This window comes from Sphaeramia orbicularis, chromosome 1 (assembly GCF_902148855.1).
Source record: "Sphaeramia orbicularis chromosome 1, fSphaOr1.1, whole genome shotgun sequence".
In the NCBI taxonomy this organism is placed as follows: domain Eukaryota; kingdom Metazoa; phylum Chordata; class Actinopteri; order Kurtiformes; family Apogonidae; genus Sphaeramia; species Sphaeramia orbicularis.
Window position 1 is genome coordinate 47,251,306 of NC_043957.1, and position 72,089 is coordinate 47,323,394.

General features: G+C 40.5%; 1 protein-coding gene across 3 annotated transcripts; it reads right to left on the bottom strand.

Moving 5' to 3' along the window:
* Positions 1 to 2,055: 2,055 nt before the first annotated feature.
* lef1 (lymphoid enhancer-binding factor 1) lies at positions 2,056 to 58,318 on the bottom strand. Of its 3 annotated transcripts, none has more exons than XM_030149462.1 (11): positions 58,036 to 58,318; positions 56,132 to 56,198; positions 54,696 to 54,823; positions 30,586 to 30,715; positions 24,489 to 24,579; positions 22,926 to 23,048; positions 20,809 to 20,971; positions 19,990 to 20,097; positions 18,164 to 18,212; positions 17,200 to 17,241; positions 2,056 to 3,600 (listed from the first exon to the last, which is right to left on the bottom strand). In XM_030149462.1, exons 1-10 carry the CDS (start codon positions 58,234 to 58,236, stop codon positions 17,207 to 17,209), a joined length of 1,095 nt encoding a protein of 364 aa, XP_030005322.1. In that variant the 5' UTR covers positions 58,237 to 58,318; the 3' UTR covers positions 2,056 to 3,600; positions 17,200 to 17,206. The 3 variants fall into 3 exon arrangements, with proteins under 3 accessions (XP_030005322.1, XP_030005313.1, XP_030005307.1); XM_030149453.1 differs by having other exon boundaries at positions 18,164 to 18,206; positions 54,696 to 54,850; XM_030149447.1 differs by having other exon boundaries at positions 54,696 to 54,850.
* Positions 58,319 to 72,089: the final 13,771 nt, after the last annotated feature.

The window sequence follows — 72,089 nt, forward strand, 5'->3', positions numbered from 1 at the left end:
ATGTTTTCTTTTCTGTCTGGTTTAGTCACATGATACACACAGGAGTTAGTACTTGATTGCATAACCATTGTTTTTGATGACTTTTGATGGTCTAATCATTTTTTCCACGACTATAAATTCCATTGACTGTTATTGACAAATTAATCGCATTTAAGGAAAGAATCCATATGTCAATCTCAAAACCTTTAACCATGACTACTCTTTGCATTGCAATTGTGCAGTTGTGATGTGCACTTACTAAAGCTGTGTGTATATTTTGGTATGAAAAAGCTCATAGTGAACAGTGAATATGTTTATACCTATTTTTTGAAAAATACATTCGGCTTCAATGTTATAAAACAGGGTCAGATAAGTTAAAACCTAAAGGGGTATAATTGTAACAGAATTTATCAATATCCTCCTGAGACTCAGGAAAGTACAAGTTTTGGCTTTTTTACATTAAATAATTGCTTTTATTGGAATCAGCATGATGCAACAGTTTTTTCAGATGCATTTTTAAATTTTGATGGAGTGTCCTTTGCAGTGGACAGAATTTTTTTTTTTTTTTAATTTCTGAGTAAAGCTGTAAAACTCTAGTCCCCTACAGAGGACAAAAATGCACTGCTGGGTCTCAGGAGGATATGGTTGTATGTTAACAGATCTGAATCTGAAATAGTGGCATTTTTAATATATTACACTACTCTGAATACATATGACAGATAAATATACAGGTCTAGAAAGAAATTTGTCCTCCATGAAGGACTGATGATGTAGATTTCAGGTGTCTATGACCCAAAAGAGACACAGGGTGGTGCTGTTTTACTTGGAATATGGACACAAGAGACATTCAGATTAGTCTATAAATAGAAGACTTTGATGTTGGCTTTCTTATTAAAATGGTATGTTTACTTCACAAATTCAATGATACCTTAAAGCCCTTACAACATTTAAATTCTATTTACGTACAACGAAAAAGGCTGAATCTTCTCTGGTGAAACGTTTACCAACCGAAGGCCTTTTGTGGATAATGTGGGTTTCATTCTCTCATTACAATAATGGTGTGATTCTAGCCTCGAGCGTACTTTCTTAGGCCATGTTCAGAGTGCAGGCAGAGGTGATTACACACGTGACTTCTCTGACAATATCAGTAGAAATGACATCTAATCTGATCTTTTCAGTTCAGATAAGATCTATGTCCATATATGATGGTTAATCAGATACGGATTTAGTGCAATGTGACTCAAGTCTGGACAGTCACGAAGGGAATTCAGGCATCTTTTAAGACACTCTAGATCAGGGGTGTCAAACATATGGCCCGTGGGCTAAAACTGGCCCTCCAAAGGGTTCAATCCGGCCCACAGGATTAATTTGCTAAGTGCAAAATTTACACCGGAGACACTAACAGTCAAAGGTGTCACTGAGCCTTGACAAGTTAGTTTGATCATACAGTTAAATGGTTACTGGATGTTTTGTGTCTTTGTAGATCCACTGTGATCTATAAGTTATAATGTACATTTGTAAATGATAAGCTGAGCCATAATATTGCTAAAATTGCACTTATTTTCACTAAGAAATTTCATATTGTTCATGGATGTTCAGGTTATTCAAATTTTTTGTGAGGATAGTTTGTAAATGTTAACATTTTCATACTGTAATTTTGCATTTTTGCACTAAAACAAACAGAAACAGTTGGAGGTGTCATTATTTATAAGTTATTATGCTATTATTTTACTGCCCTAGCTTGTTTGAGGTCAAATTGGGCTGAACGTGGCCCCTGAACTAAAATGAGTCTAACATCCATGCTCTAGATCTACATTTGTCACAAGTTTGAAGTGATGAGTCACTGGGTTTTACAGCGTGAATACACACATGGATAACTGTACCGTTACTCATATGGGTCAGTTCAAGACAGTGACTAGTTCAGACCTGACTCTGATTTTGAGATATCCAAACTAAACCGATCTGATCTAAACACTACCGTTTGCAGTGTGAGCGTGGGCACGGTTTTTAAAATCTTTTTGACATTACTATTACTTATGGATACTGGATTATAATCCCAAAGGATGACACGCAGACTGTTACATCTGGCACTCCTAGCTCCAGTCTCTCCACCACACAAGTGAACGAATGAGCCAACGGTGCCTTTTTATTTTTCCTTAAAAAAAACAAAAACATGTTGAAACAGTTCAAATATGACCACTTGGGAAGCAAAATGCTATACCAAGATGACAGTGACCCAAAAGATGATAATTAAAAAAAGGAATTCATCAAGTAATACTAAAATAGAGCATTAAAATCAAAATGTTACAGAGATGCTTGCATGGAATAAACAACATGGCTAAAGACCACACTATTAGCTACCAGAGAGAAAAGACAAAAGGTCCATTGCAATAAAAGAAAGACTGCCAAGTGCTGGGGTAAATATATATATCTGCTTCATTTGTCATGTTTTAGAACAATAAAATATAGGCCTCTGAGCTATTACTCTCGCCTTTGTCCTAATGTTGCCTGCAAAAATACCAAGAAAATTGACATATCCTGACAGTTTTAAAAAGTACACATACTGAGCATTATTTTACATCTGAGCAAGACTCGAGGTCACTATTTGTTACAAATAGTTATCAAAAGAAGCCTTAAGTTTCAATTTTCTGCAAGACGCTTCAACAAGAAAAATGGCTTTCCTGTGTCCAAAGCTTATTTTCATATATACCACTATATAAAAAAAACAATATTAAAAAAACAAACAAACAAAACAAAAAAATCACTAAAATATACACAGAGAAATTGAAACAAGGGTTCCAAGGTACAAAAAAAAGCAATCAAAATAAAATTCCGTCTAAAATGAAGAGCAAATCAAAACGTTGATCCTTTTTTGCACCAACTGGTCATCAATGAAACGGAAATGGCGTCTTGAGGACGTTTTCTTGGACATGATGAGATCCCTCCATCTTCCTTAGTGCAGTCTAAAAAGAGGTGTTTGGTCGGTCACGAGAAACCCCAAAAGGTCTCAAAAAATCCAGTGAGAAAAAGAGAGGGGGGTGGGGGGAGACGAGGGAGCGAATGTAGGCCTAATGGACTATACAAAGGAACCAAGGAGACAAATAACTTACAATAACTTAGAAACAGGTATTCAGAGTGTTTGTTTGGGTGGTGCAGGGGACAAGTTTGTGCGCACATCGAAATTGCTGCGGTTTTTCAGTGCAGTGCCTCAGTTTGCAATAAAGCTGATTCTAAAGAAATGACAAAACACAGACACCAAATTGATGTTTTTTCTGGGTTTCGGTGAGAAAACGTGGTTGCATGAGGGTGCTCCTATTTATCATGATTGTCTTGTTTCATTTCAGTGTCTCTACAGCAGGCGCCTTCAAGAAGGGAGTAGAGTCAAACAGTGAAGCGTTTTTTTGGTGGAGGTGGAGGTGGTGGTGGCATGTGTCTGTGTCGAAGGAAGAAGGAGTAGGGCTTGGTTAGGTGGGAGGGAGGGGGTGGGGGTCCTCTGAGAAGTGGAGGCTTCAGTTTGGACATTTAAGGGTCTTCATGGAATCTAACAGGCCTCCATCTCTAGCAGAGGGCCCGTAGCTGCTGCCTTCGCTTTGCATGTGGAGAAATTGTTCCGTTTTCCTCCTGCAAGACAAAAAGAGGAACAAAAAGAGGAGATACATCAAGCATTGGCACCTACTATGAAGTGGTGGAACAACTAGCGTCACAGAGTAATGGTGGTCAAGCTCTTAGAGTGAAAGTCCGTCAAATTTGTACTCAAGTATTTTATAGTACTCAAGTTCTCTACAACATGGAACAGGCAAATATCTTACTGCTAACGCAGACGGAAACAAAAAGAAAAACAGGACCTGTACCTCACCATCATGTTCTATCAAGCATCAATAACAACTTGAATTTGTGAGATTGTCAGGTTCTGCTGCGATGTAAGAGTCCTGTGGTCTTAATACAGGAGATCAGTCTGCCAACAGAAGGGGGTGGTACTTTCACTGGAGGAGAACTGAACAATTTAAATAAAAGTCCATATATGACGTCCTTGTACCCGTACTCGTCTTCATCTGTTTATCTGGGTTGCATGGGCAGTAGCCTCAGCAGAGAAGCCCAGACAGCCCTCTCCCCAACCACTTCCACTAGCTCTTCAGGGGGAATCCTGAGGCGTTCCCAGGCCAGCCCAGAGATGTAGTCCCTCCAGCGTGTCCTGGGTCAGCCCAAGGTCTTCTCCTGGATGGACATGCCCAAAACACCTCCCCAGGGAGGCGTCCAGGAGGCATGCTCACTAGATGCCTGAACCACCTCAACTGGCTCCTGTCGACGTGGAGGAGCAGCGGCTTTACTCCGAGTCCCTCCCAGATGTCCGAGCTCCTCACCCTATCTCTAAGGCTGAGCCCAACCACCCTGCGAAGAAAACTCATTCTGTCCGCTTGTACCCACAACCCCATTCTTTCAGTCATTTATATGACTTCCTATCAGTGCTCAATAGTAACTATATTGATATCTCTAACCATTTCCATAAGCCATCAAAATATGACCCATTATAAGTAAAGGCAAATGCTTAATATTTCAAAAATTCGTCAAAAACTCAATCAACATTTTTCCAAAACTGTGAACAGACTTTAGATAACAAACTGGAAGAAAACTCCAAGGCACTCTCTTTAAACATTAAAATGCCTTTATGACCATGGCATGGTCATATCTAGACCTTAGGTCTAATAAAGTCTAGATATGACCATGCCATGGGAATAAAAGCATTCTAATGTTTAAAGAGAGTGCCTTGGAGTTTTCTTCCAGTTTGTTATCTACTTTATGAATCCCTTTTTCTGAAGAGCACCTCGAACAAAATCTCTTTTTGTTCTAGAAGCATTCCTTCCAATGAATTTGTGAACAGACTTTATAGACATTGTCCCAAGGAAGTTACATATAAAGTTTGAAATGAATCTGACCAGTAGTCTCATGAGAGAAGAAGTTTGAAGAAATTGCAAACGATGACGCCGCTGGACACATTGTATTCACACAAAAAAACAGATCAATCAGAAGAGAGTAAAGGTTAAGCACTATTTTCATGGAACTAGTATTACCAGGTGACCTGTAGTTAGTGGGTCATCTATAATCTTAATCTGCCATATCTGCAATTTTGTACGGTAAAACTTTCAATTACAAACCCTCAAGTGATTTAGTGGAATATGCAATATTTTGTCTTTCCACTGCACATGTATTTTGTCTATTTCCTGCTTGAGGAGGATGGAGGCTATACTGATGAAAAAAAGAATGTTTTAAGTTTTTTGAGAAAAATTCAAGCAGCTCGTGTTGCGATATGACAGATATTCACTAAAAGAGTAACCTTAAATCATTCAAGAGTGTGAAATCTCAACATGTATGGCCACTACAGTAAGAAACATTTTTCCTTCAACAACTCTTTAAATGGTAAAACTGCCCTCGACATCAGAACCAGGGAAAAATGTCACTAAATTCTCATTTAAAAACAAAAAACAGGCTTTACTTAACCTGTGTGATGAAACGCAGACATAAGGGGTTCATTTCTACATCACCAGGTCCACAGGTTATAGTAGTCCCATGCAAATAGGGCTTCAGACTAATAAAGAAAAGGAAGGTAAAAGACTAAAAAATAAAACATATTTTCAACACTGTAAGAAGTCTGAAGAAGACAAAGACAAAAAAAAGGGAAAAACTGCATTTTTGCTTCATCAGTTAAAACAACACACATTCCCACACCAAAACACATCCACGTTGCATTAACCACAAGCAGACAGCTACTACATGAGTCAGAGTGAGTCAAAAGTGTCTCACCGTGGAGGCATGACTCCCCAGTTGAGGGCAGGGCAAATTATCTGCCTCAACCATCTATACAATCAATCATTTAGTTTTTGTTCGTAGTGTTTCGGATGATTGAATGAAAGCCTTTACTGCAGCGTTGAGCCAAGTGTTGAAGTACAGAGGGGTTATAGGTCATCGACAGGATGTGGGCCGGCCCTGCTTTGATCTAATCTAACATGGGGGTTGCTGTGACCCAGCAGGCATTGCTCTGCTTTTCTTTGCCCTCATCAGACTCACTCACTCCTATTCTCTCTCTCTCTCTCTCTCTCGATCTCGATGAGAATACCCAGTGCGTGTAGCTTCTGGTTGACATTTACGCTGCCATAGCAGGTGGGCGGTGGGAGAACAAGACCAGGAAATACTCTTCACACAGGAGGATCATTACGTTGACCAAGCCGAGTTCATGGAGTAATGCTAGTAATTATCTGAACCAGTGCTTGGTTGTGTTCAGCTTGGCACCGCGGTGTAAAAATGTTACCTGACTGCTCAATCTACTTCACAGGACTCTCATGAAATTGGCCCCTTTCCCTGACAGGGAAATTGTTTGTCAAGCTGCAAAAGTGTTCTTTTCCCTCTCGTGATCAGGGCTTGAGCTAACATAACAGAGTTAGCTGCAGTTATTGACAGGCCAAGGAGAGTTATTTTAGACCCGAGCAGCATCAAATAGAATCTGTGATCAAAGTGGAGAGGCAGAGACAGAGGTGGATAGATGCCTCCTGCGACGAAAAAAAGATGAATGTTTTGTGAAGACGAAAAAAGGAAAAGAAATGGTATTAGTTTGCTTCTCCCTTGTGGCAAAGCCAAGAGTGTGTTTTTGTAGGAGAGAAGTCAGCTGAGTCCTGCTGCTCGCTGCATCTCGACACTCAAAAGACTACAAACACACACTGGCGCACACACACACCCTGCAGACTGCTTTACCACATGTGGATAAAGGGAACAGGACAGAGGCAACCTTTCCCAAGGAGAGCTGACCCTAAGTAGAAACTGAAAGGAACACAGCACTCCGAGAGAAAGAGAGAGCCCCTGTCGCTTTTATTTACCTCTGCCGCCCTCCCTTCTTTTCATCCCAGGATCTCAAAGCGGGCCCGCACGCCCGGTGCTGCACCCTGTTTCCTGGGGAGCATTTTTCCTTCCCCCACCGCAGACATGAAAAGCACTGGCCTTCCTGCCTGGGGAAGAGGCCTGAGGGGCTGCGGGCGAGAAGTGTGTGTATATGTGTGTGTGTGTGTGTACTGGTTTTAAAGAGGACTGGTGGTAACAGCGGGGGTGTGTGCTGCGTGGTGGTTGGTTGTAGGGGGCAGCAGGCCAGTGCTTCACAAGGTCCAGCCGACACAAACACATGGATTCAGGAGCAACTTGACCCCTCCCCTCCCCTCCTCTCCTCTCCCTCCCTTCCCCTCACCTCCCTCCGTCGTCTCCTCCTCCTCCTCCTTCCCTCAGCATAGTGCTCAGGAATGCCGGCTGGACTTTTTTTTTTTTTTTTTTTTTTTTTACAGGAAATGAAACGCTCCTCTGTTCAGAGCTAGTCTTCCCCCCTTCCTTCACTCTTTTTCTCTCCCCCAAATCCTTTCCCTCTACAGGACAGAGTAAGAGAGAAGGAGGGCGGTGGGGGAAGGAGTCGGACAAGCTCTCGCTTTGCGTTTGAAGTGTGGGAGGTTAAGATAACTGGCACAGCCTCACGTCTCAATCGCTGCTTACAGCTCCCAGGCCAAATCAAAGCGTCCACAGCTGGGGCCCCGCCCGCCTTATAGCCCCCTAACCTACAACCCACCCACCCACCTCCACAGCTCCCCTCCCTCCCCGCACGGAACGCAGGGGTTTCTTTTGGTGCCATTAGAAAGGAAAACACCGCCGACAAATTACTCTAAAAATAAGCCAAGTGGAGAGAGGCGTCTCCAGTGCAGGCCGAAGTGCAGACTTTACTATGGCAGGGAAGGAGAAAAGACAGCAGAAGGGCTCACAGAAAAAAAAAAGTAACAGACTAGTCCTTAAGACCACTTCCACCAACTTTAGTCTTTTTGCAGCTCTAACCATTGGCTCTGATAAGAACAACTTCCTCCTGAATACCTCTTGAAATGTTCAGATAGACAAAAAAAAAGAACAAAAAAAACCCAGAATGGTTCAACTGGAATCAGGTGTTTAGAACACAGCCGTCAAACATACGGCCTGTGGGCCAAAACCGGCCCGCCAAAGGGCCCAATCCAGCCTGTGGAATGAATTTGTGAAATGCAAAAATTACTGAGCATATTAACAATCAAGGATAATAAAATCATTTTAGTTTAGGAGCCACATACATACCAATGTGCTTTCAGGTGGGTCAGGCCAGTAAAGTAATATAACTACAAATATTTACCCCGTCTCCCAAAGGGGAGGCAAGGACTATTGTTTTTGGTTAAGTTTGTTTGTTAACACTTCAGCAGTAAAACTGTTGGATGAATTCATACCAAATTGGGTTTATAGATTGCTAGTGACCAGGAATAGATGTCATGACATTTTGGGAAAGGTAGGTCAAACTTCAAATTTTTTATCTTTTTCTTTTTAAATCTTCCCATTTTCTTATAATGGGTGAAATATGTGCGAAGGCTGGGGCTTGTTGTGCCTGGCACCACTTGTTCTCTTTGTTTTAGTAAAAAAAAAAAAGTAAAATTCAATGAAAATGCTGACATTTACAAACTATCCTTTCACACAAAATGTGAACGGTATGAACGAATATGCACAACCTGAAATGTCTTAAGAGAAGGAAATGCAATTTTAACTATATTCTGCCTGTTACTAAATGTTTTGTGTCTGTAGATCTGCTGTTATCTGTAATTTGTAATAGCTGAGGCATGATATTGTTAAAATTGCAAATATTTTTCTTAAGACCTATCAGGTTGTTTGTGTTATTCACATTTTTAAGGAAACTTTGTAGATGCATACATTTTCATGATGTAATTGTACTGTTTTTCAGTGTTATGTTACTAGTCCAGCCTACTTGAGATCATATTGGGATGAAACCCCCCCCCCCCCCCCCCCCCGGTTTAGAGGACAAGACTACATCAGAGTACACACATAACAATAATTCTTCAGTGCATCAGCATAATCTGTCCATACAACTAGGTCTTGTGCTGTAGGTCAAACTAGAAATATGGTGTAAAAACTTAAAGTATTATTAATATTTTGACCTTTTTGTCTCTGTTTGACTAATCTGGCCTTTGCTTTAGAATCTGCTTGATTATCTCTGACTACTTACACATTTTCTTTCTCAGTAATCAGCTGTATAAATTGTAGTAATCTTTAAAAACAGAAAGAATTGAAAACAGAATCTACCCCCGTTTCATATATGTAAATAGGTCTGTCCTTGGCTCATGACCTACTCTTCCATCAAGTTTCACAACAATCACAATAATCCTGCTGACAAGATAATAAACAATAATAATGAAAATACAACCCTTTGACTCGTGCAGATTCTTCCATTGTCACGTCAAAGTTACTGAATGATAAATATGACCAAGGTTTATCTTCACATTTTCCCAAAGGTGACAAATGTTTGTCTGTGCATCTCCTCAGAAGTTTAAAGTTTTCTAATCACACACAAAAACCCCCCCAAAAAAACAAAACGAGGTGCAGTAGCATAAAAAGGATGTCACTGACTATTGTATATATTACAAGTAATTAATTTTCTGTTCACCAACTAAGGAGCAGGACCAACAGGAGTTGAACGATAATAGCAGTAATATGCATAATGTTAGTGTTTAGTTTTAGAGTAACTCGACATAACACTTCTTAAAACTGCCTTTAAATGAACTGTTCAGTCAAATTAAGTACAATTATTTCACTTCAGCAATATTTACTATCACTGTTCAAAAGGACGGATTATGAATAACACATACTAGTGTAATAAATAAGTGCTTTTCCCCCTCATTTCAGTATTAGTAGGCTGTGGCTCATGTTGTCTAAACAATTAGATGGTGCTGTCAGAGGGACTTTACGCAAGACCACAGAGTGATGAATACACACAGAGATGCAGCTGTATCAGAGCCAGTGTAGCAACTTTTAAAAATCTTTTTCATTGGAAATTGTCTAAATAAGAAAAAAAAAAAAAATACAGGTGAATAATGAATACATTCTATGTTTTAACCATTTCCGATTTAATTAGAATCATATTGCACTTCAGCCACTTTATATTTTAACCTGAAATCCAGCAACTGAGAGCCAGTTCTTAATTACTTTAGTCCTGAAAAACACTTGCAGTATATACATATGTGCAACTTTAATAAATAGACTCCCCAGCCATAGTTATTGTTCATTAATGTTTGAGATTAATGCATAAATGCACAGTAGTGCAGACCTTGAAACACTAGTCAGTTGTTTTGCAGACTGGAGAGTGAATGTTAAGCAGAAGATGAACCTGAGGATGTCACAGGTAACAGTTTAGTTTTGTTTAGTTCTTTCAAAGTCACACAGACTCTATTAAGTGTCCTTTCCATGTTTCCATTGAGCTGAATTCACTATAGTTTCGTTCTCATTGTAGTACTTCTAATCCTCGACTTCCTTTTTTGCCTGAAACGCCCATCCCTGCCACATGTTGAGATTAGAGTCTGGTGTGGTGTCTTAGCAGTGACCTTGACTGAATCGCAAAGTTGTCCTTGGTGACAACTCTTCAAAAGCCGCCTCCTTTCTATAAAATAGCAGTAGTGCTGCTCTTAAAGACACAAGGGAAAAATAAAATGAGCGGGGCAGTGAAAAAGCACCTGGAAGCAGAGGCAATACTTTCAACTAAATGCTTTGCACCGTCAGCATTTTCTCCAGCTCTGAGTCGTTCGACATAAAAGAAATGCCTCCGTTAAAGAACCTTTGAAAATTTAACCTCCAATCTAAAGGCAGGCTCAGGGGATACTGCATCTTTTCCACAGGGGGGCTATCAAAAACTAACAAGTCAGTCGGAACACTGAAAGGGTGCAGTGGAAGACGAGGAGAAAAGACGACTGTGTGAAATATTGGAGAGTAGGGACGGGTGGGGTCTGGTTGTGGTCAAAAGGGGAAAAGGGGAGGGGGAGTCACCAAAAACCTCAAACCTCAGGCATGTGTGGGTGAGTCAAGGAGAGAACAGGGGGGAGGGAGGGAGGAGGGAGGGGGGTGGGGGGTAGTGGGAGGTGTTGCCCACATCTAAGGCGGCATCGCTGGGGGCCCGGGCAGCTGAAGTCTGGCCGTGTGCCCCCGCGTAGCTCAGTCTGCACTGCTGCAGGCCGGAGGGGGGGGGGGGTTCGGGAAGAGAGGTGTCTGGATGTAGGGAGGTGGTGGGGGGGCGGCATATTCAAAGAGTCTGTACAATGACTGCTCCTGCCGCTGCTTCAAAGGCCTCCACCACCACTCATGTTCACCATCAGGAGAGGAAAAGGTGGAGCAAGGAAAGAGGCAGAAAATGAGAGAAAGAGGATGACGAGGAGGGGGAAAGGGAACTACTTTTTTTTCCTTTTTTTTTTAAACAATGGCTAGACTGATGGGAGTAAAAACAAAAATAAACAGTTTCCTTCAGCTCCACTGTCCTCTTCCTGTCTGTGCCCCGCGTTACCTGGGGGCCTTTCATTCACCGATAAGCATCTCACACTGAGAGCGTTTTATAAGGTCACATATCTCCGCCTCTTCCGAAGGGCTGCAGTGCCTCAAGGAGCCACAGGGGTGAGTAAGGATGAGGATGCAGAAGGAGGGAGGGAGGAAGAGACCGAGAAAGAAAGAGAGGAAGCGCTGAAGACATTACAAGAAAAAAAAAAAAAAAAAAAAAAAGCAAAGAGACTGGACCCTCATACTGTTACTGCAGCTGGCCAAACCACAACACAATAGGCCCGTGACTCAATCAAAACAAATTTCAAGTCTCAGTCTAAACAATGCAAGCACTGTAGCTGCATTTTCTCCTATGTAAACACAGACATGGAAGAGGATTGTACCCCCTCTCCCCCCCCGCTAGTTTCTTTCTCATAAATGTCAAGGGTTGTCCAGGATCAGACAACCTTTCAAAGTAAAACGCCTAAGCTCAAACCACATACTTAAATTATATTGAGTTTGACACACTGCCACCCACTGGAAGAGGGGAGACCAGGGGCAACTGTAACAGACATGGAGTTTTCTCAATGGATGCCTGAAATAAATGCAAGCTTAAGAGTGTTTCCTGTTTTATTTTATAACATAAAATACAATTAAATACCCCGCTCAATAATTTTAGCTTTTACACATCTTAAAAACAGGCAGTTACATGAGTTTACAAAAGTTTTCAGGAACATAAAATGCACCACACCAAATTTCATCTACTCTCTGGTCAGCCTTTCCTGTCTTGTGCCATTATAAACTATGCATGACTTGATTTTGTGAATAAAACAGAGACGGCATGTGAAGATCAATATACACACTTGAAGCTTGGCATTCATAACCTGACTATAAAAGTCATAACATGAGTAAAAACAATTTGGAATAAAATGGTAATGAGTTCATTTTACACTTGATTTTTTGTTTTGCAGTTTATTTAAAGTGCATATTTAAAAAAAAATCTAGTCTATCGGTGTAAACATTAAAGCTTGTAAACAAATGGATGCTATACTCATGTCATTTAATGCTCCTTTATAGTAAGTAACATGATGTGTGCAGTACAGTCAGAAAGTTGGATTATGCATTAAAGCACATCATAGTTATAGACTATTACATGTCGCATTACTGCTCTTACAGCTCATATGTGGCTTTTTGTGCATACAAAAGGACAGCCTATACATTAATTTTAACATTTGTTTCTCAAAAATCATACAGATTTTTATTCACAATTATACTGCAAAATGCATCATAAACTTTTGTTTGCCACAGTTTTGTTAAGGTCAATTATAACCTAAAGATTAGGCTGCATGTAGAAAATACACACAGGGTGGGGAAGCAAAATTTACAATATTTTGAGGCAGGGATTGAAAGACAGTGTATGACCAATTAGTTTATTGAAAGTCATGAGAATTTATTTGCCACAAGAAAATTGACATAATAGAAAATGTTTTTATTCTATGTGTCCTCCTTCTTTCTCAATAACTGCCTTCACACGCTTCCTGAAACTTGCGCAAGTGTTCCTCAAATATTCGGGTGACAACTTCTCCCATTCTTCTTTAATAGTATCTTCCAGACTTTCTTGTAATAGTTTTGCTCATAGTCATTCTCTTCTTTCCATTATAAATAAAGTGTCTTTATGGACACTCCAACTATTTTTGAAATCTCCTTTAGTGTGACGAGTGCATTCAGCAAATCACACACTCTTTGACGTTTGCTTTCCTGATTACTCATATGGGCAAAAGTTTCTGAAAAGGTATGGATAATAGTGTTAGGTACGATTATGACATCAATATATGTTTGGTTTCAAAACAATTGACGTAGTGCCTGCTGAGAAAAAACAACTAAATGTTCATTGTAAATTTTGCTTCCCCACCCTGTAAGTATAAAAGTATTAACCTCTGTTTAATTCAACACTTGGCATGAACTTTATTTCTTGGTTATTTGGTGAAAATGAACGTAAAAAACCTGTGTTATGGTTGACTGGGGACAACTGTAACTCTGAATTAAATATAAACTGTAAATTTAACACAAAACACTCCTCTTTTACATAAATGTTACATCATTACTATACTTTTTATGCTATATTAGTAATTAGTCCATAGGAATGTTTTATTTTGGTGGTATTCTATCTTTATTTGACAAAAACTTTACAGAAAAGAGCGTGTGAATGATGTGTGGTCAGCTGAAAACTGAACCAGGAACTCTGTACTTAGGGTTTTTGTGCATCTGTGTGTGTGTGTGTGTGTGTGTCCCCTTATAAATTACACAACATTTAGGTTTCTCTGGCACAGGTTAGACAGAAAATTTTTAAGAAATGTCAAATTGGCCCCTGGTCTCCCCTACGAAGTGCTGAGAGGGCCATTTTTCTACATAGAGCAGGCTTTGTGGAGGTCAGAGGAGTAACAGAACAGGAGGGCTGAGAGGCTGAACATTTCCGACTTGGTTTCCTACCCACAGAAACATTAGCTGCGCCGTCCCGTTGATTTATGCCCCAAATATCTCCCCCCCCAACAACCACCACCACCTCTCTCCCTCCATTTTTTGTGAGTGAAGCAGTACAGTTTTAAAAACATCCTCTCATCTCCACGGAGCGATGAGTTAGTTTTGCCGATCCCGATTCCTTCTCCAATTATCCCAGGTCACTAATAAGGCTGGGTGTGGAGGCACTGGGCTGTGCCGCACCGGCCTGGAGGCTTCGGTGCCAAATTGAAACGACTCGGGAAATAGAGGCAGACGCTGAATCTCGCCTAATTGCAGCCGGAGTGTGGCTGGATGCTTGACTGTGTGTGTAAAAGAAAAAGAAAAAAAAAAAGAGGAGTGGGAAGGGATTGTGATGACGGAGAGAGAAGATGAGAGGCAACAAATAGAGAAAAAGAAATAAGGAATGGGAGACTGAAGAATGAGTGGCAGTTGAAGTGAGATTGGGTAAATGCAGAACTCTATAGACTCTGGGATTTTCTTCTGGCACCCCCGCCCCCCTCCTCCATCCTCTCTCTCTCTCTCTCCTCTATTTTCTTTCCTCCGTCCTTGCTCATCACAGTCTTTTGACAGCTGACTTCTGGCTGCACACATCAGAGCGAGCAAAGCCGGACCGAGACAGAATGAGGAGAGTAGCCACCAATGCTCCTGCTTCAACAACGCTCTCTTTCAGTACATAAGATAAGACTTTATTGATCCCACCATGGGGAGATTGCACAGTTGACAGCAGCAAATACAAAAACAAAGTGCAGGGAAGACAGAAAACAGAAAATATACACTTGAGAAACATAAAATATAAAGAGAAGATAGGAAAAAAAAAGATATAACTTTTGATTTAAATTGAAATATTTACATTGTGGTTGCAAATGCACACACATGCAGTGTGACATAAGGGCGTAAGGGTGGAGATACTGAGAACAGTTACAAAGTCTGATGGCTATGGGGAGGAATGACCTGCGATATCGCTCCTTCTTGTCTGGAGCTGACGGATTTACCATTACATATGGATTCACCTGTCTTTAATAATTGTCACTGGCAAAAAAAGTGATATAAATAATGATAAAAAAATAAATCTGACTTGTAAAGACATCCATTTTACATGTCAACAAAAGCTCCTTCATGCGAGGTGACTCATACGGAGTTTTATGATGGTTTGCAAGTGTTTGCAACTCTCAGGTCCTCACAAGCCAGATTGAAAAGCCACCTTTGTTAACACTGTCTCCCCCCTGTGAAAAAAATGTGCAGCGGTTGAAACGAGAGAAAGCCTCGAGGGCATGTATGTGTCTCGGCCAGATAACTATCTCAAAGGCTGTGAATCAGTGTGCTTAGTCAGACAAAAGGCGACCAGCACGAGAGGAAACGAAGAACAGGGAAGCAAAACAGAGGATGGGTTCAGGAGAACTCCAAAAAAAAAAAAAAGTATAAGGACGCGTACAGTACTTTTTAGCTTGTGTAGGAAAAAAAAACAGGGTGAGAAGGGGGAATGAAGTGACTAGGCAAAGAGACGGAAACCCTAATTTCACAATGTCACAGTAATGACTTCACAAAGTGCTTTTCCACTGTGGTGAGAGCCAGCTGTGTGGCTGTGGTGTGGCAGGGTTTGACATGTTAAAGATAACAAAGAGAACCAACGCCGAGTCATAAAACACCACTCAACGACTCAACTCCTGGTTTGCCTTTCGAACTTAGCAGAAGCCATAAAATACGTAAAAATGAAAATGATTCAGGACAGTTTTTCCCATCATAAAAATCTACCTAGATTGTAGCATTCTACTTTGCTGTATGTCCCAAAAAAAAGTTAAAAAAAAAAAAAAAAAAAAAAACATCTACTGGTGCAAATGTTCCCTGTGTGTGTCTTAAATTAACTCATTAGCAAATTGTCTTTCAGATTTTTCATACAGGGGAGCGACAGATGGGGTAGAGGGCAGGGCAGATGAAAAGAAATAGACAAACGAGTTCATTTAAAGATGTTTTTTGGCGTCTACACCAAGCTAACCTCAATCCAGCTCTTTGGGATCTGCATAAATTGAGGGCTTGGGGAGTTGTGGCAGTATCCTTGGTATTATGCATATTAGTTTAAGGCTGTCACTGAGAATCAGCAAGGGTGTCCATCCCGCTGCGGCTAGGCGCTGCTAATTATTGGATCAGAGATAAAGTGCTTTTTAGCGCCTGCTCTTTTTTGTGCTTTGAAAACGGGCTGTAGTTTAAAAAAAAAAAAAAAAAAAATGACAGAAAAGAAAAAGCAGCCCAATTTTAGGTTCAGGGTGAGCCACTAGGTCAGGAATCGATCAAGTGGAAAACCTTTGTGTGGTTGGGGTGATTTTGACATAAGACCAGATTTGTCACATCTGCCCGACTTTCTGCTGCCGAAAGGGAGCGGAATAACAGGATGCTACGAGACTCGCAGGGGAGTGAGAGGAAGGGAAGGGGAAAAGATGGGAAGCAAAAAGATCCACAGAGAGTGTAAGGAAGATTGAAAAAAAAATAGAGAAAAATAGAGCTGCCTTCGCCACACATTGAGCTCTTTAATCCTTCTTTCAACAGAAAAAAAGAGAAGGTGACAGTTCAGTGAGGGGCTGACATATCATCTGATTCTGTATGTCACATGTCTGTCATATGGGTAAAAAAAACAACTGCGAGTGCTTTTGTTACGAGGGCATTATAGACACCCTGAACCCCTAGATACCATGAAATCTTATTAAGGTATAGCATCTCATTAAGCTCCTGAGCCAAACAAGCTGCTGATTTCGGTCCCGCTTCACAAAGATGCAGAGACAGACAACACATGCAGTCCATATGGGACCGAGCTGACATATTTAGCCTCCATCAACCGTAAAAACCAAAAAAAAAAAAAGGTTCTGGGCTACTAAAACTGTTTTCAGATGTATTATTTATTCCACGTTTACAAAAACAGTATTGATGACCTGTGTGAGTTACCAAGCGATCAACTAAAAACAAAAAAAACAAAAAAAAAAAAAACACATTTTGTTTGCACATCTTGGTAACAAATGATGGAAGAAAAATAAGCCATAAACTGCTGACACAACAACTGACCCTTTATCCACTGGCGCCAACACAAAACACTGCAATTCAACATACACACACATGCAAGTCTGCACACACACACACACACACACATAGAAAATCCAGTGCCTATTGTGCTGAGGTCATTGAGCAAACTCAATCCCTCTTCAGGCCTTAACACCACTGACACAATGACTATGGCGAGGTTAGGGTGGACCTTTTTAGGATTAGTCTGTGAGTACATACTCTCAAGTCAGTGTTTAGCAGTTTAAAAAGACTTGACATATATTGAACTGGACCAGACATGGAGGGGATAGAGGTTTGTCTTACCATATTCTCAGATGTACGCCGTTTTCATTCTCTGGCCTGTACCTGCAGAAAATTGCATCTTTTTTAAAATATTTAAGATATCTGGGCATCATAGATCGTTACTGTTCATTTGGCCTGCACAGTCTACAGACCGAAAAAAAGAAAAAATAAAAAAAAAAAGAAAAGTCCCGACATTTTTACTTAAGATGTAATTCTCGATGGATTACAGTTGCAAGAGCTGAGAGTAGGCTCGAAAGCGCAGCTAAACAAGGTCAGCAGAAAGACATTCTGTAGTGCAGCAAAGCAAACAAAATAGTGCAAAGCCCAGAATTGGTAAGTAGTCGTATAAAGTGGACAGACTAATCCCAAAGTAGGTGTAATATGTGAGGGCAGGGATGAGAGGACAGACAGGTGGAGCGATGTGCACAAAGAAGGTCTAGTATGAAAACTGAGTGAGCGTCTACGTCGTCTGTAGGGGTGGGACAATAACGGCGGTATCACACAGACATCATGACTGTCTAGTAAAGTGTCAAGTGATGCAGAACTGCTGAATTTTAACTGAGGAAGGAAAATATGACTAAAAAGGTTAAAAAGACGTGAACTGTGCATTTATTCACTGTGTTGTAGAGTCAGTTTTACCGAATTTGACAAGTGAGATGAGCTCTTTAACAGATATACATTAACTATAACTTCCATGTTCACGTTTTGCCATCAGTCCAAGTCAAACTACCACGTCTGCTTTCATAAAAATATAGAAATCTATCCCACCCCTAGCTGTCTATGCACAACTATCTAAACCAGCCAGTGTGCTGAAAGCAGTATGACAAAGGTGTAGATGATAGTCGAACTGGAAGGGGTTTGTTTTACAGATACATGAAGAGTCTATCTATGTAAACATGATGTAACTCACAGCTGCATCATGGGACAGACAGGAAAGGGGAATAGAAAAAGGAGAAAGGCAGGAACTGTTGGAATTGGCGCTTACCTGTGGCCGATTCCTGCATCTTCTCCCTCTTCCGCTTCTTCTTCTTTCCCTAAAAATATACAGAGGAACGCATAAAGTGTGGCTCCAGCACTCACGCTCACTAGACCACTCTGATATCCTGCTGCTGACTGCCATGTTCACTCATCCCCTGCTGGGCATCCAACCAGCATCCCCCGGACTCTGGACTCCACCACAAACTGCCACGCTGAGGACCAACCGAGAGTGGGATTTTACAAGTGCACTTTTCAGTGACTTCACTCCATCATGGCTGGATTTTTCTCTGGAGGCCTCTCTTGTATTTCTTTTTTTTTTTTTTTGTATTGAGCCCATCCTAATCGAAAAAACGACCCAGCTGTTATAACCTGTCTATGTCAGATTTCCTCACCACCACTACCTTTGAAGTCCCTCTAATGACAAACATTAACATGAAGTGCAATTAAAAAGGCTCACAGTAATTAGGCTAGTCTAGCTGAATGACTGTGAAGAGCGCCCCTTTTTTTCCCACTGAGGTGGTGGGAGTGTGTAAGGATTTATAGCTTATGCTAAATCCCCGGGGGGGAGACTATAGGTATAGATAGCAGCGTAGAGTCGTTCTAGTCAAATATGAGCAGCACTTTGGTTTCCTGCTGCAAAGTCTGCTAATCCACTTATTCATGAGCTAATCTGCCTTCTACTGCTGCGGCAGACAGGGAAGAAGAGAGACTAAGTGAGAGTGGGTGAGAGAAAGGATGAGAGAGAGGGTACACAGCAAAACTATGAATGCTGCACGCTCTCCATGCCAGTGCGTTACCTATTTTGGGTGTTTCCAGGCATGATGTGTTGCCTTTACACAGCTTAAGATTTTGTTGTGGGAGGGGTCACAGAAAAGATGCAAAATTACTTGTAGGAAATGTTTTGCGTTATACATATCATTACTTTTAGGTGCCAAGCAGAAAGGCGTTCTTCTACTTTTTTTTCTCATTACCCGTCAACTATGTTTGTACTAACAAAGCTGGAAATTAAATGGTAACTGGGCTGACTGTCACTGTGCTGTAGCTGTGCATCTTTAACTGTGCATCACTGGGAGCAGAGCTGTGAAACTGTCTCCCCCTCAGCGAAGCATTTTGGCAGTGGAGCAGCAGAGGCAGAAGGAGGAGGGATGCTGTCGGTGTCCGAGGGGAGGCAGATAAACACCACAAAGCACTTCGGTGGTGGAGTGAATGTGAGTGCCGGAGCCACACTTTTAATAAAGGCTGGTGCTCTCTCTCACAAATTCATACACACCACATATACTCCGACACAAATGTAACAACTTTTAAGCCACAAACATACACACTGCACATGCGGCCATGATGTACACCAAAAACAGACTGCATCTTAAATCCAGCTGAACCTCCCACATTCACAAACAAAATGGGCAGCTGGAGGAGCAAAGGTTGCTGCTGCTGAATGCTGTATGCATCATCCAGCCTCCTCAACTCACACTAACAGTTGCTTTTTACATCCAAAGCTGCACACTGATATGGAACATCAAAGACTAGCATAACCATTACCAGGCAATTTTCACTCACTGTGGCAATAATAATGTCCATGATACTACAATCCATTCTAGTGTGCATGGTAATATAACAGTGAATCACAATGTTATGAATTACACATTAGTCTGAGACAAAGGGTCCACAAATGGACCGCATTAGCATGGAGCAGACTGAATATGTGCCTGTCATTACTACTGTATGTGCCATTTTAGGCTCAAGTCATGCAACACTGACAAAAACAAACATAATTCTGCACACAAACACACACACGCACACGCACCTCTGCCAATCTGTTCTGTTGATACTTACATAATTGTCTCGAGCAGACCAGCCTGGGTAGAGCTGCATGTGGAGCTGCCGTTCCTTGCGGGCTAACTCATAATACTTAGCTTGCTCTTCCCGAGATAAAGCATGCCACTGTTTCAGTATAAAGAAGATTAGGGGAAAAAATAGCATACAGTCAATTACTGGCATGCACTTGCATGTCCCCTGCATAGAGAAGTGTGCTGATGTTTTGGTAAAGAGAAAAAAACATCCTTTTTAACTTCCAAACATTTGGCATAAAAAGGGATAAAAGAGAGACAAAGAAAAATGGGGAACATGATGAAGAGATTAACATGCACAAGAGTCAGTGAGAGGCAGAGAAGAAGAGAAAAAAAACTTTGATTTCATATCAAAACACTGGTTCCAATTTAGCAGCTCTTTTTATTCAAACTATGTCAGCGAGCAATTACTCTATGCAGGCCACAAACTAGGCTTTGCTGTGGCTGGCTGCCTCGACCACTAGGTCTATTCGTTAAGGCTTTTAACATGGCTCTGTGGTTCCAGTCTTTTCCCAATCCTCAAAAGGAACAAATTTTGTCATTTCCAACCATGCCATTATCCAGGCATATTTTATTAAAGCCAATTTGATTAAATGTCAGTTAGATAGGCTGTCTCTATCTGTTCTGCTGAAAAGGAAGTAATTGGCTTGGGCAATCATTATGACAATAATTACATGTAGTTCATAGAGGGAGAAAGTTAATAAAGAGAGGAATCTTTGTACTTTTTACACTAATTGGGCTCAGAAAGGTGGTCCATGCAGCTTCCTCTGAGTGTGATCTCTTGATGATGCACTATGTAACCTACCCTTCGTCCCAGGATCTGATTGATGGCAGCGCTCTCCTTCAGCGTGCACTCAGCGACCACATTTGCACGCATCTCTTTCATGTAGAGCATGAAGGCGTTTAGCGGCTTCTTGATGTGCGGTCTTTTGGGCTCCTGCTCCTTTCTCTGTTCGTGCTGGGGTTTCCTGTAGAAAGAAAAAAACAAAACGGTCAGAGGTAAAAGAAAAGGAAGAAACCAAATTGTAAGAACATGAGAGAATAAAAGAGCAAAGCTACACACAAGAGGGAAATTGCGGTGCCGCGATGGCGACAAAAGCAGTGTGGGTCTGGTTGCTCTTGGCCAATAGTGAGGCAGCGTGAGATGGGTTGCCACGCCATGGGCCCCTGCCCCGGCTCTTTAATCATGTACAGTTGTACAGTCGCAGCCCTTCATGCAGAGAGATTACTTCACCAGTAATGGCAACCAAACGTCCTCATCCACAGTACACTGGCAATCACTTAGGACCAAATGTTCAAACTCACACGCTTAGAAACTTATTTTCTAACAGTCTTTTTAATACCAACACAATCTTGCTATGTGGATGGCCCATGTTTGATGGAAATATCAGAGATAACCACTTCAGGGCACTCACAGCACTTCCCACTGCACACATCAGGGATGTGAGTTTAGTTCATCCCAGCACTAATCTAGGACCTGTATCTGTTGCTGGTTAAGTATGTTGTGATGCCTGAGGCCAAATGAAGCGCAGTCCTGTTATCAGTGGAGCATGGGCCCTCACTGCTTATCTGCTCTCATCAAGGGGTTGAGAAAAAGGCCCTGACAGTGTTCAGCAGCGGCCTACTGTAGCAGCGAAGTGCACAAATACCTGGAAGTACTTCATCTCAGAATACAGTTGATGAAAGAGGAGGAGGAGGAGGGTATGAACGCAGATGAATACGCAGATTGAAACAGGAAGCAGTGATCTCTAAATGTAGTTTTAGACAGTATGAAGACAAGATGTTTAAAGTTTTATCCACAGAGCACGTTTCTAATGTTTGAGAGTCCATCACAGATGCCTGAGTAAGAAGTCTATGGTACTTCTGGATACAATTAACATAGGACTCCCTTATTACACAGTAGTTTTAGTGTCTATCACTTTCAGATAAGTGACAGTGCTTGACTCGGTGCTGTCTGAGTGGTAATAGATCTTTATGCTCTTTACACACAGATATTCCTCCACATTGCTTGAATCTTTTAATACTGCTCTGCTCTGTAGTGGTTGAAATATCTAAATCCCTTCCTATCTTTCTTCGAAGAACATTGTTTTTAAATCTTTCAATGGGTTTCTCATGCCTTGGCAACTTGGCAATCTTCACCCCATTGTTGTTCCTGAAGTAGTGGGTCTTTCCTGGATGCTGCTTTTGAACCAAACCATGGTTATAGTCACCAGCTCACATGGGTTCTTTCACCTTAACACTTGAAGATCTAGAAGTACTTTTTGTGGCAACTTCAAAATGATTTTTTCCTCTCCATCTAACCTTTCTTAAGTGATTTATCACCATTTATTACAATATTATCCTCTGCATTTTGCATTTTATCAGGTTTTTTCCTGGAACTCATGTAGTGACTTCACACATGTTCAGCTCAGAGTAAATTCAAAGGTTATTACATTAAAACAGAAGAAAAAGTAAACATAAAAACAACAAACATGTCCAACTACATAGGTTTTGTGGGTAAATCAATGTTGGAGAAGACAATAGTGTTTCCATGTTCACTATGGAGCCTCTGAACGTCCAGATGTGTCATATCTGATGCCACTGAAAAGCTGAGAAACTCCATTTTACCTGAATTATTAAGAGACTATTTTATTAACGTATTGACAGGTTTAGTGGTTCATAAGTTATTACACATTTTGTATGAGTAAATGATATTGGTTGAGGGTTAAAGTGCTTGTGGAAGGAATGACAAAACATTAAATGCTTCTGAAACTTAAGCTTTTTCATATTGTCGAACTACAATTGCAATGAAATCAAATTAAATATAGAAATCAATGCTTTTTACTGCTATATTTTGCACACTGGCACAACTTCTTATGATTTGGAGTTGCATTAAAGTGTGAGAAATGTCTCATTAAAGCAGCTTGTGTTTTCAGGACTCACATGTGCATGATGTCTGTTTCATGCGGAGGTTCGTGTTTAACTTGGCCGGGATTGACGATGGCCGGGTGGGGGATCCCTGTGGCGTGGGGACCAGGGGGGCCGGGCACCATGTGGTGAGAGAACCTGTGACAAACAGTAACAACAGGTCAGGAAAACATCAAGGAGGGCCTGGTGAGTGATGTGGAACAGAAAGAACAGAAATCCCTCCACATTTATGATAGTCAATGTTGTTAAGTCTCTGAAAGAAGAAGCTGATAGTGGTTTGTGACATTTAACTCTGCCTTCCGACCTCTTTCCTGCTATAATGTGGTGGAAACTCTCAACAAGACCACATGAAAAATCACCACCAACATCCAAGAACACTTTAAAATTCCAAATAATGTTTATACACTTGTGTGGGCTTACACATTTCTTGTTTTTAACTTGAGGTCATTATGTAGATCCAAAAAACTGTACAGATTAATAACTCAGGAACAACATGGGTGCAGTAGGCTGTTTTCTTAGACAGGAGGAAGTTGGTGAATCTTTATGTATATGAAGCTCTGGTAAATAAATAAAGACATCTTTAGAAATCATTTTTTATTCCTTGTCCCATCTTGAACTTTGCTCTCCACCCATCTTGAGAAGCGAGGATAATTTCTTGTCATCAGTCCATCAGTGGCTTCATTTTCCATTTTGTTCCTTTTGGTCCGTTTGTTTAAACACTCACTTCATCATGCTGTGGTTTTGTGTTTCGGTTGACTGGTTTCTGCTATTCGGAACTGGTTGTTGCGTAAGATAGAAGACAACCCATTAGTAAACTCACTGCTCCATAGTGCCGATCCAAAAATCAAAAATGGAGAAAAGTTAAGTGCTGTGGATAAAGTTAATGTCTGACAAAAGGGGGTAAATATTCTATAGGTATTCAGATTTCAGGAGGTCTCCAGTGTAAGGCTGGAGCAGACTGTCTGGGCTGATCCTGCACCTGGCATCTGGCTTCACTCAGTGTGGCTTCAAGCCCCGTCTTTACAAACATTGTGCTCACAGAGAAAAAGATAGTGGGGGAAGTGGAAGAGACATATTGGGAAAAACAAAAAAAGCACAAGAAACTGAAGGGTGAAGTCAAAGAAGTCCAAAGAAATAGAAGTAAGAGAGACTAAATCAGAAACTCAGAAACATGCAAGTGAGGCTGAATGAGAGAGAGAGACAGAGAGAGCGAGAAAGCGAGAGAGAGTGAGAGAGAGAGAGAGAGAGAGAGAGAGAGAAGTGCTTCCAGAATGCTTTGATGGGGGTTAAGCAGCCATATGGTTATGCAGGGGCACGTATGCTGTGATGTGTTTGACATGTGCTGGGCACACAGAGGAGCGGTGTGGCTGAAGCCGCAGCAGCGCAGCAGGAAGAGCCAGAGGCAGACCTCCCTGTGTCGCCCGGTGCTGCAGGCGGCCCGACACTCCTCCAGTCTGTGCAGCACAAAGCTAGGACATCGTCAGTGTGCAGCTGATGAGAAGAGGCAGGACAGGGGCTGCTTCTTGTTTACATGAATCAACTGTGCATGCTTCTTTCTTTTGTCTGACTGTGACTCACCATCCCAGCGGTGGCGTGATCTGCCCCACTCCTCCAGGAGACAGGGAGTAGAAGTTAGGCATGTCTGGTCCGGGGTGATGCCGTGGCATTCCTACACAAAACAACAAAAGGTACAAACTTGTTAAGTTTAAATGGAGATAGAAATGTACAAAGAGTCTCCATATTTTGCCACTAACTACAAAGGAGTCAGAGGGTCTTTGACTCCCCTTAATGCTTCAATAGCCAGTATTTTTTGGTGTAATTGGGCAAAAGTTCATGACTGACAGCTGTAATGACCACTGCTGGAGAAAATCTGTCAGATGTATCACTTCTGTGCAGATTCTGTAGCTCAGTCATAGAAGCATTTCACATAAAACGGTGTCAAATTATACATCTTTTCAGTTTTTCCTTAGGACAGCAAGTAGAAATCTGCAGAAGGGTCTGTATTTTAAAATATTGGTGTTTTTTTGCCTAGTGTATCTTAAATTAAAACATGAGCAGCACTGAATATGATCTGTGAAAATTTGAGTGTGGTTCTCCAAAATATTGATTTATATATTTCTTTTTTTCTGCATCTTCCTCATATATATGTATATGACATATGTATCTGTCATATATATGTTTATACACACACACACCACCACAACTTTCTGTACAAAAAGGCATCAGAATTCTAAAATAAGATACCTAAACTTGGACTACATGCAGTTTCTTTCTTCAAAAACCTACCGAGCCCTTGTGACCCGCAATAAGTGAGTTCCTTCTTTTTTCGAAAACAGTCTGCCAAAAGACATACATGAACTGTGCTAACTCCCACTTAATGAGCAAGACTGTGAGCTGTGTCTGAAAAGTGAGCTGTGAGCTGCTCCAAAAAGAGTCTAGAAGACAGACCCTGAGCTAAATGACAGTGGTTATCCCCTTCCACCTTTCCCATACTGTTGAACAACACGACACCGACAGTGCACATGAACTTCTTGACCCCATGTTATCAACCACCAGAAAAGGATCACATTTCTAATGCTTAGCTAGATTTCTTCCAGTGTATTTTAGCATTTATAAGCTGGTTAATTGAGGCTTCGCCTTTGTGGCAGAGGCTCCAGTTCTCCCTGTAGACATGGGATTGACTTGGACTAACTGTCGATGGATCTTCAGAACTAAGCTCCTCCATCTCCTCCTCTCCTGCTGCTACTGTGTTTCAAGGTCAAAGGATCTCTTTTCTGTTTAAGTTATGTTGCTGCAGGATGAACACAACCTGCAATGTTGTCATGTCTCATTAATTCACTTACACATCTATTTTAATCAGCAAGTAATTGTATGATTTGCAGTCTATAGATATCTGCAAATGCTGCTCATACGTACACAGACTGTTGGAATATCTGTTCATGTGTGTCTTCAAACACACACGCATAAAGCAAGGAGGGCAAATGCCTCCAGATTAGTCCCATCTTCTAATCCCTGCAGGATCCAGCCTTTTCTCCCGGCCTCTATCTTTTCTCTTCCTCTTTCTCTCTCCAGGCAGTGGTCTGTAGGGGCCCCCTCCTCCTCCTCCTCTTCCTCAGAGAGGCAGCCCAAGCGGGGGGCTTATATCTCCAAAGCCAATGTTGCAACGCAGGATTCGCGGCGTGCATTGCACTACCCCCTGCCCACTAATCCACCACCTCACACTCCTTAGGGCCCTCCTGGGGGCAAGAAGGGAAGAAGGCAAAGGGTGAGGTGGCAAGGGAGGAGGAGAGAGCCCCAGCGTGTTAACCTTGTCACTCACCGCCCTGAGGTGCCTAATTACCCACTCCCCCTTTCACACGTTCCTGCTGACACCTGAATTTCCTCTCAAAACAAGCCACGCTTACATGATACCAACTGTAAAACCTAGATATGTACAAACAAACGACTTCATTGCTATATATATTTTAAAAATTCGTTATGAGCTTCAAATGTAAAATATTCAAAGGCCCCCTGCTCGACCTTCTATCCTGTGTTGCGGCCCTCTGCATAATAGATCTCATAATGAGAAAATCCATGATTATATTTCATAATTAACAAGCAGATCAAAGTCTGAGCCCACTAAAGAAGGCAGAGCCGCAATTGGTCGATACAAGTGAGAGAAAGAGAGGAAGAGGGACAGCAAGAAAGAGAATAACAGAGATTTCATTTTAAGCATCTTCAGCTTAGCTCCACTCTAGTATACACATATGAATATGCCTGGGGAAATCATTTGCAGCCAATTCTGCAACTGGATCGCTTGGACATGGATTTCTATTGGACTGCGAGTGCAAAGATCAAATATAGCAGCGAAAAAAAGACCTCCAGGGGAGCTTTCAGCTCTTAAGTCAGAAAAATGGAGTGGATCTCTGTGGAAAAGCAAGACCATCATTACAAGATAATTGAGAGCATTACCTCATAAACTACATGACAACAAACTTCGAAGATCATAAGCGTGCACATGGGTGCACGGTGTATTAATTACTCACTTCCTTGTCAACACAATGCTTTCGTGGTTCCTTTAGAAAAATATTCAGCTAAATGTGTCTGATGCCTGATTTTCATGACATATGTGGAGCACAGTTTCTTTATGTGCCCCACTGCCTTCATCTCACATCACTGTGAACTCTGATGTTCAGTTCTACATTGTTATTTATAGCTGGTCCCTCAGAACCTCCCAGCCTCATCATCATCTTCATCTTCGCCTACATCTCGTCTGATCCCTCTCCTCCTTTTCAACTGGCAGCCGTCGTAGAAGAAAGCCAGCAGAAGAAGAAGAGAAGGTGAGAGACAAAACTACGAAGGGCCCACATCTTTTTTTTTTTTTTTTTTTTTGTATTTGTGAGGAGCTGCCAAAGTCTCCAGCTGTGCAGGGCTGAGGAGCTCGTCCAAACTGCTGAAGCGCTCCTCTGCAGCTGTCAGAGCTGGAGCTTGATGTTGTTACTGAGAAGCAAAGAGCACAGAGGGAAGAGGGCAGCAGAGCTATGTGCACCATCCCACAGGCTGCTTCAAATGGGTTCATGTTTAGACCAAAAGGAAAAATGACTTTGCTGTGGCACACTTTGGATTGTGACACTCTACTGATTTCTGACAGTGCTGCCAGATAAGAATGCAACAAAACACTCAGGGTTCCATCTAGTTTAACACACAAACAGTTCCCTTCAAAATCAAATGTTTGAAGCTGCAAAGCAAAAACAGCCAAATGTCTTTGCAAACGTAGTCAAAATATGTTAATAATTAATTATAAGTCTGTGTTAGTATAAACGATTATAGTGACAAGCTGAGCTCTGAAAAGTTTTACATAGGGATGAGCTGATACATGGACATCGGTATCAGCACAAAGCACGTCTTTTCAGTGACAGATATTTAGCTGTCATGTGACACTTTACATGTGATTTAATTTTTTTTTATAAATTTCATTAACTTTTTTTCATAAATTTGAAGACAGAAACTATTTTTATATTTATAATGGAGATTTATTTGTTCACAGGGGACAAGTAACTGCAAAAACAAAATAAAGAAACTGAAACTGACACCCGTATCAATATAGACCAAAATGTTATTATAAATATCACTATCAGCAAACAATTTTTCCATCTGTGGATCCCTACTTGTACAATTTTCTATTTAAGCATTCACTGACAATAATATGGAATGTAGTACATTATGACTTAGATGATCACGTTTGATGAAAACAAGTAGTGTCACAGATTACTTAAAACTTCACCCCACTTCGCCCATTAAATCTTTACTTTGCTTCTCTGGGCTTCAGTTATTTCATGATGTAAACACTACAATCCACTACAATTCAGGATTTTGTCTACCCCCTCTAACTGACAAAAGATCAGACCTGACTCCAAAGTATTGTGACTATTATATTGTTAAGCAAAAAAGACGGCAAAAAGATTTAGATTGTTTTGTAGGAAAGAAAGGTGGAATTTAAGCACTTTCATTTATTCACATTTACTTCAGTACTAATGAGGTATTTGTACATGAGTATTTGCATTTCATGCTCCTCTTCATACTCCATTATATCACAGAGGCACATATTGTCCTTTTTATTCCACTGCAGTGTTTCCACTGGTAAGGTTTTGCCGTAGCGCACTGCCACGGTAAAATCCTTACCACCACGCCATACATTTGATACAAAAAATCATCACCGTTACATTAGATTAACTATACATATGTATAATATATACGCTGTCATTAAGAAGCCAAGCACGCTCTGTGCCGCTGTACAAATTTTACCCCTGTGTTTTTTTTTACCCTCTAAGAAATATGCACTTGCTCCAAACCACTGGGCATGCGCAATGTTTTTGTTGTTGTAAACATCCGGTAGTGAAACCTGTTGTACTGAATTTAGCCCGTTTGTTTATCATTAACTATAGTTAATTTCACGTTATTTGGATATTCAGAACTACACAGCTAATGGGGGTAAAAATCGTACATGTGCTGTACCAAATTTACCCACATTGTGCGCATGTACGAAAACACTGGAAGTACAAAAATAATAGGGGGGTAAAAATTGTACATGACACTGCACCTTTCTGAGGTAATTGGAAGATCAGCGCATGAAGGAATTTTTTTTCTACACTGAGTAGGCCAACTTATTGAATAAGTAGGACAGAAAATGACCAGCTTGTCCACACATCCCCCCCAGATGACACACTGCCACACCAAGAGATCAGTTCCACAGGAAACATTGCTCCACTGCATTTGTTATATTAATTTAGTTACTTTTTCAACACCTTCCTGTTCACTGCAGACCACTTCTCTCTAAATGTGCCGATTTTGCTTGTGATGAACTTAAAAATTCCTCTGTTTTCAAAGATAAATTCTAACTTTTTAAAGATACATGGCAGCAATGCTAGAAAAACACAATCATCTTACACAATATTACAATTCTGCAGGTTAAAGCAGCATGTGACTCATCACAAATTTTTCTTCAAATCTGTAAAACCCCAGTGATAGCCTAATTATCATTAACCCATTCATCTGTCCGTGCTTATGCACCTAAATCACTTCCCTCACTGAATAACTTCGAAGGTGACTCCATCACAAGCGGTCCGTTTGTTAACATACTAAACCCATATTTCAATATGTTGCATTGTGAGAATGAGAATTCCACTCAACCACAGCAGCAACAAACATGGAGATAACAAGCAATAAAACAGTGTCTGCTCCCGGGTCAGAAGAAATGTAAGGAATCACTTTAAGTCAATTGTCATCTTATAATACGGAGTGTGTGATTGTGAAGAACAATACTGAGACATCAGTTTCATGGTATTTTGGGAATATGTCATTGTGTAGGCTTATCATACATGCCTCGCATCCATACAGGTTATGGCCAGGCCCTCACCACTCACTCGCTCCTTACAGTACATGTATGATAAGCCCACACAATGGCATATTCCCAAAATGCCATGAAACTGATGTCTAAGTATTGTTTTTCACAAGCACACACCCCATAGTATAAGATGACAATTGACTTACAGTGATTCCTTACATTTCTTCTGACCCGGTAGCGGACACGGTTTCATTGCTTGTTGTCTCCATGTTTGTTGCTGCTGCGGCTTCATGTAATTCCCATTCCCACAATGCACTTCGCGACAAAATTTCCAAAAAGTCATGTATCGGTTTGGTATGTAAACAAACGGACAGCTTGTGATGGAGTCATCTTTGAAGTTGTTCACCGTGAGGGAAGTGATCTAGGTGCATAAGGATGAAAAGACTAATGGATTAGTAATAATTAGGCAATCACTGGGGTTTTACAAATTTGAAGAAAAACTTATAATAAAAGTCATATGCTGCTTTATGCTACAATGTAAAGTGAATGTAAAGCAACTAAAATAAACTCAAGCTTAAACATGTACAGCAGTAAAATATCCCACACATGAATGCAGCAGTAATATGAATGGAAAAACTCATTCTAATAGGAGACTGACCACTGACCCAATGATTATTTTTGACTTTTCATGCTACAAGTACATCTTGCTGATAATACTTCAAGACTTTTACTCGTAGCAGAGTATGTTCAGTATGATATTAGGATCTTAATCCTTCTTCCACCAGTGCAAAAATAAAGTAGTAGTCAAAAGAATGAGAAAACGTCAACTTTTACTGTTTTTATTGAATCTACCTTTGTTGTTGGCATCTTGAGGATGATGGCTAGAATGGGATCCTGGTGCGAAGTGTTCATCACTGTACGTGATCAGTGGGGTGAGTGGGTGGACTGCATGGGACGGCTGCACCACAGGAACTTTGTTGGACTGCAGAGAAAAAAAAAGAGATTTGAGAAGAAAAAAAAAAGTACAAGAGCGATGCAGTGACTATATGCATAAGCATTCCCTGTGCAGTATGGCTCCATTCCCTGTCACATGATGTGGGGACTGGTACGGCGCGGGTGGTCTATTGTGTAGCCTCCCTATAGATGTTGATGAGGCTTAATGCTATGGTCAAGAGAAAAGTAAGTATAGCATTTCTAGATTCCCCCTCTTTTCCATTAGCACCTCAAAACTTTGTTTAGTTGAGGTCAGCAGGATTGAAAAAACTATTCCCTCAAGGAAGGAGGAAAAACAAGTCAAAGAGGTGCATGTTTGAGGCAGCGAAAGAGAGAAAGCAAGCAAGCAATAGAGCAAAGAGAGGGGAGAGAAGAGAGAGACTCGCAGGGTAGAGTTAGAGCAGAGGTCTTAGGCGTGAGATCAAAGACAGTCATTAGCTGGTGAATAAGGGGAGTTCATTACAGAGCAAGAGCCGGGGGAAGGAGAGATGAGGGATGGAGGAGGGGGGGGCTGGCTATGAGAGAGAGAGCGAGTGAGACAGATGTCTGCAGCAGTACTTAATGCAGGGGTAATCACGTCAACAGTGGCCCGGCCGCAGACCCCCCATCCCCGGCTGACTCAGAGGCCTGCCTCCTGAAAACTAAAATAGATAGAGCCAGAGCCAAAATATAGATATATATATATTTTATACACATACATACATACACACACACACACACACACACACACACACACACATACACACACCCCTACTCAAACAGCGCTTACATGCTTCAGCAGCACTGAACACATGGTAATGCTTAGCCATGCTAAATCTACTATTCACAATCTGAGCACAGAGCTGAGCTGGAGTCAAAATATCACCTCCACAGGATACATGGCTAATCGAAGAGCAGTGTTGGGAGGGTTTCTGTTGAAATATAATTGACTCACTACTTTACTACTATTACGTTACTTTCTGAAAAATGTTTTAAATGTGGGTAATAAAACCCTAAAAACATCCAATTGAATCTGCCAGTGTTAACTTCACAATGGTACAACATCGATCAAACTTTTATTATAAGTCTTTCTATATAACATAGATGTAGCGGTCCACTGTTGGTGGATTTTGAACAGCTGATGCAATAAGAATAGTTTAGAGCAGGGAAAAGGAGACAGTTGATTAATCAGCCAATATCATTTGACACTGAAAACATTATGCATGTCCAAATGTAACAGTCTTTGACTTTACAAGATATTGGGCTTAGCTTTTATCCGGTGTCTACATCGTATAAACAAATAACCTGAATCAAAACGTAAGCATAGGTACTATATGTAGATCATAAACATCAAACTCTCACTGCAGTAAATAACTATACTACTGCATTTTACAGAAAATAATAGATTTGGATGTAATCTGAGCGCTTACATTTTTATTTTAACTGTAAAGAAATTATACAGTTTTTCTCAGATATATAATAAGATTACAATTACATCATGAAGTTACATGTAACTTGTTGACACTGCGAGAGAGACGCCTTAAACCAAACTGCTTTCACAAATACTGAATTGAAAACAAAAGCGTCGTGAAACTGTAATCAGATGCTCTCATGGGAACGGTCACCTGATTAATAATGTTGCTGAAGATACTCAGCTAAATTTAGCGTGAGCATAAAACTCATATAATCAAGGGACTGGGATTCATGAGCTCTCACTTCAGTGTCCTATTGAGGTGTGTGCCAAGGTGACATTCCTTTAGTGCTAAGTAGTTATTGGTGCCACTCCTCACACACTCCCACCACACACATACACACACCCCTCTGGACACAGGGGTGGCTGGAATGTCTGAGTTTCCTTGAACCTCTCGCCGACTGGCACCGCTCTCAAGTTAAGACCCCACCCCCACCTCTGCTTCCCTCTCCCCACTTTCTGGGAACATCCTACCCGAGAAATCAAAGGGCAATATATTTGGTGTGTATGTATGTGATCTCAGTATTTCCAGCCACATGAAGCATCATCCACTTAATCAGAAACTTCCAGGTCTGTTTCATGAACACTCATCATACTTTATCATTCAGCGTTGGCTTATTACTCAACACTCTACCATTTTCAGTCACAGTCTATTTCAGCAATAACAGCCAAAACCAGCCATAACAATGGGATGCTGCGGCTTTGACCACTTGGTGAGCAGGCTTCTCTGACCCAGGTCAACAAGAGTCAAAGGTGATGGGATAATATGTCAACATGGGAGTGTTACAACTCATCCCACACAGGCTTAATAGGGGACTACTAACCCTAAAGGAGGGCTAACCATGGCTGGGGACATGCCCACACCAGGGGCTAAATGATAGCATTCTCACCCATATTATTTTACGCTTCTCTACTCCTATTCATTATCCTGTGGGAATGAGATAAGAACCTGGAGGATTATCATATTAGCCATTTCTCCAACTTGTAGCAGAAAGAAGAAAGAATGAAGAGAAGCAAAAGTTTGCCTGACTTTTTGGATAAAATACTGAAAATGTACAAAAGAAAGTAGTGCCCGACTCCTGTGGACCTTTAATAGCTAAAGGATACCACAGAGGAGAAGCCCTCTTTTATGCTTTTTCCAGTTACAGCTGTCAAATCATATTTTTCTCAACTTCTTAATAAACTGCCTCCATTGTAGCAGAATCTACCAAGGAAAAACCTGCAGGCCTGTGTGACCAATACAGAATTATGGATATTTGGGCCATATTCACACATTTGTATGCCATAAACAACTACAGTTTACTTTGCTAAGTTAAATTATAAGGAGAGAAATTACCTGTTATTGAGACTTCTTATACATGCATATCTCTCTAAACAAACATACAGCACACTGCATCATGGGTAACTTTACTCCTCGTCATGGTTCATCTTCCAGTTACTCATTGCCACCATTAAAATTCTTGGAGACTTGTTGTCTTGCTGTGGCCATTTAACAGATCCTAGCAAGTTCACACACAAAAAGCCTGACACCCTTACACTAATTTCCTGAAGGAAGTAGTTGGAGACACTCAACTGACCACAACCATGAGGGTCACACCATGTTACAACAATCCCATCACACTCAGCAGCAATTGCAGCAGCAGCATCAGTGTCATGATGGATGGCGGCCATATTGGAGGTCCCTTTATATTGTATAGGAGAAATAATAGGCTTAGGATCTTCCTATTCATATTTTTCAGGGAGAGCGAAAGAGGGGAGGCGGTGAGGATTGAAAAGAAAATGTTCCATTTGGAATTTCATATCCAGGCTTGGCCAGCCCTTTTAAAGAACCCCTCAGATGTGGTTTTAAGAGAAATTCATTGTGCGGAACTGGAGCTGGCAGTGAGCCCTCCATGGAGGAGACACTCCAGTGTGTTTCAGCGGAGGGAGCCAGTGACTTGGCACACAGTCTAAAATTGGGGGTGGGGAAGGAAAATGGGACATTACGTTTTTGTTTTTTTTCCTTAAAAAAAAAAAAAAAAAAAAAAAAAAAAAAACAGCACGCGAGTGTCTCTGAGCTTGTATTCTGTCAGATTTCACCAACATCCCACCACGGTAACCGAGCACTAGCGTGTGTTTGTATGTGTGTCTGCATGGTGTATGGAATAACTATTCCTACAATATTGGCTTTTTAGTGTTGCTCTCCTTCTTTCCCCTCACAGCACAGCTTTTGTGCTCCACTCAATTATACCACTTCTGCAGAGTGGAGTGGAAAAAAGGGAAAGCGGGAATTTTATAATAATCACTTCCCACTTCTGTAATTTATATGCAATGAGGACTCTACGCGCCTGCAGCTACAATCAAGTGTGTAGAAACCATGTGAGGTGTTTCACAAACAGCTGGGGAGATGGCAGCTCAAGTGGTGGCTATGGATTCCCATGCTGCTAAATCTTTTCACTAAGAAGCCCTTTTAACCCCATCTCATCCAAAAAAAAAAAAAAAAAAAACTCAACCTCACCTGCTCGCGGGGTTTTCGGCACTCCAGAGAAGTAAGATGCATAGTGAAAATAAGGCTAGGGATATTAACAAAAGAGAAAGGCTGAGGCAAGAAATTGTTGTATGATTACTCAAGCTTTCATCAGAAGATTGCCATAAATTTACATGAGTTTCATATGAAAAAATTATTTAAAGAAGCTATGAATCTGTGGTTCAGTGCACATAAGCCCTTACCTGATTGTTTAAATACAATCATTGGCTACTGTCTCCATTTTCACATGGAAAGACTCTCAAAGTTGGGCTTTAACAAGCATGGGTGTGCCCTGCCCTGTGCTGAAATGCTTCAGTCGTGCTCAGACCAGGTGTTCACTCTCAGGTGTGTTTGTGTGCGAACTTCTCCCAACAAAAGCGAGCAAACATCACATCACTTCACAGTACTTTACAGAAAAGGGACTGTGCCTACCCACCTCCTCCCTCCCCTCTTTACCAAAACCAGTGGAGACCAACCTGAGGAAGCTTAAATAAATAACCAATTACCATTCGCAGAGCGGGTTGAACTCTACCAGCTTCAAGTGGCGTGCTAAAAATGGAATGTTTTATTGGCAGGATGGCCCTTTGGCCAGGGGGCTTAATGTAACGAAACCCAATTAATGGAGAAGAAAGCCAAGCCGCCAGCGAGCGAAGCAGCGCCACGCGCCCGGGGTAATGAGACGAACAAGCGAAGCCAACCACAGGGACAGGAGTGGAGGAGGCTACGAATAACAGGAAAAGCCTGCCCTGGAGAGAAATTTACATCTGTGAAGCCCCCAATATCTCCCTATGCCTCCTCCTCCTTTCATTTCAATCGTAAATCCTGCACGCTACGCAGAGTCCAAAAGTTGAAGAGAAACACTGGCACTGGAGGTCAAGGCCAGCTGGTAAAGATGGGAAAAACACAAAAGGACACAACAAACTTCAAGCAGAATTGTGCCTGGTGATTTACTTAGAAAGCGAAAATAGGTATGTTCCATACTCTCGATGTTCTGGTTTTAGCGGCACCGCAAATTAATCTTGTCGCACTGTCCTCTAAATACCACCACAACACCCACTCAGATGCACAAGCCATATGTCAAACACTTCATATTAACACACGTGACCAACATGTGTAGCTGTATAGACACGAAATCCGTGCAAAAACAAAAAAAAAAACATGCACCAAATGTAAAATGCACATAGACACACTGTTAAATACACCATGTGAGAGGATGGGAGACCGCAATAACCACGCATTAACGCATTTACCACATACATGCTACATATAAACACAAAGGAACTATTAACAGCCGAGTGTCTTCCTTCCCAGCAACACCAGCACAAGTCAACAGAACAAGGTGGATTAGGCATCATCCTTGAGTTGGCATGAAGAGCGTGTGCTCCGAGCAAACCAATCACGCTAACTCTCAATGTGACATTCTGAACATGCAAAGAAGATAATATGTGTGAAATATGCCTGCCCCACATGAAAAGAGTTTATCCGCTTTTATAAGTGTTCAACTCTTAATTTCTATATGTCGCCAAGCTATTAAAGAACTGAGGGTAGAGCAACTGCACGTTAGGAACGATCCAGTCCCCGTTTTCTTTCATGTTGAGCTAAAGTGAGTTCAGAAAAAGTCAAGTGGGATGGAAACAGTCACACCATCTCTAAAATAACATGCGAGAGGACAGGGCTTAGGATTAGAGGTGGTAGTCATCAGGTACATCATCCTATGGCAGAACCTCTCCATGGAGACAAAATCATGTAAAATGACAATTTGACCTTTGTAAACATCTGTCGTTAGAGCTGTAACGAATCCCAGATTAGTTCATCAACAGAAAAATCAAGCAAATCAATTTATTTTCAGCTTATGCTATTTGTAAATCTGCTTTATTTTAAGTGAGGTGCTGTGGCAATACAGCAGAACAATTTATCATGACAAAATGTTCGTTTCAGTTGACAAAATATAATTTTTAATGAGTGAAAAAGGTCAAATTTAAGGAATTTATTTTCTATTTAAATTGCTTTTTATTTATCAAGGCCAATAATAGTGACCATTTAATTAAAAAAAAAAAAAAAAAAGACTAGCAGTAATTTCCCTCATCCACATAAATTAAACACATTGCATCTGCAATATTAGTGTATGTTTATTAATTATTTTATTACAAAACTGCTTAGTCTGAAAGTGGCTGTTAGTATGCCACTCTGCTTCTGTTACAGGTCTAGGTTTGCTTTTGTACCTACTGAACCAGCTAATACTCTATGACACTTAAAAATGGTGAGTCGCACTGTTGTTTTTGCAAGTCTTGCTGATATTTTCCAGTGAAGATCACACATGTTGCAGCTTCGTGTGACTTATGACTGGTTTGTCATTCATTTTTCACGGGCGTAGTGATGATGCAACTCAACAAAATGCCTGTTAAACGATTGGCTGTTTGTGTGTCACTTGTAGCACGGTTCATTATCGAGGCATATGATTATCTGTTCATGAACCAAAGAGGGAGCATGTCTGGTGTTGATTTATACAACCAAAGTCTGAGTAGATATTGCCATTAAGTGGCGGTTTGCACTTAAAGCAAGTCAAATTAACAAATATTTCATCATTAGGCCTAATATATTCTGTAATTACATAAATCAGTGAGGATAAATCAGTTAATTGGGTGTTTGCATTTTCATGATATATAAATATTGTTTGAAAAAATATTCTTATTAATATCGTGAGATTGATTTCAACCATATTGTGCAGCCCTACTGTGGTACATTCTGTGTTTATGAGCAATAGTGTGGATTTTGGACTCAAGATGTTTCTATGACAGTGGAGCTTTGTTCCTTCACTGTTGTGTTTGCAGAGTGTGTGTCTGTGTGTGTTGGAGGTGTGCTGGGGGAAGGGCTGCTGCTCTGGCAGAGCCCTGGGCGAACTGCAGGATGTTCACCTTGCGGCGGGGCACAGGGCTCATTATCACAGCAGGACCTGGTCACATCAAAGGACTGAGGAAAGGGCAAACATTCTGCTGAAGTGCCACTGTCAGCAGGCCTGCGAGCACACACACAAACACATACACAAAGGCAGACCGCACACACACTTCAAGAACCACTAGGCATCTATACCCATACAAAGAACACTATCTGCACCACCACAACTTAAATGTTGCAGGTTTTATTAGAACCTGCAAAATGGATTTCAATAGGGGCTGCTTCATGTATCCTCATGTGTTTGAGTATAGTTTGACACTGGGAGCCATTTGTTGATGTGAGCTAAATCCACATCGATTTACATGAAGAGGACCTCGATATGAAAATCTTTAAAGGGGTCATATTTTGCTAAACCCACTTTTATTAGTCTTTGGTACATTTATTTGTGTATTTGGACCCTAATAGTTCATAAAGTTAGAATTTGAACCCTCTAGGGGCTGCAAAGCTATCTTTATATTCATTCCGGCAAAAATCAAGTGGATTTCTACAACCTGTTTCCTTCTTAATTTGTCACATTTTAGAACTAGTTATGTCACCACATTTGCACATATAAGGTCAAGACTTCCAACAAACATTTCTCCGAATACACCATAATTGTTTATCAGCAGCAGTTGTAGTAAAAATTGAAAATATGTCCAAACTTCGAGCAGATTACCTAAAATGTTCAGTTGTTGGTTGTGTTAACAAACACATGTGGCTGAACGGGACAGAAAACACGGTCAACAACCTGGAGGGGGTGGGGTGTGAAGTGGCTCATTTGCATTTAAAGGGCCAGTGCTCGTAACAACCTTTCTAGTGTCATTACTCAGAAATAGGGTTGAAGATGGACCTGTGGAGTTGAATTAATGAAGAATTCAGACCCAAGCATAGCATTTACAGTTTATGTAGACCACAGGGAAATGTTTTAAAATGCATAATTCCATTTAAAAAAGCAAAATATCACTCTTTTCAGGGTTCTCGGTAGCGTCATTGAACGTCAGGGCCCCCGACGCTGTCCCTGGGGGCCCCGATGCTGAGATTTGACCCGCGACGCTGTCTTTCAACCAGCGTAGCGGTGTTTTTTTGTGTGTGTGTGATCGTCCAGCGTAATGATAACGAGATTTGAATTTGAAAAAATATATTCCTTTGTCTTGGCGCAAAGTGCTGCAGACAGGAAATGAGAACAATATAATCAACACCCCTTTGTGTGCCTTGGTATTGTCTGCAAGACATTGACAACCGCCTGGCAACATCACTTGCCTTACGCTCATTGGCTGACAATGAGACTTCAATCAATTTATCTTATTTCAATGGACCGATCACCCATGGAAAATTATATCTAAAATTTAGCCTGTGCATGCGTGTAGTGTGAGTGCCGCTCCGATTATCCCTAATTTCGTGGAAAGTGAATATTTTTCTTCGATCATGTCTGCGTCGAAGTGCGGGAGCAGCGCCAAACGTGTACGCACCAAACACGTATACATGGTGCCCCTACGCTATGAAAAAATCCTAGTAAGAACCCTGCCTTTAACAGTACTCTCAAGTTCCTCAGTGCCTCTCTTCTGTTCCTCTAAAGTAATAACAGTAACACTAGCAATGTTAGCTACTGTTAGCTTTGAAATGGAGGTGTTACATCAATAAGCAAATGGCTCAAAGCACACAGACTTAAATAAAAACTTTAACATGCAAATGTCACATATTTAACCATTAATAAGAATCAAACATTTCACTAGCAAATATACTTTTATACATATTAAAAATAATTATTTGGACATTTAATTTAAGCAATGATGATAGGCTACCCATTTATCCTCAACAAATGATTTGAGCATGCTAACCTCTGCAAAATCACTGTGCAATACCTATTTTTAACAGAAAGAGTTAGCTAGGTGCTAGTGAACGTAAGCTACAATGGACCATACTGTTCTTCTCCAGCAAAATACTCAATGATTTATCTGTGAAAATGCAGAGACAACTATAAAGAGAAAGACCTGAAAATACGCATGTGTGGCATTCCAGCAGGTTTGCTCCATCCATACACTATATTAGGACTGCTAAAACTAAAGGCCAGTGTTGCCTTTTTGTGCTATATTGTCAACTATTGAGACTTCCTATCGATTTTTTAATGACAATCTAGTACTTTTTCCTCTTTCAAGTTTAGTAATGACAGTAAGACGTTTGTCTGCAGCATGGTGTTACATTGGTGCCTTGTTCACACTTCTCCCGATATTTTTCTTCTCTATTTGAGGAACAAAATCTTTCAAAATGACTTTCATTTATAAAATCTCCATCCAAAATAAAAAAACAAAAAAAACATTGTTTCTTGTGGACACAATGGACAGTACCGGACATAGCTGACTACTACACGTACAAAGGTGTTCATAATGACCTCGACCTCCCGCAGGTAATCCACTGACCTATACCACTATATCACCTGTATTTCATGTTTCAGGTGCATGTTACCTAAAGCAACACCATCCAGCTGTGAATGGGTGTACCCAACAACCAATCACTGATCAGTTTGTGAGCCAGTCAACTCTTCCATTGCCTTTCTTCAGAGTAGAGAGCTAAATGAAGTCATCTGGTTTTGTTCAAAATTACTAATGAAATATCCAATTATTAGAATCAGTTACAATTAATTGCACAATGCAGAGTTTCAGATATTTATAAAATAGCTGCATGATGACACGATGGATACGTAAACTAGCGCATGACCTCGTCAGGAGAAATCTAGCAACTTTTCCAGCAGGCTTTAACTTTCATTTCAGACTGCAAAAAACACAGCAGCCTGGAATATCTGGACACTGTCAATGTGTCCAATTCATTTATAGACAGCCTGCTGATATGTGTCACTGCCCTTACCTGATCAGCTATGTGTTTCAAACCAACTGGAACGTCCCCCTTAGGGCCCCATGTTTCCACTCAGCCTCGTAACACTGACCACAAGCAGAAAATTTTCAAAGCACGCTTTATTTTTCTTCCTGAATCAATCGGCATCCCTCTCCAGCACTATTTATAGCAACCCCGCTGCTGCATTAACACACCCTGCATGATTTATCATTAGAAGCCAGCTCTGGTCTGCTGAGTAGCTACATTCATGCCAGGCAACACGTCTGTGCCAACATCCACATTCAACAACAACACTCGAAGGCCCCTGCAAGACGTACACAAATAAAATCGCAGCACTAGCTAACTTTGCATGGCTAGTGCACTAAAACCTTAGCCTCCACACAATACCGGAGAGACAGAGAGAAAAGGCAGCAGAGAATGGGGGAAAAGTGCTGATGAGTTGCCTCATGCAGAAGCTTCATAGATCCGTCGAACAAGAGCGGATTTGCCTGCTACACCTAGATAGTGTTTCCCCCCCTCAGCTTTCACCCAGGTATTCTGGGCATGAATGGCTGTCAGTTTGGATTTGGGAGCTCAGCGTTGAGGGGGAAAATAGAGTCTGGTGGGGGTCTTTGTGTGTCTCTACCTGTGGAGACGGGAGCTAGAGACAGTACTTCTCTCTCTAAGCCCCAGCTCTGCAATGCAACACTACACATTACACCATTGGTAAGGAAGGGGTAAATATTAGCAATGCAAGCTAACCAGCAAAAGCTGGACGAAGGCAAACGGCACAGAGCTGGAGTGAAGGTGCTGTGTTTGAGGGGAAGATTTTCAATGGTGCACACATCAGGAAAATACGGTTGGGGAGGTGATTTGAATGAGATCTGCCTTCTGCCTGAGCTGTAGAGAGTATTGACCTAGTTTTCCTTCTGTATTTCGCACAGACAGATGCGCACCCACCCACATAACATAAGAATAGAAAAAATAAAAATACTTAGCATTGACTGAGTAGGAACCACTGATGACTTAAAATTATGGGGAAAAAATACATACGTGAATTTAGTAGGCTGATTAAATTTCTCGTGATGGGCTTAAATAGCCAGGTTACATAATGTTTCAGGTAAGGACGCTTTTTGCCTCAGATGTCATTACACCTGTGTCCTGGCCATAGGCTGAACTTCTGACCCCGCAGTCACATGATCACTGCTGATTTTCACCTCAGTGCTGCACTGCTCTTGCAGATGCAAACTGTGACTATGTTTACATGCACCAAAAATCTAGTTTTTGGCCCTTACTCTGAAAAGACAAAACTCCCATTAAAACTGTTTACTTGGCTAATGTAAATGAATATTCATATTTCTGTGCAGCCATGAGTGCTCCAATTAAAGATACTGTAACATTCCGTTTATTAGGTCAGATTATAGAAAAACTGTCTAGAACTGCTTTTGCTTCTTTGCATCAAAATGCAATTCTTTCCAAGTTTTCCTCCAGGCAGACTACTGAACATTTTGTTCCATAAAAACTATATGCCTGAAAAGTTCGATGTTAAGAAATTTAAGGATCGAAAACCTGCTGAAACCATCAAACTTTGTTGTTTCAATGAATGATTATAAATAGGTTTATTTCTATTTCTGACTGGAAGTGAAAGCTTTTCTTTTGGGCATACATATCTATCACAACACAGAGGTAAACATAAAAACATGAGTAAATGTGTTGCAAACTGTGGTGAAATCCCCATTTGAAAGGCATATTCTAAATGCACTGTATACATAACCAAAGAGCGCTTCAAAAATTGACATATCCCACCTGTGTTGTCCCATTCAGAAAAAGTCAGAATTTAGATTCTCCAAATTCAATTGGGAATATTCTCATATTCTGTGTAATAGTGTGCATCAAAGCGCAGTGAGTGTTACCTAGCCTTTCACATTCCAAAATGAGCTTTGCCCACAATTAGACACGCATACAAAACACTGTTTTTTAGTATGCTACACATGATTTGACTGTTTTGGTTATAATGAGGCAGGGATCACAGCACAGTGATTAGAAGTATTCATGGTTGTCGATCATATGGCAAACCTTTAGGCTCATTCACATTATGGACTGTGCAACAATACCAACAGCCCAGTGTTTGGGTGCGATTCCTCGTTTTAAGGGATTAACTGGTAAAGACTACCAACAACTGCTTTTCAGCCTGGAATTAGTCATTAATCAAACCACACATTTTAGGGGTTCTTTCTAGCCAAGCACACACGCCCCTGCTAAGATCTGAATGAAAAGCACAAAGCCATTCAAATCTGATCCCCTCTGAACAAATGGCTATTCTCCATCCTCACAGAAGCAGGGAACACTTCAAGAACCTCTCCAAGGATCTGAACGGTCACATGAAAACTCCGCCTCCATCAATTAGCTTTGCAGTGGGGTTTTGTCGGGTTTAATACAAACAAAACAATGACCATGTACAACATGGCAACGGACAACGTCTGCTGATCCCTTGATACCGCTAAAGAAATGGTAATAGTGAATATTTTAGAGCACAAAAGGAACTCCTTAGGCTCAGGGCATATGGTTACAGCAACATTATAGGGTACACTCATGCACCTGATGCTGCTAATCTGAATGATAAGCCATACAATGAACACAGTGGATGTAATTTAGCTCTTAGCTGAGTTTATTCATAGCAGCTGGCTCATATGCTTACAGATAGATACAATCGTATTTCTCCAATGATGGCAGAGTGAATGCATGTGGAATGTTTTAACAAAGTTTATTTTTTAGGGATCATTACAGAAAATTAAATTAGACATTAAGATTTTTTTTATTATTATTTATTTAGCTACCTTTCAAGAAAACAATTTGAACATCACCAACCTCAAACAAAAGGATTTAAATTTTTAATATTTTTCCATTTCACAAAAGTTTAAGCCACAAGTTTGGTGGCAGAAGATCAACCTTGTATCTATTACTCAGTCAAGTCATAACTAACTGCTTCATTGATTAGTTGACTTTTTTAATTATGTGTGGAATTCATGAAATATTTGTGCATATGTGCATGTGTGTGTGTGCAGTCAGTTGGTGAAAACAAGCACTCTTCAGAATTCACTTTGAGCTGTGAGGAATTACAGGAGGCTTTTTTTTTTTTTTTAATCTAAACTGAATCATTAATCATTAATCAATAACCAACACAGACACTGTTGGGGATGGAAACCACAACTGGTTCTCCATGAGAACTGATTCTCAGTATGTATGTCAATCCTTTGGAATCATTAGTCTGCGTAATTAATGATTCTGCCTATCGGTTCTGTGACGGTATCACATCAAATGCATCATCTCATCATTTCCATATTTTGGTTCAGAATGTGTCCGACATGGCATCATGGCAGAAGTGCTCTTAAAAGTGGGGTGTGAGATGTTTTCTTGGAGCGTTTTTTACTATATTGCTTAAAATCCCCTTCACACCCCGATTACAACCAAATAATTAAATGCTCTAACACAAAAATTTTAAAAATGTAGTCACCTGTGGAGCGGACAGGACTGAAAAAACACCATCCAATCATTTTAAGCGCTCAATCGAAATGATTGAATGGTGATATGTCTATCAAACTCAACTGCCATTTGTCCCTCCCCCTCCATGCGTACACCTCTTCGTGCATGAATCGAGTGCTTAAAATGATTGGATGGTGTTTTTTCAGTCCTGTCCATTCCACAGGTGACTAAATTTTTTATTTTTGTGTTAGAGCATTTAATTAATTGGTTGTAATCAGGGTGTGAAGGGGATTTTAAGCAATATATTAAAAAATGCTCCAGGAAAACCTCTCACACCCCACCTTTAAGTATGGTTGTATTTCTCCAGTAACGATGACACTAGGGCATTTGCAACAGTTGCAAACCTTTCATTATAACAAAGGGGGAAACACATGCAGAAACATTAAGTCACAGCATCCAATAAACTGCACCAATGTAACATCTTTGATTGGCTGCTTGGTGAAGGTGGCCATGACTCTGGAGGCGGAGCCTTCACCAAAGCAACTTCTGTGACAGCTGGTAACATTAAACTCCTCCTGGTTCTATCAATACTGTTGATGTTAGCACCATTTCACTGTGTCAACCTGCTTTCACTATTGTTTATGAATAATCTCCATGTCCTATAATTACATTTAGATGATGTCAAGCCTCAGAGGCGGCAGCAGGTAGCTCTAACACTCCTTTAAAACCCCCCTTTTAGAACCCTTTCTGAGGTTTGTTCAAATCAAATGCAAAATGTTAGTGCATGTTTGACAAAGAGTTCATGCAAACAAAGCCATTTGTACTATAGTTTATTCCTTAATCCAAGGAGAATCAATAAGAGAAAGGGAATAAAATTGATAAGTGATAAGAATAATCTAACCAGAAAAGAAAGTGAGTGACGTAATGTTGACATGAAATACATTCATTCTTCAGAACATTGATTATATACTACAAATCCATGATTTAAAGAAACATTAGAGAGAATGTGAGAAAATATTTGACAGATTAAATGATAATAATAAATTGTTCATTGTAGCCAAATGCATTTACTGATCTTTTATTTACAGCTTTAACCCAGATTTCTCTGGTCATGACTGGAGATCAGATAACAGAACACAACTTCTTCACTGTGTAGCTGCTTTGATATGTAAGGTGTTTGTGATATATGAATGCAAAATGTAGATTGGAGGTGTGGGGGACGCAGCGTGCACTTCCATTTCAGAATCTTTCATCTCAAAAGATAGGGGTACAGCGGGGGTGGATTGATTTGATGTTTTGATGCATTGTTTGATGACGGGCAGCTCAAAGTGGAGGATGTCTCTGTGATGTCTCTCCATTGGAGGACATGAAAAGCGTCACCTGGCTCCTGAGCTGAGGGTTATGGCTGCTAGTGGATTTAAGGGCTCCTGCTGAGCTGGACGGTGGCTCCATTGATGCCACATAATCCATTCAGCATGACCTTTATATTTTTAGAGTCGGCTCCACTTCCCTGTCAGCCCTGCTTTTGTTAAAACTATCACAGGGTCCTGATCAACTACCTTTTATTTTAACAGGGCGGTACATCTAATTTATTTAATGCGTACATCTCACGAGAAAATTAAGTGCCTTCTATCAGAGAACGCGGTCCGATGATCAAAAGAAACATGGCGCATGAAGCGAGCTCATCAGATGAACAAACACATTCTTGCTAGATATCTTTGTGGGTTTCATCATCCTGCATCAAGTGACTACTGAGGATAAAAAAAAAAACAAAGCCTTGTTCTCTCCCTGTGACATCAGTGCTCACAGACAGTCAAAGCAAGGCCTATCATATATTTCCAATTAACTGATTTGATAATGTGATTCTGCGAATTCTCCCTCTGCCCTCCATCCAACCTTCAATTAATTTTCCCTTACATTCCACATAAAATTATAACAGACCTAACTTAAAGATCTTACATACCTAACTTAAAGTCTTACAAACAATCTCAAAAAGGTGAATTAGTCATCAAGGTGCATCCAAATCCTGCTTCATTCTAGACTTGCAGACCAGAAGCAAACATAATTGGGATAAATCTCCTCAGTAAGTCACATAAAAAGGCATGAGGGTGTAGAGTGTTTCACTGCTGCATGTTTAGACACTGAAACAGTTGCACAGATCAGGCAAACTGCAGCAGCAGGGAAAGAGCAGCATTCAGCTCTGCTGTTTTTTCCTCTGTGACTTGGGGCCACTGAGTTTTTCTCCAGCCATAGTAAATTGGGCGCCTGGGGCAGGAGTCTTGGCCAAGCTTGCATTTTGGAGCCGGCTGTGGAGGGCATGAGGGATAGAGATATGGCACTGGAGGGGGACAGGGTAGTGGATAGTGTGGGGGAGGACTGGAAGCGGAATGGAGGTGACATTACGCACATGTTTTAACACAAAAGAGAGCCGCCTCGTTAGCACACTAACTAGCGAGCTCCATGGCAATCAGCGCTCTTCATTCCCTCTGTTCTCTCAATCCACCTCGTCAGAAATATGGCTACATCTGCAAGTGTAATCACTCCATTGTACTCTGATTTTCTGCTCTGCTGGACAGCAGCATGGCAGCCTGCTTTTCAGCACCTCTCCCTCTCCCCTCAATCCCCTCCTTTCCCTCAAGTGCCCTCGCCTGTTCCTGGCTACTCCTTTGCTGGTGAGGCCGGTGTGTCTCGCAGATTACAGAGCTCCGGTCGCTCAGGTAACAAGAGTCACTAATCTGGCCGGGGTTGAATTACACATAATTGCCTCGGCACTGTGATTGATTTCAGCCCTGGAAAGGAAAAGACGACGGCTCCCCCTACCCCCCAAAACATCCCCCCACCTCCCCTCTCTGCCTCTCTCCAGCGCTCACGAGCGGCAGCCAAGACTCTCCATCTAGTAGGAGGCAGGAGGCTTTGAAGAGATCAAAGCCAAGGCCGGGAGCAGTTGCGCGCCCTGGGAATACGGGAGAGAGGCTTTCTGCTCCTCAGCCCTATTTTCTAGCGTCATGTCGGATTGCAGCTGTATTGCATTTCGCCAGTTTTCTTAATGCTCTTGGTTTTGACTTTGACATCAGTGATCCCCCTCGGTTTCTTCAAAAACAAGGAGGGAGAAGAAAAAAAAGAAAGTGAACGAGGAAGAGAGTGAGTGAGAAGGGGGGAAGAGAAGGAAGGAAAGAAAAAGAGAAGGGGGAAAGAGATCTACAGACTGATTTTTATTTTCACAACTCCATAATTGGGCAGTTCAAAGGAGAGGAGGGGAGAATGTAGCATTTGTTTTCAATTCTGCAGCCGATATGAAAGGAGCGACAAACTTTTATGGGTTTCCCAAAAATTAAAGACAGGCTTTTTTCACAGTCAAAGAACAGGGTGTTTTTTATGGCCAAGACCACACAAAATGAACTGATAGCAAAGCCCTCCTCTTTGTCCACCCACAGAAAGCTCAACAGTCTTGTGCATGTATGCGTGTGCACGTGTGAGTCTGCGAGTGTGTCTAATACCCATTTAGTGTATGTGTTGGAAATTGCTAAACTAAAAACAAAGTGGTTTGATGTTTAGCGCAAAAACACAGAAGGAGGCATGAAGAAAGAGTGCAGGCTATATCCATCCATTCATTTAACAGCTTGGCTAATAAAGCCTAGTGGCGAGAAGGCACCCTTTGTACTGTAACTATGCAGGCCCTATACCAACCTCCTACACTGGGGACCATTAATATTTCAGCGCTGTCAGATACACATTGCATGTGAGCCTCTTTAGCACTCACACCCACAGCAGAAAGAAATAATGAGCTTCTGAAAAATATGAAACAGCAAAGAGAAGGAGGGAGGGAGGGAGAGCGCCAGAGACTGACAAACTTCATACAACAGAGCAGCTATTGATCATAGCTCTATTTCTTAGCAGGACAAAGTGAGGGCTGTTTCAGCTTCTCTGAAGTCCGGACACAGCCGGCAGGATTTGCACCCATGTTTCACTCCTGTGGTCCTATTGTTCCCCTTGCTGCAGTTTACTAGCCGGAACACTGCTCGACTCTATATAGACCTACAAGCTGTCAGGATGAAGTCAATAAAGCTATTCATGTTTTTACTCATTTTACAACTGTGTCAGGGAACAGTGAGGTACTGTGATCAGCTTTGACAGACCAAAGGCAATCTTTAATTATTGCTGAGGAACTAGGAAAGGTCAGTTTAGCCCAACCAAGACATATTCATTGTATTTTTAGATTGCCGTGATTGCATTTGCTAAAGCTAAACGAACACATTACGCTTACATTTTAGCACAGAGCCGAGATCCAGTTCATAAACGCCTTGTTAAGCGTCTTCACCCACAGTTTCGTCTAGCACAGCCATAACAATTCCAAAAGTGATGACAGTTACTCAATAAATTGCCAAAAACACACCAGACATGCATACGCTTGGAGCCCGTTTGACTCCATTTCTGACCCGCCCTAACAGGAAGTCCACACCCAGCCCATTCAAACAGAAATGGGCATAAGGGACAACCTTGGTGGGGCCCTGCACTGACCCCCAGAGATCAGCAGCAGGCTGTTGGTGAAGAGTGAAGCCCCACGAGCAGGTGTTGCGGCTCGGGCCGTGGAAGCCTGACTGGCTGGCTCCAGGCAGCGCAGCCTGATTGGTTAAGCTTCATCCATATGAGTGGGAGGAAGGGAGGGAGGGGACGAAGAAAGTGTCCTCATCTGCGAGTGTTTCACTTTGAGCAGGGACACAAGCCCAAAATAAACATCAGCAAGGGTTAAATTTGTGACTGCATGTCATGCCACTGTGGGTTACTGTTCTCTGATACATTTTTAGCACTTTTTAAACTAGTTAAACACACAGTATATAATTTCTGCCGCTAGGAGTCCCAAACAGAACGACAAAAACATAGTAGAAAACATTGTGAAGAAGCATGGCATGGTGGGAGTTATTTTCACCACCAATAATAATAATGGTAATGGATTAAACTTTTATTCACATTATGTCTTGCTACATATAGCCTCCTGATGTCCTTTATTGTGATTAAACATCTGCAAATTAAACACCGACGTGAGTATTATGCTATTCTCAGGATTCAAACACTATTGGAAACATTTAATATGAAAAGCACACAAGTCAAAATGTGTAACATATGACTAGTCGTTTTAAAATCTTTTAATGTGGAAATGTTGCATACGTAACTTTAAGGATTTTATCTCTGTCTATATTCAACTTTTATAGGTTTGAGAAGTTTCTAATCGTTTCTGATCTGGTGCTGATCTGGGGTTTTTTTTGTTTGTTTTTTTTTTTAAAACGTCACTCTGACATTTTATTATGAGTGTTTCAAAAGCATTTTTTTTATAAGAAAACTTGGGCAACACTGGAAAGTGTTTTATAATACATTTAAGAGTTACAATGACAACATATCATCTAGAAACTTCAACCCTGAGTGACGTCTTTTTGGTTCTCATCCCTCTTGCACAACATCTCATATCTTTCAGTCTGTGTAGACAATCACTCTGCAAAGCTCCATTTAACAAGATGAAACACACTGATAAGGTGATTACAACCACATGGCGTCATTAGCAGCGTGCATATGGAGCAAATGTGTCAACCAGCATCACCATACAACAGAGGACAAGAAGGAACCTTGGCGTTAATGGTGCCGTTTACAAAGCACCGTGGGCCCAGCGGCACTACAAAGAGCCTCACACATCAAGTGTTTCTTTCTGTGGGAGGTCCCAGTGCCGTCCGTCATATGTACACATATTTCACCGCTGGAGCTGCACAACAGATGACATCAATGTCAATGTGACTCTTTGATAAATGCTGCCTCAGGGAAGAAATGACGGCATACAATAAAAGTATACTGTTTTTTAACTTAATACGTTTTCTTCATTTATTTTACACTTAAACATACATACAGGTCGTGCTATCGGAGTGGGATCAGCTGTGATTATACAGAGTTCAGCTGCTTAAAGGCAAGATGCTACGTTGAGCTCTAGTAAACTTCACACAGCATGTCCACCCTGTAGTGAGACTTAAAAAAAACTACACAAGGTGCCATAAGCTGCCATCTAGAACGTTATATGTGGAAATTGAAGGCTGCTGGTAAATGTAGTGTTCTCTTTAACAGGGATCTTCCATGGTAGCGCTGGGGGCATGAGCTCAGGACACACATGGCACTGAGGGACACCAGAGCGGTCCTACCAAATCCCGTTAGGTAAGCCTGGGTTAGTGATTCCACGCTGCGAGACACTGGCTAGCACATCCGTCACGTTCCCACTACATCAAAGGGAAAGCGCAGCGCTGCACCCCCACCACACATCCCTTCTTTCTCGCCATGAGGATCTGCAATTGAGGGTCCAAAGGGAGAAAGACTGTACGGCAAAGGAAAGGGAGCTCTCTAAACTCCCCTCCAATACCACAACAGCAAAATTCAGCTCAGAAAAAAATATATATATATATCAGCGACTCTATCCATTCCTCTGCCCAAGTGTGTGACACTGTTACTCTTACACAGATCACCTACACATCTCTATCATCTGGTGAAAATCCTCGTACTGTATCTCTGCAATATCAACACACAGCCGTGATTTTATTTAATCAGCCGTGCATTGATGAGTTTATTTAAAGTGGTGTGTAAGATGTCATGAGCTAAACCTATTAAACCTGAGTTTTTTTAACCCATGGGGGCTGTTTAAGTGACAATACTCTGAGAATGGTTTTCAGGTCATTTAAAAATATGTACAGCCTCTCACATGCCTGCTGATCTTTATTTAGAAGCTGTCATTTAAAAATCCTGACTGGAGGCTAAAGTACCACTCATTTACAGATAAGGCACAAGCAGCCAACTTATCTTCTTCCACAAATCAAACCAGAAGCGACGACACCCTAACCACTTTGAAGAACAGACTTCAAAAACATTATAATATTATGGAAGATGGTTTGATCACTTTGACAAAAAAAAAAAAAAAAAAAAAAGCATGTCGCTGTAAAAGCATGTCAGAACAAACAATGACAAAGAATCTGCTAGAGCGCAACTATTCTAAGTTTTCTTAGTGATGACTAGTTTTACATAACAAAAGGTAGGAAACATAAAGGTGGATGAGTTTCTTTATATTGTGTTCAGCATTAAGTTAAACTTCTGCACCCAAGCTTATTTTGGCTTGTACTTTCAGAGTGCAGAATGATGTCTTAGACGTCTTCTGCTAAATGCATTAACATTTTGTGCTCGCTAAAACTCGAGCTTTAAAGGTCAGAATCTGATATCACAGTGTGTAACTTTTGCCAATGAGTTGTGGAAATCTAATGCCATCAGTGCAACAAATACTGGAAGGGAATGTTTAGGAAAGAAAGCAGTATCTAGTGCCCAGGAGATATACTTTAGAAATTAATAATTAGCCCTTCTTAAGATATGGCAAAATTCTCAACAAGTGTGGAGAAGAAGGTATCTAAGGTGAGTGAAGGTTTCATGCCCCAAACAGACATTAAATTAAGTCCAGGTTTATTTGCCAAGTGCATTTAAGGTACACATTAAAGTGCAATGAAATGGGGTTTACCCTGGCTCTCTCTCTCAACCGTTAAAAAGCTATTTAAAAAAATAATACAGAAATGATGCAATAAAAACAATACCTGTGAAGTGTTAAATAAAAATTCAAACAACTTTCACAGCAATAGTGAAGGCACTAGCGCCAACTTCTGTAAAGCTATAAACAGCTCTAAGTTCATTTAATTAAGGTAAATATACTAGTGAAATCTGATGATAAATACATCTGGGTTTTACATGTGTGTGCCAAAGACACGGGACAGTTCAGGTGTTGATGCATCAGGAATACAGTGAGCAGTTTCACATCTGAACAGAAGGTCGGTTGTAAAGTGTAGATATATTTGTATGTTAACCTAATTTAACTTAAATAGCTAATTTTTGTGCACAATAAGGTAAGAACTTGTAAACCTCACATGCAATCCAGTAAATCCACTACTCCCTTCTTATCTTTTTAAAAAGGGACCACATCACATTATAATGAAACAGTCTTTCCACACTTTTTGCTCAGGGTGCCCTGCAGACTCCACATCCCCCTAAACAGCTATACGTTTACATAAACATCAGGATATTCATAACACACACGTGACCGTTTGATGTGGTCACGAATGTTTGAAATCTGCATTAACATACAGTATATGCAACTCAACACCATAATGCATCTTCACACCAAAATCTCGGCTTTGTGGCAGAGACAAGCTATCGGCCAAGATCCCCCCCAAAATCTGCTGACAATCAGCAACTCCCAGCAGCTCCATCATGACTGGACGGCATGTGCAGGAATGTCATGGTCAATGGAAATCAATCTAAACTACTGGGACTGGGGGCAGTGGTGGGCTGGGGATGGAAGAGAATGAAAGAGAGAATGTGCCTTTGATCTGGGTGAAAACCGATCCCAGGCCTGCAGATACTGTGGCTGCGGTGGCCAGCAGCACAGGCAGCAAGCTGACATCAGTGAGAAAGCCAGAGGACTCATGTTCTGTGATCCTTCCACCAATCCCTGGCTCATTTTATTGGATAAGTGAGAGAAACGTATATGAAATGACTACCGTTTTATTGAAGACAGGGGGAAGGGGGAAAATTGGGTGAAGAAAAAAAAAAAAAAAACAGCCATGGTAAATGAAATGAAAGCGAGGCCTTAAAAGTTTTGGCACCAAGTCTCTGCCTAACTGCTTGGACTAATTCATCTGTAGCAAGGGGTAATTTCCTCTCATCCCATCAGATGGTCTCCATACAGATCTCTAGCAGTTGTTCAGTGTAATAATTGATCTAATTGACAAGAAAATGAGCCACACAAAGAAAATTTGGAAAGCATCATACCCGCATCATATAAGTTCTTCTATTTGTAAAATGAAGAGGGTGAATCATGAGGTAATCACAGTTTCTCCACAATGTCACATACTTTTACCCTCCCCAGCTTTGGCAGAGGGGAAGCAATGCAATTTTAACATCATTCCATGATAGAGTTGCGTGTGAATGAATGATCCTTTACACACAGCATGTGGCATCTGCCCCCAACAACCACATCTGCCTCAGAAAGATGATTCTTTATAATAACTCTGAAGTCGCATTTCGCAAGTTTGCCCTGATGAAACCAACTCATATGCTCGGCAAAAAGCAAAAAAACAACCCAGGGCTTTTGTTTATTCTGCACCATGTGTGTGTTTCCTGTATGGAGGAGACTTTTTAAAAGGCATCAAAACATAGCCAAGGCTGAGGCTGGTCGTCTGCCCAAGTGTGACACAGAGACACACACATGGACAAAAACAGGATTAGAGTAGACAGCTGCTGGTGTGCCCTGCGTTTTATGTCTGTCTTGAGAGGAGAAATTTGCAAACGGGACAGACACAGGAAGCCGCCAGCAGAGGACCTGCAGCTGGCCTGAAATTAATACGGTTACAGGGACAATATCTGCACCGACGCACGCCACCCTTGGACTAAAAACTCCTGTGCAAGGCCGCCTCGGAGACACGATGCTGCCTGTAGGCCTCCTCGGTCATGCTGCACTAATTAGAGGGCTTACTTGGGTCGTGTACACATGCATCACTTAAGATTTTAACAAGATGGGAAATACTGCAAATCTCATCGCCTTCTGCAAAGTATGGCATGTATTTTGTTTCCTAGAGGCACATATGGTTGTCAAGGGCATGGATGTCATCAAATGCTGTCATATAACAGTAAGTGAAAAATGCAGAGAGGTGAGATTTTACTATGAATGATTCCTTAAGTTAATTAATTGTGCAAATCATGGAGTCTGTTATGGGTTTGTTTTTTTGTTTTTTGTTTTTTTACAAATCCGTTTTTTCAGTAAGGATTCTGAAATAAATGCCTCACCTTGAATACAACTGATTAGTTAATATCACATGTATTTAATTTTCATTGACAGGAAATTCTTTGTGAATGAATGAAAACATAAACTAGCAGAAAGGCCAGTGATATTATTTACTTGATTTTCACTCTAAAATAAAATGTTATAAGCAAACATCTTTTCATTCTTTTAAAACAGTTCCATTCCCCTTTTTATCCTGATACTTTATGCGAACAGCTGATAGCCTTCTGTCAATGACTCTCCTAACCATGTAGAAAACAAATGTGTCTCACAGCAGAGCTTCCACCCATCATTTTTTTACCCAAATCTATAACCAGGTAAAGCAACAGGTTCATTTTACTTTTCTTTAACTTCTAAATGAACAATTACACGCATGTTGCTTATATTAATGCAATGTGCCACTTTGTATTGACTTATTTACTTGAATCTATCTTTGAACCATATAATCCATGATCTGCCCTAAATTGAATTTGTCTTAAAGGAGCACGAAATTAACAAAGTTAAATCTGTGCTGTTCAATCAGCCTCTCTGTTTATTTTCACTTTTCAGTTCCATAACTGTTTATGAATAATGAATGCGAGTCTGTGTGTTTCTTTAGCACATCACTTCATCTAAACAATTTTTTTTTAAATAAATAAAACATCAGATCTTGACTCATCCCTACTTTAAAAGGAAAAAATGTCTTTAAATGTCATTTTTGTAACTGACTTAGATATTAAATATTACAAATAATACATCATTAAAATCAACAATGTTCTATCTTGTTTATAAATGACCTCAATCGCCAAGAAGCAAATATTTGATTTGTCCCGCTCTTGTCTTAGAATTGACATAATTCTGTGTATTATGATGTGATGACTTTAACTTAAAAGGTGGAATAAAAAAAAAAAAAAAATTTAAAAAAAAAACAAGTTAGTACTGACCGTTCTGGGCATGGGCGGCGAGAGGGACCCGTTGTTCATGTAGGAGTCATTGTTCATGTTGCTCATCATGATGTAGCCTGGGTAACCCGGGTATGGATGGCCTTTACTGTACATGTCTTGGTGTTTTCCTGATAAAAGGGACAAAAGGGAGCGTACTGAAGAAGAATAGACAGGAAAAAAATAAAGAGCTTTGTCAAGAAATATTTCAGTTTGTCAACACTGTTATTCTGAAATACAAATAAATCTGAGCTTGAAATGTTAAATTCCTAATGCGCTCTAGGCACTAAATCAGCTGAGTTAAAGTGGCAAAGCTAAACACCAAGTCCGACTGCCTGTTTTGATGCCGTAATGATATCGCTGTCGATCGCTTTAACCCATGCCCTATTTTGCCTCTGCCTTTTGTTTGTGCCCTTTCTTTCCGTCTTGGAGAGGAGGGTCGTATTATATAGAGAACAATGGAGCCCCTCTGTGCCAATTAGCACCAATTAGAAGAACATACAGACTGTGTCAAAACAGGAGACGCCCCAACTGTTCCCTATGCCTTTGACCTGTGAGAGGGGGGGCGGCGGAGGGGGCTTTATACAAGAGGCCCCAATACAACGCCACTCAACTGCGTGCTGTGTACTAAAAGCCGAGAGGGGGAGGGAGTGGGGTGTTTGTGGTATATAGCCTGATGGCAACATGGATCTTGTTGTAAAGACAGGGAGTGTTTGGTTTGAGGGGACCCTATTGAGGAGTGAAAGGGGAACAAAGAGGAGACACACTCCTCCTCAAAGCACTAATGATGACCTGCAGCAGAGGGGTCACACTACAATGAGCCAGAGAGCAAAAAGCCCCGAGCGGCAGCAACATGTTGCATGTGACAACGCCACCGAAAAGGCTGGAGAGGGCTGGGGATTTGGGCAAATAGTTTATTGGGTTAATAGTATAATAAGAAACATAAGCCAGATGGAAATTTTGAATTAGATTTGACTGAGCTGGAGACCAGACAGCTTAGCTCCCAAAAGTGCATCATCATCATCATCCTGTTCTTGATTTAGAAATTTCTTTGATTTCCATTTCTGCTGGCACCCTCATCTATGAGGTAGGTAACAGGTAGCTGCATCCATGAAGGTTTAGCGTGTCCTGACTAGACCTGGATCAAAGATTATCTGTCTGAGAGCAGCAGAAACAGGGGCTCTGATAAGAAAAGGACAAACAGAGCAAGAGTGTGACTGATCACTTCTGTTTGGAAGAGAGGAAGAAAAAAAAAAAAAAAAAACACAACAAAACAAAACAGTCTGTTTCTTTTTCACACCGTTCTCATTTGCCTCAACTTCTCAAGCTACAGTGCATTATCCTGCAAATGTGGGGTTTATTACAGCTAAATGTGCACGCCGCCTGTCCCATAAAGCATGCTGATTTAACGAGTCCTCGCTTAAGGCTGTGTCACTTACCATCTTCCGGATGGTCTCTGTGTTTTTCGTGATATGAATCTTGCGGTATTTGGGACTGTCTAGCTGCCTGTAGAAGACAAAAAAGTAGGAAATGAAATGATGGTGAATCAATTAGGAGAGGCCTTCAAATACAGTTACACACAGGCATGTTGATACGGTGAGACACCCACAAATACTGCAGGGCCGTCCTTTTTTTTTTGCTTGTCACCAAAGCAAAACAAGCTCCTACACACACACACACACACATATATATATATATATATATATATATATATATATATATATATATATATATATATATATGTATATGTATATATTAAAACACACACACAACATTATCTATGGAGGGGTGATGGAACAGCCTGCATCAAAGCTTCAAAAGAACCACTTAATTAAGCTTCATGTCCTTAAGGAGCTTACAAATTAACTTGTTTTCAATATTATAAGTCCGGGCTCATTTTCTGCTCTCAGTTTAAGCCTCCTTCTGAATTCAAATAAACAGAGAGCATTTGTGTTAGAAATTAAAAAGGCTCAGTGGAAAGTGAATCAAAATCATCCTATTAAAAAAAAAAGAGAAGGAGAGAAAATAGCTCAGTCCCTGAAAATAAAAAAGACACCTAACATTTTACACATTCATTTCCCCTATTTTACAAATCAGGATTGGAAATAGGACCTCTTTTTTTGGAGTTCAGACCCCTCAGGATGGCTTCAAGCTGAGCGAGCGAACTTCACTGGATTCCTAATTAACATTCAGCCTCTGTCTCGTGCGTCTCTAGGACATTTGGTAGCGAGCGTTTACAGTCTCATCCAGGATGTGCACAAAATTCTATTAACACTGCGGTTAATGACAAAAAAAAAAAAAACTAACTTTGTGATAGGAAAACTGCAGTCTGCATCATGAGGTCAGTGCACAGTAGGTGGATGCAGAGGAAATTACAAAAATAAAAAATAAAAAATTACCTGCATGGTTTAGGCCCAATTTGTGTCTGTGCTTATAAGATACCACTGATTATTAAGAGACTGAGAGAGCGGATCTGTTAATTTTAGAGACATGAAATATGCATCATTATTCAATCTTCTGTTGCAGTTTTTAAGCTTTAAAATTCACACTGGAATTAACTGATTATATTTGAAGAAAAAAATTCAAAGCAAATAACAAAATGAAAATGTTTTTAGAAATACATATATATAATTCTCAGTCCAAGAAGAAGCAAAAAAACAAAAACAAAAAAACACTGGCCAGGAAAATGATAATATTAAAATAAACAGGAATAAGAAAATAAAATCTCCAACACTAAACTGAGAAATGATCTATTGTATTTTTTATAAGCTTTAACCTTAAAGTAAATTACTAATATTGGTTGCTAATATAAACCATGTGTGTTAAACTGTTTCACATGCTGATGTGTACAGCTGATGAGAATTACACCACAGCAAACACAGCTATTAACCCACTTTTCACAGGCAGCTGAGGAGGCCGCTGCTCTTACATCTTAAAATGTTTTTTTTTTTTACTCTAAATTTAAAATAAGCAACTAAGACAATATCTGAAATCAAACATTAGCATTTAAGGCTACACACATGCTGGCTCATATATGATGACATTAAAACCCAACAGATTGATATTTAGTTCAAATCCATATGAATCCAGTTATTGATGTTTATATAAAATAAAGTAAGAGTTTTTAAAGGTGGAAAACACACATCACTGCAGTCTACATGCAGTATGAATATTAAAGCAAAAATCTCCCAAAAGCTGAATGAAACCTAAATTGCTGCAACTTTATTTATCCCCTCTGCAGGTTGCTTTCCATCCTATGATGAGTTCAGAGTTGATACCCATCTTCCTCATCATCATCCTCCTCATCCTCATCCTTCACCACATCAGTGAACACATTACTCACATCGTGGTTGTTGCTGTTGGGGCTGCTCTCAGACTCATGGACCAGAGAGGACTTGATGTCTGCCAGATCTCCTTCCTCCTCCGAGTGACTGAGCTCGGCAAAGATCTGCTCCTTCTGCGGGTCTCCTTCGTCTTTAAACGGGATCATTTCATCCGTAGCGCACAGCTCCGGGTCTCCGCCGCCGCCTGATAACTGTGGCATTTTCTTCTTTTTAATGTGTCTTCTTCAGCGCAAAAACGGAAGACAACACACCCCTGAAGAGTCTCGAAGTATATTTAAAAAGAAAAAAAAAACAAAAACAACAACAAAAAAAAAAAAACAATCCCCCCCCACACACCGAAGTAGGAAATCGTTCCCCCTACTCGTGAACCGGAGCGTCGACCGGGAGTCACTGGGAAACACGCAGCCGGTGTGTTTTCACTGAAGCAACAGGAGGAGTGTGTCCCTGAAACAAAAGCAAACAAAAACAAAAAACAAAACAAAACAAAAAAAAACAACCCGAAGAACTACAGATATAAAGGGTCAGAATGAAAATGTGAAGCACGCCTCAATGTCATGAGGAAAAAAAATTTAAAAAAAAAAATAAAAAACGGAGACAAACCACGAGTTAAAACCTCATCACTCAGTCAGTCAACACACGACGGCGGATATGGTCCAGTCAAATGTCTGAGTGTAGAATAAAAGACAAAAAGTGCATTAAAAAAATCTGAATACTTCCTCGGTGGTCCAATGGAGTGAAATTTTTAAGAAAGTAGAGTAAGAAAATTAAAAAAATATAAAAAATTAAACGCTGTGTGGATGCGGATAACTGGATGGATGTACAAGTGGAAGGAACACACTTTTAACAGTTTAAAAACAAGACGACAAGAAAAAACGCTTTCATGCGTTAAAATACATCCTCAAAGAATGGTCGTCTGAGGAGAGATAAAAGCAAAAAGTCAGAAAACAAACAATCAAAAAACAGATACAGAGGGGGAAAAAACGCCGCGGACCGACTTCCCACTGCTCCCGCACCGCTTCCACAGTGTAAAGTAACCAGTGTGTGTATGTGTGTGTTGGTAATGTAGCCTTCCCTCTTCTTCCCCTCCTCCTCCTCCTCCTCCTCCACCACCTCCTCCTCTTTTTCTCTCTCAGTCACTGGGAGGAAGGAGAGATGAAAGGGAAGCCGAGGCTCTGATTGACACCGCACCGATTGACACTCCTCCTGAGAGAGAGAGAGAGAGAGAGAGAGAGAGAGAGAGAGAGAGAGAGAGAGAGAGAGAGAGAGATTTTCTACACAGCTCACAACAAATGGGAAGAAGAAGAAGAAGAAGAAGAAGAAGAAGAAGAAGAAGAAGAAGAAGAAGAAGAACTTAAATTAACAAAAATATAATACCTGTAGTGGGGAGGGGCTAAAAAAAAACATTAAGATAACAAAATGTATTAAAAGAATCCATTTAAAGGCGTTATTTTCAGTAGAAATCAACTACGTCAAATAATTTGGGTCAATCTTCATGTGTAAAAATCGTAATCAGTCTCACATGTTTATTTATGTAGGCCTGTAGATTACTGAAGAGGGGGTGTGTCCATTTGTTTTAGCACTGCCAAGAAAATAACAGTCAAAAGAAATTTAAAAATATATATATACATAAATAAATATATAGCCTACTGTTATGCATGTGTGCCCATAGATAAAATAAATTGGATTAATGGAAAGATAGTATTGATTTAAAAAAAAAAAAAAAAAAAAAATGATGATGAAGCAGACACATAAAAACAAGGACACATTATATTTAGAAAGTAGCTTAATTAAGTCGTTTATACGAGAGGGGAAAGGCAGGTCAAAGAGAAAACGTGTGTAGGAAAAGTAGAATTGGCGACTAAGAAAAATTCATGGGAAAAGACAAAAAAGAATACACACCAAAAAAAACAAAACAAAAAAAAACACTGTGACTTTCTGTGTATCAGAGCAGTGAGGGATTGCGTGAGAATCAAAGTTGGGATGGGGAGGCAGATCTTTATAAAGCGCGGAGGTGGGGTTAGCGGGGCGGAGCCGCGGCTCCCTTTGATCTTGCGGCGCCTGGCTCTTTCATCCTCGACTCCCCCCGCCCGTTTCCCCCCCCACCCTCCCTCTCCTCCGTCTCTCTGCCTCTCCCTCTCTCTCTCTCTCTCTCTCCCTCCTCCCTCCTTCTCTCTCCCTCTCCTTTGTATGACTAAATTTGGTCCGAGCGTGGAGCCGGGCCAACATTTCCACGTGTGCGTTCATCCCAGCTGAGAGAGAGAGAGAGAGAGAGAGAGAGAGAGAGAGAGAGAGAAGGGGTTCTCTTCCGGGTAAGGAGACAGCGAAAAAAAAAATAATAAAAAAAAAAAGATGAAAGGCTTTGGGGTTTTGGATTCATCAGAGCCCAGACTGGCTGCATTCCAGAGTATAGCGGAAAGCGCGCGCTTCCACACGCGCCCCGCAAACACTTACACGAGCACGCAGTACACGCGCGTACATGCACGACACGGCGCGCTGAAGACGAGAGAGTTAATTAGAAAGATTTCACACAGGCGTACCCGAACAACCAAACATTTCATTAAAAAACCCTTTAACATTATATTTCTTGTTTCCAGCCAAGAAGAAAAAGAAGGGGAAAAAAAACTGGAAACAAGGAATAAAATCTGGCTGTTTTCCTTCACATTAAAACTGCCGGTTCTACTTAATTACAGTAGTTCTTTAATTTAATTATCCGCCATTTTTTTTCTCTGGCACAGTTTGAAATGATGCTACCTACCTCTACCACCCTAAAACCACGCTAAAAGGAACAACCTCTTTTTCTTTAAATATATTTATTTCCGTGTCTTTTTCAGCATTCACCTTGGTTATGGTTAAAATTAGAAAAAAGGGGGGAATCAGGAAATAAAACGAGAAAAAAAGGGAGGGAATCAGGAAATAAAACGATTTCTGGTCGCACACAGGCCTGTTAAGATGCTAAAAAGAGTCAGGCCTTCAGGGCCTTAGGTAAGAAGTGATGAGTTCCAAGCTGAGAAAAATAAATGGCTTAAGTAAATCACAGATCTATGCTTCATGTTGTGGTTCTGCCTTTGGATTATTCTTGTATATTATGACAAATAAGTCAAGCACACATTTTAAACATTCTTCAGTATTGCAATATTGTGTGTGATTTCATCGACACTGAATAAATGGGCTTGAGGACCCTAGGCCCCTTTTCAAAAGCTCAAAAACAGCTTTTAATTGTTCTATTATTTTAACATTTTTCTGACTTGATGATCACTGCCTTCAAACAGATATTGTCATCTGCCACAGACAATGATGCACCCAAGCTTAAACAATTTGGTTAAAGAAAAATTAGTCTAATAAATGAGTATGAGTGACTTTTACATTGCAATACTAATCAAAATTTGTAATATTTCTTATTATTTATTGTAGCCCATTTGTCTGACAAGAGAATTGAGATCTTTAAAGGTCAAATGATAGCAGCATTACATAATGTACTATTTTGTCTTTCACAAACAATAGGAATTGGACTCCTTCATGCACAGCCCATAAAAAAATTATATCTCCTTTGTGTTTTACAGATGCATCATATTTTGCATGAAATACATTTAGAAATATTAGGTCAGAGTGAAAAATAGGGGAGAGGTTTTTATTTCATTGTCATTATACATGGGCAGAAATAAGGAAATATCATTAAAACACACACATGGATTCACCAAGATGTATACATGTATTTTAGGACTGAGCATATAAATACTGGAATATAATAAGGAAAAATCAATTTTATATATATACATATGGAACTATATTAAAAAAAACTTGTTTCATGAAAAACATTAAACAAACAGTATAAAACACCCTATAAGACCATTTAATGTCTATTTTCATATGTAAGCATTAAAGCATTAATGGACAAACCAACCGACATTATTAATATTAATACACCAGTTCTGTTGATGCACATATGATGCAGATATGCTGACCATAAAAGCTCAAAGTGCAATAAGTGACTTTAAATTCTGGTCTTGCAAAGGAAACATACAGTTAGTGGAAGTCTTGGGTGAGTGAGAGATTCATTATTTAATGCCCTCTGCTGCATGATGAGACCACCACAGAGCAGTCCATCTCCCTGATTAGAAGGCCTGTGAGGAGAGGTCATTCCCTCGCTACGCTTTGGTACATGTGTACATTTAGTTATATATAGGTTTTTTGAAATTGCCTTTTTCATTCTTTTTGAATATGATTTGACGAAAGAAAAAAAACCCACGCCTGTAATAAGCCAGCCTCAATGAGGATGGGACTTTGTTTGCTGTGTAATGATTCTAGTTTAGCGACTTGATGACAAGGCAACCAACGACAGCCTCTCTAATGAAGCTGCTGTCAGAACCACCTTACACACTTTCTCCTGACATCAAAATACATTATACTCTGGCAAGCCTCTGTGTATTGCAGCCCTGCTTGTTAAAATAACCAGGAAAGTTGGGGTGGAGAGAAAAGAGGAGAGGAGAAAAAAAAACCACAGAGCTACATTAGCATTTCTCTCCTAATGAGTTCATAAGAGTGACCCCTCTGGATCTCACATGAAAAGAAAGATTTCCTGCTGCGCTGTGACCTGAATTCAGTTGTCTCTCACTTTAGATACTACATTTTGCATGTTATATAAGGAAGGAATATACCAATACACACAGCATAATTTATCAGTAATGGATTTCAATTCCATAGCTACTTACAGACTGATAATCACACCAGAAATGGCAAATAAATTAATAATAATTAATTGTCCTAATAATATACTGAGATACAGAACATGATGGATATTTAATATAGTTTGATAAAGGATGATTTCCCCTCATATAAAGTTGTAAAACATATCTGTTTAACAGACAATGTGAACTGTGTCAAACAAAATGCTTTTTGTTGGAACAACATTCAGTCAAGGTCCTCTTTAGATCTATTATTGTCTCATCTTTTATCTGTTCTATTTTCATTGCAATGCATAATACTTCAAACAGAAATTACCCTAATTATCTGCAGTTCGCTCTTTGTGCTGTGTGTGTGTGTGCGTCAGACTGTTCAGTTTGATTATTTGTCGATACCACTTCCTCCAGGTTCATTCAGGTGCGTTTAGTGGTGAAATCACCCCTCTGTTGTGTCTTTCCACCTGCTAGTCATTCATAACGACTTCCTTGATGTAAAAAAAATTATAGCTGTACGTTGCCGTCATCTCCAAGAAAACGACAGGAAACAAACACGAAATTATGATGAAAAGATGAGTGGAGTTTGCAATTAAAGCTGGAAAAAGACACCGTTTATCAAAGGTGCAAATCAAAAACAGGGGAGGTCCAAGGTGAATGATTATTATTGCTGCTCTTTGATTGGCAGAGGATGAGTCACCCTCTCAAGGGGAGGAAAGTGTCTTGGGGGTAAGGTGAAGGAAGAGAGAGACGCAGACGTGTGATCTGTTGATTTACAGTGACACACTGTCATTAAAAAGAAATTATCTCCTTGATGGAAAAGGAGGGGAATTTGTCACGCTCTGTATATATTTTTGTTAATTTAGAAAGTAGAGGTTAGGTGCAAAAGCAGGAAGTTTATGGAAAGAAAGCAAGACAGAATGTAGGCATGGTAACAGACGTGTGTGAAACAATGAAAACGAGTACATTTGAATAATTGAAAAACAAGTTTCCTCAGGAGGATCCGCTCCTACGCACACTGTACTACCAAACCCAATCAGCAGACTGATCTATTGTCTTACTCGCAGAGATAAAGAATGATTCACGCCAAGTGGCACCTGACTCCACCCTTCTATCCTCACCAGTCAGTGATGCTGACAGAAAAGAGAGAACCCCTGAGTAAGCTTCACAGTGAGAGAGGGAGAGTTACAGATCACTTTTCTACTGAGGCTTGGCTCACTCTCACAGGCAAAACGGTATTAACTTACATTCTCCGAGCTTCAAAAACCTGAGTGCTTGCATGCCGCCGTGATCTCCTGACAACATTGGACTAACACGCACAAGCATAGACACAATTTCTATTCTGTCTCTGACATTACTCACTGTCTCAACGCGCACCACGTCCACATTATGCACTGATACTTGTAGGTGCTGGCTCACTCCAGCCAAAAGAAAAATCCTGCGGGGTATATAATATCATGACAGGCAGCCTCTGCTCTGTGTGTGTGTGTGTATGCAGCCCTGTCCCGCTGTCACTCCTGAAGACTAATGGGCAGATTAACACTTGGCTGACCCAGGTGCCTTGAGGGAAACTGATGGTGAGGGTGTTTACCTACAAACTTCACCCAGCTGTGACGGCCACCTTCTCTGCAGCGGACTTTCAGTTCACAGTGGAAATCTGTTGAGTTTGTCTACTGGCACCATGGCCTTCCATTGTTGATAGGGGATGGGTTTTTTAACTCTGTATGTGCTGCATGAAATTACTTAATCTTTATTCAGTGATGGAGCCTAACTAAATACATTTACTTCAGTGCAATTTTGAGGTATTTGTGCTTTCTATGTTATGCTACTTTATACTTCCCAGAGGCACATATTATTAGACATTCTAATCCAACACAACAGCTTTTATAATACAAGACATTCTTAAAAATTAAACCAGTGATTTCCACCTTTTGTGGCTTCTGATGTTGAATAAAAGTAGTGTCATCATATTTCAGATGTCTACAGTTCCAATGAAGAATGATTTTTCCCTTAAAAGTTTTAAGAAGCTCATAAAACTCAAAGATTAGAGGTAATAATAATAATAATAATAATAATAATAATAATAATAATATGAAAACATCTTTGTGTGGAAGTGTTTCGTCTTCGTCGTCTGTATCCATCAATAACATGCCGTTTTAATGCTAATACTTCACTACTAATAATCAATTGATGATGATTATCATCTGTATTAATGTATCAGTCAAAGGAACAAAACTTGTACTTTTACTTCAGTACTTGAATTGCATTTTACTGCATAGGCAAGTGTATTGGTACTTTTGCACTAGTAAACTCAAAGAGAATGTGGAACAATAAAATGCATCACAAGTCACTTTTCCACTGGACGTGTGCGCAAAACTTTACCGATATTTACTACATGTCGAAAAAACAGAAGTGCGTAATGTTGGTTTTTCCATTAAATCACAAATGCGATGATTTGTTTATTTATTATCGCGAGATGACATGAGAAGTCATTCCATAAACATGGCGACAAACGTAAATATGGTGTTGATTTACAGATATATTCATTATTATTATATATTACCCCTATATCTCGTACTAAATTAAAAAAGATTGGGTTTCCTGGTGTGCCCACCCATATCGCGACATGTTTCTATTTCTTCTTCACTTGTCGTAACGTATGTCAACATCCGGTTTTTTAATTCACCTGACTCTAGTTGTGAAAAAAGGTCTTTCCATTCCATTCCATATACATGGAGAATCAGCGTTCAGTTTCTATGCTCCGTATATCTGGAACAAACTACCAGAAAATACCAGGTCTGCTGAGAGTCTGAGTTCTTTTAAACCAAGGTTAAAGACTCACCTGTTCACTGCTACCTTTGACTAAAAGTCTTTTTACTTTTTAAATTTTATATTCTCTTTCGAAACTCTGCACTGCAACTCTTACTTGAATATGTGTGTGTTTTATGTTTTGGGGTTTTATGTGTTGTTGTCTTACTTGCTGTTTTTAATCACTTTTTACATATTTCTTTTATAATGTTTTAAATGTAATTTCTTTTTACCTTGTCGTTGTATTTCAGTGTCCTGTGTGAAGCACCTTGAATTGCCTTGTTACTGAAATGCACTACATAAATAAACTTGCCTTGCCTTGCTATTGCAATTTTGCGTGATATACCATTTGCGCTACGCCTGAAAAACCACCTCTTGCCAGCGCAAATATTTTTAATGGAAAAATGAGGGCAACATGGTAGTGCAGTGGTTAGCACTTGTGCCTCACAGCAAGAAGGTCCTGGGTTTGATTCCAACATCAGTTGACGGGGGGTGGGACCTTTCTGTGTGGAGTTTGCATGTTCTCCCCGTGTCTGCGTGGGTTCTGTCCGGGTACTCCGGCTTCCTCCCACCATCCAAAGACATGCACTAATAGGTTAATTGGTTAATCTAAATTGCCCATAGGTGTGAATGTGGGAGTGATTGTTTGTCTCTATATGTTCAGCCCTGTGATGAACTGGCGACTTGTCCAGGGTGTACCCCCTCTTCGCCCCTATGTAGCTGGGATAGGCTCCAAGCGACCCCCGTGACCCTAATGAGGATAAAGCGGGTTCAGAAAATGAATGAATGAATGAAAGGAAAAATGAGACTTTTGATGAAATTGTCATTTTTCCATCAGGCAAACTTTTATGCACAAGTTATATTTGCGAAATTTGAGGGTCAACAGAAAAGCGACTAATGACACAACCTATTGATGAGAAGTCCAGGAAAAAAAACATTCTCCTGCAGTTTGTCTCACTCCTCTGAGTGAAAGTATCGAGGTGTTTCCTTCAGTTACGCTGTGAGAAAGGGCAAGGTCCTGACTGGTGTAATTGATCAGGTTAGAGAAGCATGACAAAGCTCTCCTTTTATTGCACAGGCTCTTCAAATTGTCAAAAAAATGTCCACAAGCTTCGCTACCAGCCATCCTCCACTGTTCATTACTGTGTTGTGTTATATGCTTCAGATCCGAAAGGGAAGTGGTCCAGTCCTCAGTCCTCCCAGCACACATAGCTACTCCTTTCATCCCACTGTGTTATTGGAGAAAGCATTGAGCATTGCGTCAGGCCCCGCTGTGTCAGGGTCAGGGGTCAGAGCTGACCTGCTAAGAGGTCAGGGGGCCCCCATCCAGTCTGTAATCAAGCACACAGCACACCTCGATGACCCCACTCCTGTGTGTATCCCCATCGCCCAGACTCGGCCCGCCTCAGCTGCCTGAGATCAAACAGGCAGCGGCAGTACCTCTGGCCCTGTGTTATCAGCCTGGGTGTCTCATCACATCAACACGCAGGGCTAAACAGTAAACACAGCCAGCCTGCTTTGACTCACTGTGTGTGTGTTTGTGTGCACAGGCTGGTGTCTATAACTGTGTGCTTAGAGGTTACTGCTGTATGCTATCTAGATTTTATCAAGTCTGATGTTCATTTTCATGTCAAATTTGCTCATCAATAATGGTTAATGCTTAAGATATTTGTGCTTCATTTGATTTAAGGTGAAATAAGCTGCATGAACAAAGCAAACAGCTGCGGCAAATAAGGGTTTTTTGTTTTACACAAATATTCATTATTTCTGTGTCTTGAGGTACAGGAAACTTGCTACTTGCATTAATTAGATTTTTCACCCAAATGATTTTCTATATTTTTATGCCCACATTGACCTAAATGATCCTGAAAGGAGTCACTGAAAGGGGAAGAACCCACGGAGAATTATCACTCAAGTTTCAAGGCTTTTGTTTGATGCTTTGTTTGTAACTATAGTCTGAAATGATGCACATTTGATTTCATTCATTTTTACTATGTCTACATACACATATTAAGCTATTATTCCAAATGTGTCAATACTCTGGTCAGGTAAACAGCATTTTGTGTTTGGATATTCCAAATTTGGTAGCATTTTCTCCCTCAGATATGAGATATGCTGATATTCAGGGGCAGATCTAAAGGGGGGTAGCTCCCTCCCACTGTGGAGCTTTGCCTCCCCTGCTGCTCTCCTATCTACTGTGTTCCTAAAAATGTAATTTTAAAAACAACCATTATGTCCACAAATTGCTTTAACAGTGTTTTATTCATCTTCTCTACTATATCTTACAGGCAGGTGTTGTAGAACTTTTACCTGCAGTGCAATATTTTCATTTTCTTATTAATACTTTTATGTATGTATGTATGTATGTATGTATGTATGTATGTATGTATTTATTTATTTATTTATTTATCTTACAGTTTTCTTATTGTTGTTGTTGGTGTGCATTCAGAGCCTGTGAAGTATATTGATACATGGCAACATGTAACATTAATACTTATTTTTAACATGAATTTCTGTGAATCTTTTTTTGAATCCATTTACATACAGGGTGGGGAAGCAAAATTTACAATGAACATTTAGTTGTTTTTTCTCAGCAGGCACTACGTCAATTGTTTTGAAACCAAACATATATTGATGTCATAATCATACCTAACACTATTATCCATACCTTTTCAGAAACTTTTGCCCATATGAGTAATCAGGAAAGCAAAGGTCAAAGAGTGTGTGATTTGCTGAATGCACTCGTCACACCAAAGGAGATTTCAAAAATAGTTGGAGTGTCCATAAAGACTGTTTATAATGGAAAGAAGAGAATGACTATGAGCAAAACTATTACGAGAAAGTCTGGAAGATACTATTAAAGAAGAATGGGAGAAGTTGTCACCCGAATATTTGAGGAACACTTGCGCAAGTTTCAGGAAGCGTGTGAAGGCAGTTATTGAGAAAGAAGGAGGAAACATAGAATAAAAACATTTTCTATTATGTCAATTTTCTTGTGGCAAATAAATTCTCATGACTTTTAATAAACTAATTGGTCATACACTGTCTTTCAATCCCTGCCTCAAAATATTGTAAGTTTTGCTTCCCCACCCTGTACACAGTATATGGGCATTTCCATGTCTTGTACTCATATGCCACTGTGAAGAACCCTAACCACCCAATGTTACATTTTCTTGATGAATGTGAATGTGAGAGCAAGTGAATGATGGATCAATAATGTAAAGTGCTTTGGATGCCTTGAAAAGTGTTATAGAAATCTAATTCATAATATTTATTATTGTTATTATTGATCCATCTACCACTTCTGATATTATGTGGGTTTTAAGAGCATTCCTCAGGCATATATAATTTGTGTTTGGAGTATGGATCTGGAACAGGGTTTTTGCCACAGTTTTATGGTTAAAAAAACAAACCACCACCTGGTAAGGCTGATGTAGAGGTGCACACCCAAGAAAAAGCCCACTCGTCTGATCAGAAGAAGACACACACCTACAAGATATGTATTTTTTTGGATATGCACATATATCAAAACACAAATGTAGCTGAAGGAATGACAGAGGGAGAATGTGTTCATGTGGCTGATGGAACACTGAATCCTTTTTGTGCTGCAATAACCCACAATGTCACACACACATGCACACACACACACATACACAAATCTCTCCATTTCTTAACTGGAATATGCATGGTGCTATGTGAATGGGAATATTGGTAGAATATTCATTTTGAGTAGTTGTGTAAGCAGCTTAGTAGAACTGTTTTTAGACATTTACAACTATTCAGCATCACTGATTGATTTCTAAGGCCCGAGTGGAAGTGGCGTCGCATAAAGAGTCAATGTGAGTAATATTTAAGCAGGTTGGTAGCTGATTTCCTGCATGTACCAGCTCGCGCCATGAGGATATTAACTGTTAAAACCACTGGAGTGTGGTACTTACCCGTGCTGATTGATTTCTTCTCTCACAGAGGAAAAGTCCACAATTCCCTGGAGCTGTTACTAGAGAGGAAAGCATTTCCAGACACAGGCACATGCTGCCAATTTGACAGGTTTAGTTAGGCACCTTGGCTCCGCTCCTTTGTTGTATTTAAAAAGCATCAGATGAGAGTTTTTTTTAGGCGGGCTATGTTTGACTCTGTTTCAGAGTAGGAAAACAACTAATTTCTTTCTTTTGTCTGAGGGTTTCCTCCCCCCTTACACATACACACACACACACACACACCTCCCAACACGAAGATATCATTGCAAATGAGTCATTTCTACTTCTTGGCAGACCTCCGGCAAAGCTGAAAAAAGGATAGCCATGTTCTTGAGGAGACAGAAGTGATTTACTTACTCTGTCACTGGTTTTAATTACTTCTGATAAAAGCGACGATAGTTACCAATACACACACACAAAAACACAAACATGAATATTTGGATTTGTTTGCAGAAAAAAAAAAGATTTTAAAAAATGAGGTTTATGTTTGTGTGTACACATGACTTCATGTGTTGGTAAATGCATGTGTTATTGTTCATGTCGGCCTGTGAGAGGAGATCAAAGACAGTCCTAGTTTCTCTGTAACTGGCCTTCATTTCTGAGCTGACTCTAAAACTGGAAATGTCATATTTTTCCTTCCCACTTCCTTTGAGCTCCAACACAGTGTTGCAGGTATTGCTTCCAAAGTACAATGTATAGAGTGTCAGGGAGGCTTTAAAGTCTAATATAACACTGCAGACTGTTTTGTCTCTTGTTGCTAATTTAATTGCAGCCAAAATATGTGGCCAGGAGAGCGTTTGAACTCTTGGCCTCAGTCTCGCCCAAGTCACAACCCAATTTAACCAAAATTGAAACAGTAAAATCCCAGAGGATGTATAGTAAAGTGGCTGTGCCAGAATCCTTGTTGCCCAGCCTCACCCTGCCATCTGCTTCATAAAAAGTAGTCACGAAAGGCCTGCCAGAGTGAGACTCCGTGCCACCACACCTTAAGGAAAATCGACAGCCTAAATAAAGAGCACAGAACATTTATGCTAGTTTTCCAGATTTCCTTAAATATAAGCAGGGTGTGGTGACCTACTGCCCTGCTGATTTTTTCAGTATCCTAATCCCATCTGCCCTCTCTGACACTCACAAACAAGCCTCTCTGTTGTGTGCATTTATGTTCATCTCCATCGACAGCACCCAAAACCTTTACATGTGTGACGTATCTCAGAATGGCACCAACAACAACAGAAGTGAAGACGTTTGTGGGTGAAAAGCATCAGACAGAGATTTAAGAGAAGCCAGTCCTCCAGAAAACACTCAAAATGTGCAGAAATTTCCGTTGACAGAAATCCCTCCCACCACATATAAAACATGTGAATGTTTCCTCTCTTTGTAGAAAGCCACTGGTCCAGGTTCAGACATAAAAGACATTCCCAACCTTTTTTATCGAGCCTTTGAGCCCTATTTTTTTTTATATATATCTTTCCTTGCTTTAATCCAAAAAATTCAAAGACCATTCCAATATAATGAGAATTCCCCGGGTCAATGATAAAACAACTGATATAGAAAAGTCTAGTCCCTCAACAAACCTTACCAATAGGCCCTTTTCCACTGCAGGAAGTTTTGCAGGAACTTTTAGCATTACCCGGAACTTTGAAAAACCCTGGTGCGTTTCCACCTAAATTACCCGGGTAAAAATCTTTCCCTCACCCCCAAACTTTCTCCGAAAAAGTTCCTGGTAGGGAGGTAGTATTTTTCAGGTTACCTGGAATTTTTGAGGGGCGAGGCTATGAGTTGGAGAACACTGACTGGTGGACTACACTTGCAGCATTCCACATTCCGTTCACCCGCCACAAAGTCACTGTGCAGCAGCAAACTTTGTTTTGTTTATTAAATTTCCACAAGCTTCATCTTTTGATCATTTGGAAAATGGACCAAAAGAGAAGCTACGACAAGTGGACAAATGACGAGGTCCAGGCTCTTTTGAGCGTATTTGTGGAGGAGGAAATTCATAGGAACTTTGAATCGATGACTCGAAATGATCTAGTTTATAATAATAATAACAATGGATTAGATTTCTATAGTGCTTTCTTGGGCACCCAGAGCACTTTACATTATTGACCCAGTATTCATTCGCTCTCACACTCCCCTCTGGTGGTGGTAAACTACACCTGTAGCCACAGCTGCCCTGCTCTACGGCCCCTCCGACCACCACCAAACATTCATACATATTCATACAACAGTGTGAGTGGCACTGGAGGAAAGGAGGGTGAAGTGTCTTGCCCAAGGACACAACGGACTGACTAGGACAGAGCGGGATTCGGACCACCACCCCTTCGGTTATTGGATGACCCGCTCTACCTCACGAGCCATGGCCACCCCGAGTTCATGTAAAATTAGCCAACAAGCTGGGGAAGCTAAATATAAGACACATGCCTAAACAAATATGAGAAAAGCTGAAGAAACTTATGCTGGATTATAAGAAACTGAAGGACCACAACAGTCACAGTGGATCCAACTGCTGAACAGGTACCCGGAACTTTGGGGTGCAGTGGAAACACAAAGCACACAGATTACCAGGAATTATTTTACCCAAGTAAATAAGTTTCT

Bases quoted from the DNA above. Each gene is read 5' to 3' on its own strand.
- lef1 (XM_030149447.1), bottom strand. From the start codon at position 58,236: ATGCCACAGTTATCAGGCGGCGGCGGAGACCCGGAGCTGTGCGCTACG. The intron at 30,716-54,695 runs GTCAGTACTAAC...TTTTCTCTGCAG, and splicing joins CGCCGCCCATGCCCAGAACG to TCCAACAAAGTTCCTGTGGT. The intron at 20,972-22,925 runs GTGAGTCCTGAA...TTCTTTCTACAG, and splicing joins GAAACAGACATCATGCACAT to GAAACCCCAGCACGAACAGA.